The following is a 51,031-nucleotide window of genomic DNA, read 5'->3' on the forward strand; positions in this document are numbered from 1 at the left end:
GGACTTTTTAGAGTTCAATGAAAATGAAGCCACAACATACCCAAACTTATGGGACGCAATGAAAGCATTTCTAAGAGGAAAACTCATAGCTCTGAGTGCCTCCAAAAGGAAACTAGAGAGAGCACACATTAGCAGCTTGACAACATACCTAAAAGCACTAGAACAAAAGGAAGCAAATTCGCCCAAGAGGAGTAGACGGCAGGAAATAATCAAACTCAGGGGCGAAATCAACCAAGTGGAAACAAGAAAAACTATTCAAAGAATCAACCAATCAAGGAGCTGGTTCTTTGAGAAAATCAACAAGATAGATAAACCCTTAGCCAGACTCACTAGAGGGCACAGGGAAAGCATCCTAATTAACAAAATCAGAAATGAAAAAGGAGACATAACAACAGATCCTGAAGACATCCAAAACACCATCAGATCCTTCTACCAAAGGCTATACTCAACAAAACTAGAGAACCTGGATGAAATGGAGAAGTTCCTAGACAGATACCAGGTACCAAAGTTGAATCAAGATCAGGTTAATGATCTAAACAGCCCTATATCCCCCAAAGAAATAGAAGCAGTCATTAATAGTCTCCCAACTAAAAAAAGCCCAGGACCAGATGGGTTTAGTGCAGAGTTCTATCAGACCTTCAAAGAAGATCTAATCCCAGTTCTTCACAAACTATTCCACAAAATAGAAACAGAAGGTACTCTACCCAACTCATTCTATGAAGCCACAATTACTCTGATACCTAAACCACAAAAAGACCCAACAAAGATAGAAAACTTCAAACCAATATCCCTTATGAATATTGATGCAAAAATCCTCAATAAAGTTCTTGCTAACCGAATCCAAGAACACATCAAAACAATCATCCATCCTGACCAAGTAGGTTTCATCCCAGGGATGCAGGGATGGTTCAATATACGGAAATCCATCAACGTAATCCAGTATATAAACAAACTCAAAGACAAAAACCACATGGTCATCTCCTTAGATGCGGAAAAAGCATTTGACAAGATCCAACACCCATTCATGATAAAAGTCTTGGAAAGATCAGGAATTCAAGGCCCATACCTAAACATGATAAAAGCAATCTACAGCAAACCAGTAGCCAACATCAAAGTAAATGGTGAGAAGCTTGAAGCAATCCCTCTAAAATCAGGGACTAGACAAGGCTGTCCACTTTCTCCATACCTATTCAACATTGTACTTGAAGTCCTAGCCAGAGCAATTCGACAACAAAAGGAGGTCAACGGGATACAAATTGGAAAAGATGAAGTCAAAATATCACTCTTTACAGATGATATGATAGTATATATAAGTGACCCTAAAAATTCCACCAGAGAACTCCTAAGCCTGATAAACAGCTTCGGTGAAGTAGCTGGATATAAAATTAACACAAACAAATCAATGGCCTTTCTCTACACAAAGAATAAACAGGCTGAGAAAGAAATTAGGGAAACAACACCCTTCTCAATAGTCACAAATAATATAAAATATCTTGGCGTGACTCTAACCAAGGAAGTGAAAGATCTGTATAATAAAAACTTCAAGTCTCTGAAGAAAGAAATTATAGAAGATCTCAGAAGATGGAACGATATCCCATGCTCATGGATTGGCAGGATCAACATTGTAAAAATGGCTATCTTGCCAAAAGCAATCTACAGATTCAATGCAATCCCCATCAAAATTCCAAATCAATTCTTCAACGAATTAGAAAGTGCAATCTGCAAATTCATCTGGAATAACAAAAAACCTAGGATAGCAAAAACTCTTCTCAAGGATAAAAGAACCTCTGGTGGAATCACCATGCCGGACCTAAAGCTCTACTACAGAGCAATTGTGATAAAAACTGCATGGTACTGGTATAGTGACAGACAAATAGACCAATGGAATAGAATTGAAGACCCAGAAATGAACCCACACACCTTCGGTCACTTGATCTTCGACAAGGGAGCTAAAAACATCCAGTGGAAGAAAGACAGCATTTTCAACAAATGGTGCTGGCACAACTGGTTGTTAACATGTAGAAGAATGCGAATCGATCCATTCCTATCTCCTTGTACTAAGGTCAAGTCTAAGTGGATCAAGGAACTTCACATAAAACCAGAGACACTGAAACTTATAGAGGAGAAAGTGGGGAAAAGCCTTGAAGATATGGGCACAGGGGAAAAATTCCTGAATAGAACAGTAATGGCTTGTGCTGTAAGATCGAGAATTGACAAGTGGGACCTCATGAAACTACAAAGCTTCTGCAAGGCTAAAGACACCATCAATAAGACAAAAAAACCACCAACAGATTGGGAAAGGATCTTCACCTATCCTAAATCAGATAAGGGACTAATATCCAATATATATAAAGAACTCAAGAAGGTGGACTCCAGAAAGTCAAATAACCCCATTAAAAAATGGGGCTCAGAACTGAACAAAGAATTCTCACCTGAGGAATACCGAATGGCAGAGAAACACCTGAAAAAATGTTCAACATCCTTAATCATCAGGGAAATGCAAATCAAAACAACCCTGAGATTCCACCTCACACCAGTCAGAATGGCTAAGATCAAAAATTCAGGTGACAGCAGATGCTGGCGAGGATGTGGAGAAAGAGGAACACTTATCCATTGTTGGTGGGATTGCAAGCTTGTACAACCACTCTGGAAATCAGTCTGGCGGTTCCTCAGAAAATTGGACATAGTACTACCGGAGGATCCAGCAATACCTCTCCTGGGCATATATCCAGAAGATGTCCCAACCGGTAAAAAGGACACATGCTCCACTATGTTCATAGCAGCCCTATTTATAATAGCCAGAAGCTGGAAAGAACCCAGATGTCCCTCAACAGAGGAATGGATACAGAAATTATGGTACATTTACACAATGGAGTACTACTCAGCTATTAAAAAGAATGAATTTATGAAATTCCTAGCCAAATGGATGGACCTGGAGGGCATCATCTTGAGTGAAGTAACACAATCACAAAAGAACTCACACAATATGTATTCACTGATAAGTGGATATTAGCCCAAAACTTAGGATACCCAAGATATAAGATACAATTTGATAAACGCATGAAACTCAAGAAGAATGAAGACCAAAGTGTGGACACTGTGCACCTTCTTAGAATTGGGAACAAAACACCCAGGGAAGGAGTTACAGAGTCAAAGTTCGTAGCTGTGATGAAAGGATGGACCATTTAGAGACTGCTGTATCCAGGGATCCATCCCATAATCAGCTTCTAAATGCTGACACCATTGCATACACTAGCAAGATTTTGCTGAAAGGACCCAAATATAGCTGTCTCTTGTGAGACGATGCCGGGGCCTAGCAAACACAGGAGTGGATGTTCACAGTCAGCTATTGGATGTATCACAGGGCTCCCAATGGAGAAGCTAGAGAAAGTACCCAAGGAGCTAAAGGGATCTGCAACCCTATTGTTGGAACAACATGATGTACTAACCAGAACCCCGGAGCTCTTGTCTCTAGCTGCATATGTATGGAAAGATGGCCTAGTCGGCCATCAATGGAAAGAAAGGCCCATTGGACTTGCAAACTTTATATGCCCCAATATAGGGGAATGCCAGGGCCAAAAGAATGGGAATGGGTGGGTAGGGAAGTGGGGGGCGCTATGGGGGACTTTTGGGATAGCATTGGAAATGTAATTGAGGAAAATATGTAATAAAAATATTAAAAATTAAAAAAAAGAAATTAATAAAAACCACAATTTAAATGGAGAAGAGTAAAAAGTCCAGAATCTTATGTTAATAAGGTATCAAAAAACCCACATTTTTCTAACGTGTTAAATTTGCCCCAAATCAGCACCTCATTCTGATAATCTTAACTAGTACTGACTTGAAGTCCTGCTGACCACGTGACGTCAATTTCCTATTGTTTCTCCTAAGGAGAGCACAGATAGGTACACTAAAGCACCATGTCATTGGATGTCTGGAATTCAGTGTTTTGGAACCAAGTTTCTGAGTCTTGGGTTCATGGCAAGGGCTCCTTCACATACTGCCTCTGAGGAAACCAAAGTAAAGATCACAAAATAAGAGCATGGCTGATTGAGTCTATGACCCTGATTGGCACATTCTGCAACAGATCACACTTGATAAACAAAACACAGGGTTTGCTTAATTGCTGCTCCCTCACAGCATGGGATGCTGGAGGTAAATTCAACACATCCATAATCCCCAGTACCTGACTCCTCAGCCCTTTCAGTACCAAAGCAACATCACATCAGGACCTCAGCCACCTGCTGCCTACTGAAATCATTAGAGTGTAACTGACATCATCTACTTCACAGATTTCCATTCTTTTCATGAAATTAGACTCAAGTTCTCAACCCTTATACAATAAAACGTAATAAAACTTCCTATAAAAAGCCTCCCTAAAATAGTAGAATATTTTTAGCTGTATAGTGTAAGCATTGCATACCTTAACCATGTAAACTACTATGTACAAATGGAAGTTGCCCATTGTATGTGGTAATGCCTTCTCCTGTATATGAAACCATGCAATCTGCTGATGAACTCCATAGATTAGAACACTCAGTACCTCACATGATGCTACAGAGAGTGAAAGTTACAACACCGGATGGGAGAAAGTGTTTGTAAACCATATGTCTAATATAGTGAGTGTCTGACAGGGTCTCTAACAGGCCCAGACCATTGCAAACATGGTGCCTGCAAGTCCTCCACTCTCCTTCTCCCCGGCTAAATCATTAGAATACATTTATTTATTAGTATAACGTTTATCTGTTTGTACACGGAATTATTTACTTATTTTATGTATATAAGTATACTGCAGCTGTCTTCAGACACAGAAGAGGGCATCTGATCCCATTACTGATGGTTGTAAGACACCATGTGCTGCTGGGAATTGAACTCAGGACCTCTGGAAGGGCAGTCAGTGCTCTTAATAAGTGAGTCATCTCTCCAGCACTAGATTACATTCTTATCATTAGGCACCAAGGTCTGTTCCCTTATTTGGACACTTTCCTATTCCTAATGCATTCCTGAGTCTCATCCCTAGGGTCTGGCTGTCAATCACTAAGGTCTAGCAATCAAATGTCATTATTGGGTACACTGATTAAAATGCCCAGTCAGGACATACAAACCTATCTTAGCACAGACTTCCCCATTTTCTGCTCACAAACTGCTCCCAATGAGACACCTGCTATTTTTGCCTAATTCAGAGGCAGCCCTCAGACCCCTGCCTGCCCCCTTTCCAGTCAATGAATGGCCTTTGTGCTGAGATTTTTGTGTCTGGTTGTGTCTGCTCCGAGGTCCCTTTCCATGTCAATATCCAGAATGTGTAAACAAATTATCAACAGTGAAGAAATTATTTTAGGGTCGTTTTTTGGGGGGAGGTGTGAGGGGTACAGGATGGCTCAAGCCATTTTATCCAGAGGGTTGAGTGTGGAGAGAGGGATTGGAGGGACTCATGCAATCAGACATCCTTGTAGGGAGAGATGTCAAAGATTATGGAGCTGCCATCTCCCCATTGTGATCACATTTGGCCCAGACCACCAACGTGATTTTAAAAATATGGATGAAGGACTCAGTTACACATTTCTATAAGATATTAAAACGACCAATAAGTACATGAAAAGTCAGTATCATTCAGAGAAGTGAATGTCCAAACTGCAGTGTGCTTTTCCTCAGACCCCGATTTTGCTATTACATAGAAATAAAAATAAAAACCAAGAGCTCCTTTCAACATTCGTGCAGCACCTAAAAGGTTGAGATTATGCAAACAGAATAAGGTATGGTCACCAAGGACAGAAGTTCTCAATTATAACGTGAATAAGTTCTGTAGGTCTAATGTATAGTATAGGGGTGGTGACAGTTGGAAAAAGTGATCTGCATTATACTCAAAATTTGTTAATACATCAGGAATATATTCCTGTCACAAAGAGCTAGCTCTATGGTTCAATGGATGTGGTCAGTAGCTCTGATGAGATAATCATTTCACTATGTATACATACATCACAGCAAAGCCGGGCGTGGTGGCGCAAGCCTTTAATCCCAGCACTCGGCAGGCAGAGGCAGGCGGATTTCTGAGTTCGAGGCCAGCCTGGTCTACAAAGTGAGTTCCAGGACAGCCAGGGCTACACAGAGAAACCCTGTCTCGAAAAACAAAAAACAATACAAAACAAAACATACATCACAGCAACTCTCGACATCATTTATACGGATACATTTCTACTCATTTTTTATACAGCAATGAAACTGAGAAATAAAACAGTGATTGAATATTAATTACCATCAGGCTACACATTGTGACTGGCCTGCCTTGCAATTCCTAACCAGGGCACAGAACAACAGGCAAAGTGCCTGTACTGAAATGTGTGCTCATCCTTTCAAATACTCTCTGTGTTCACATCACCCAGATGAAGTTAACTTCCTATCCATGCCTTTGTACAGGTGAAAACTTGAAAAATGGAGGCCAAAAGGACCTCTAAAATTCGTGACTACACTGTCAGTGAGGGAAAGAAATTGAGATTGTATTCAGTCCACTGTTCTGAACTGTGGGAAAATGTCCTGAACTTACTGAGTATTGAAAAATGGGTTGACAAAGGAATGCACATTAAAAGTAACTGTCAGTATATGGCTGAATTTAAAGCTAGAGAGAAACAAGATTGCCCCCTTCAAGAAAATAACAACAAAAAAACAAAACAAAACAGCAACATCAAAAGACAAATCTAAAACAACTTTGCAATTGGGGGACAGAAGTGGAGTTGAGAGTTCCTGGGATATTTAGAATCTCAACAGAGAGTCAAGTAATCCATTTTTGATCTTGTATTTTCATAGACATAAACAGAGAGATAGACACTCACATACAGACACAGGGAGAGACTGGAGACAGAGAGAGAGACTTTGAGAGACAGAGAGTGAGAGGGTATGAGCAAGAGTGACTGAGAGTAAAGAGCAAGAGAGTGAGAGAGAATGAGAGAAAGTGAGTGCAAGAGGGACAGAGACAGAAAAGACCCAAGTCTGCAGATGTACATGGCAGAGGATAAAGGGGCTGAAAAAAGGAGAGAAGACAAGAATCAGAACAGATTCAAAGAGCACTACCAAAACGAACAGTGATTGGAACCCAGAGACAGGGAATACTAAGGTAGGCACAAAATTTGGGAAAAGATTTGACCTGAGCAATGGTAAGATTTTTTGAGAGAGACCTCGTTGACTGTCCTGGAACTCTGTATATAAACCATGGAAAGAGAGAACTGGCATAGATGTGCCTGCCTCTGCCTATTGTGTACTGGGATTAAAGTTGTGAGCCACAAAGCCCTGCAGGAAGCTATTTTAAAAAATACTTCTGCTGAGTTGATGGCTAGGCAACTCTAAAGGGTAACATCTCTATGTGCAGGTTTCACTCTGGGAACCCAGGGCAAATATATAAGAGGGCTACCTTGTAAAAAAGATTTTCTCATACACTTGTATGTATACATGTGAGTGTTTGTGCTAGAAACTGAAACTAAGGTGTTTCATTTTTATCACTTCTTCACCTTATTTTGAGACAGGGTCTCATCCTGAATCTGCAGCTCTCTATTTTTGCTGCAGTGCCTAGCAAATGGGTCCTGGGGTCAACCTGTCCATATCAGTCAGCGCTGGAGACTCAGGGACACACTACCATGAGAAAAGAACTGGAGGGACGGTAATGGGGATATATTCACTTCAAACATATTATATCCATGTACACATACCAAATAAAATGTCAAAACAGGGACCCATGCACCCAGAAACTCCACCCAACCAGTGAAATGAATTTCTTCTGTTCTGGTGCCCTGAGCAGACCTTGGGCTCGAACTCCACAGCCAGTCCCACAACACCCAGAGGAAGCTGCACTCCCAGGTGCCCAAACATGCCCAGGATCATAGGATCATAGGTAATGAGGACACAACATCTGCACCAACACCGGAAGTAACTGTGACCAGTGGGACCCAGGCACCCAGGAACTCTCCCTGACCAGTGGCACGGGTTCCTGTTGGCCTGGGGCAGTGTCCTGACCAGTCCTTGGGAGCTAACTCCGAAGCCAGTCCCACAACATCCTGCAGCCACACCTGACATCCTGACGTCAATCCCTCAAAGTCACATGGCAGAAAGATAGAACCAACTCCTGCAAGTTGTCTTCTGAACTCCACACACGTACATGTGCCACATGCACAAGTTTAAAAGAAATATCTTTTAAATAAATGGTACATTCTTGCGTACTAAATGTGACAAATTATTGAAACGCTTTGATAGATGGTACAATCACAGACACACACACACACACACACACACTTAAATCACCACTCAAAAAATAGATTTAATTATGGAATTTTCAAAAACTTATTTTTCATTTTTATAGGAAATCACAGTGAAAAGACAGACCTTTTAGAGACCTCGGACTTTTAATGTACTGAAAAACTTAAAGACTGGTATTTTAAAAAAATCATACTCTGTTTGATTGATATATATATATCATATATATATCAATATATATCATATATATATCAATATATATATATATATATATATATATATATATATATTGGGGATAAATAAAAGTTATTGTTTAATAGTTATGTGTGTCAAGTTGACAAGGGTCAACTGTACTTCTAGTCTTTTATCAACCTGACACCAAATTAGAGATGGAGGAAGAACTACCTCCATCAGATTGGCCTGTGTGCAACTTTGTAGGGCATTTTCTTGGTTAAGAGTTGGTGAAGGAGGGCCCGGGCTACTATGAGCAACTGGGCCAAGTTGTATGAGACAAGGAGCTAAGCAAGCCACAAAAGGCCACTAAACAGCTTTCTTCCATCTTTTCCTGACTCTGCTCCTGTTCAAGTTCCTGCCTTCCTCCAATGATGGGCTGGGACTGGGACTGTAAGCCAAACACACCTTTTGCTCCCTGGACCTGTTTTATAACAGTCACTTAGGTTAGATTTCAAATCTATTGAAAACAACATATCGAGAACATTGTCATACAATAGGAATTCCCTAGAATACCATACACATTGTCAGTACAACAATGAATACAAATTTTCTCTTCATTTTGGGGTGTGTTTTTCACATCAGGGTACAGTCCCTGACAAAACCATGGCACCAAGGATGGATGGAGGACAGGGCAAAACCGTGCCAATATGGACCGAGTTGCATCTTCCCCAGTGCTGTGATCGTGTTATCACACAAGTGAGGATTGCACTGCTGAGAGCATAAGAATCCCACTTATTCGAGAATATATAATAAGAGTCAGATGGGAAAAAGTAAAAACGAAAAACCAAAGTTCAAAGAAACAGATAAGGTTAATTTCAAATAACAACATTTTATTTAATACAAAGTTCTAAAACCATGCAATTTTAAAATTGGAAACAATGTAAGGGAAATTGGTCATTACAGTGGCATTTTATTGGATCTTTAAAGTTTTGTGCACTATCCCATGATGCAAGTATTACAAAAAACATGAAAAAAACTAAATGTTGTATACAAGGGAAATATGACAAAAATTATAGCATATTTTAATATGTTTTCCTTACTAATTTATAAATACAATCTCTTTCCACCAAAGAAAAATTAATAAAACATGTTAACTGCCTTGACAGTTTTCTTATTGTGTTAAGCATATAAATTATAGTTTGACTTATCTGTCAGTATTACTACTAAAAACAAAATTCTATTACTTTTTGTCTATGGTCAGACTGCAACTGAGTATGACTTCACTTTAAAAGTAAAAAAAAAAAAAAAGATACAAGTGATTGTTTTTACTAAGTCATTTCAGCAGAAAAACATTATGTTTAAGTTGATACTTCTGTTCTTTTTGTTACTCAGTACTTTAAATGTGGTCATTTTGGCATTTCAATATGTGAAAGGGACAAGTGCTATTTGTTATCTTTACCATGCCTTTGCAATGCAGTGTGTTGTCTCAAGAAACTAACAATACAAGTAAGATCTTTTTGTTTCCATGTTGGTGGGAGGGGGAAGATACATATGCTTCCGTATATGCATGTGGGAGCAGGGCATTGCTATCTGGTATTTTCTTAAACCACTCTTAAACATATTTTCTGAGGCAGGAGCTTTCATTGAACCCTGAATCCACTAATTTGTTAGACTGTCTGGTTGTGTAACTAAGGCTCTTCATTCCTCCACCCTTTAAGTACTGGAGTTACAAATGTAGACTTTGGTGCTCAGCGTTTTACAAGTATGCTAGGCATCAGAGCACTGGTGTGCTTGTGTGGGAAGCAGCTGGATAAAAAAGGCATTTCCTTAGCCCTGTGTAAATTGCTAATTACTGATGTGGCATACATCATTTCTAAGTAAGTCTAGGATATGCAAACTGAATTCTTAATTATATCATATTTTAGAGAATGAAGTATGTTGGACTCAGTATCCACAGGTGAGTAGTATGTATTGTATCAAATGAGGGATATATATATATATATATATATATATATATATATATATATATATCTCACACACACACACATATATATATATGTGCAATGATTTATATTGTAAAATGTACAGTGTCAAGAGATCTAGAGGAAATAGGGGAAATATTGTGGCCAGGATCCTAAACACTACCACAAAATTTATGGGACAAAGGCTGGATATTCAGCTGAAGACTTCATGGTGAGTGTGGAAACTTTACAATGGGCTTACATCAAGGAAGTAGGTCATTGTATTTATGTTCTTGAGGGGGTTTATCTAAATCTCAGAACCTGTGCTATCTTCTTTCCTGGTCCACTGGTAAATCCTGATAGTTTTCCATAAGCAACCCCAAACAGCCTAAACTAACTTATGGGATGATAACAGTCTTCAAACGCCACTGCCATTTTCACAAACACAGACAGGAAAGGCTGTCATTGTCTTGATTTGTGTGATGTACCCACAAGCAAACCAAACAGGATGGCCAGGGATATAGCATTGCAGGACCTGATCGTCCTGAAAATATAAATGCCACTGGTGTCAGTAATCTGGCAATAGTGACAAGAAATACTCAGAAGAAACTCTTGAAGTCTCTCAGTTTTTGCTAAGTTATTCTCTATAGGATTCAGCTACAAACCTATCCTTCCTAAGTGCAATTCTGTACAATGTAAGAGCCTTATAGATTGAGTCTATGGGTCCAGGAAATAACATTTAGTACTTAAACGGTACATATCATTTTAAAAATGCATTGGACTGTGACATTTACTAACAGTAAGTAATCCACTTCATGTCCTCTCTCCGTGCAAGTTCTAGCATTGCTTTCACTTGTAGTTGTACAATGGCAAGTTTCTGTCTGTCTAAACTGCCCTGAAAATGCCATCTTTCAAAGCAATGTACAGGAACAGGATAAATCACATATTTTAGCTCCATCATGGGTGTTAAATGATGCATGATATTCTCAAGCATAGGCATGGTGATGGGGTTAGAAGCAAATCCCAGCACACGGAGATGGGTGCATCTAATCAGGGCAGGGATAAGAGCAGAGATTGCAGAATCATTTATAAGGCAATGATTTATCTCCAGATGCTGAAGAGTACCAGAGAGATTTGACAGAACAGTGTGAAAGGGCCCAAAGTCATCCCAATGCATCAGGTTGTTACTAAGATTTAATAGTTTTAGGTGAGTGACATGAGGACTCTGGGACATAAATTTGATGTCTCTGTATGAAAGACCACAGAATGGCAGCCACAAGATATCCAAGCCAGGCGGTAAGACTCTGTAGGGAGAAACAAAAATACATCCTGGAGAATGATGATTGAATTAGGAAAACTATACTGTTATATCTAGAATAAAACTCAATGTGTCACCATGTTTAGTTCACTTAATAGTTTGGGGGACGCTGAGAAAGACAGTTTTCTTGTTTTTTCCTTTCTTCTTTCTTGTTTTTTTTTTTTTTGAGACAGGATATTATTATGTAGCTATAGCTATCCTTGATCTATATAGACCATGATAGCCTTGAACTCAGAATATGCCTGCCTTTGTCTCCCAAGTGCTTAGATTAAAAGCATGTGCCAGCAGGCCCAGTTGAAAGTTTAGTTTTCAGCACTGAAATTCAATTTCTTTTCAACTTAAAAACATGTACAATATATTATACCAGATGATTCTAAGAAATGTTAAAAAAATTAATCCACGGAGTATTTACAATAATATCCATTGTAGATTTTTTGTTCTCCTTTTTAGTGGGGAGGAATGAGAAAGAGCAGGAAACTGAAAATTCCCTTTGGGCCAGTACCTATCTAACAACTTCTACTTTCATGGTCTTTACCTTGGAGATTATAGATCAGAAAGTAATCTGACATTATGAACTATGGACATCTGTAGATTATGTACAACAGTGGAGTGGCAAAAAAATGTCTTTCTACATCTCAATTCCTCTCCCTTCTCCTCTCCCTCCTGTCTAGAGGGCTTGTGATTTTTTTCACCTTTATAGTTCTGCACTTAACAATAGTATCTGTACATTGCTGGTTGCTTAATTTTTGTAATCCTGTCTTTCTCCAGTTTCACATTCTCAGAAGTGATGGAAGTGGAAAGCATAAAAGGTTTTGAGTTGTTTAGGAATATCCAAGAATGCTTTCTATCCTGTCTCAATAGACTGTACAGGAAGCCCAGGGACCTACCCCAAACTCTTTTTTCTGATTTATTTATTATTATATCTAGGTACACTGTAGCTGTCTTCAGATGCACCAGAAGAGAGAGTCAGATCTCTTTACAGATGGTTGTGAGGCACAATGTGCTTGCTGGGATTTGAACTCAGGACCTTAGGAAGAGCAGTCGGTGCTCTTAACCACTGATCCATCTCTCCAGCCCTACCCCAAACTCTTACCTGAGCACTCTGTTCAGATGATTTTTGAGGTGGAATGAAGAGAAGCTGAGTTCCTTAAGGTGTTCCATACGCTGCAAGTGACTGAGAAAATTTTTAAAGACTTTCCCTCTCAGAGATCTAAAAGTCACATTAGACAGAGTCAGTCTTTCTAGGTGGCCCATCTGGCACAGGATGCTGGTGATATCACTCAGTGAGCCTCTATCAACTGACAACTGATCAACACATTGGAGATCAAGAAATTTCAGGGTGTATTTGCATTTACGCAGTTTTTCAATTTGCAAATCTCGACAGCACACATGCAAAAACCCCAAACTCTCTTCAATTTTACGCATAAGCAAAATCCAAAAATCCTTTTCAATTAAGGAGCTATCAAGGAAAAGATCCAATATTAGTTCTACAGGCCTGGGTAAGAGAGTCTTACACCCTGAATTTATGAAACAAAGCTGTCTTTCAATTTTTGTGATAGAGGAGTCAGAATAAGTACAAGAATGAAAACATGAAGGTGATTTGGTGCTGACTTGAGGGCACGTGATCCTACATTTTGTGTCTTGCCTTAAATCTAGGATCCTCAATTTAGGTCTCCTGTAAGGATAAGAGGAGATAGAATATATGAGAAATAGCAAATGATAATGAAACCAAGTAGCATCAATGATGGTATATAAAAATGACACAAGGATGACAAATCCTTGTATCCACAGCTGGTACTTATACTAATTACAAACATTCCTTTCCCATGACAATCCAACCTCCTTTCTCCCATTTTTTTATATACCTCAAACTGTCTCCAGTCTTAAATTTCCTGTCTTTCCTCTATGTAATAACACCTGTTACATAAACCCATCAAGAGTACCCTCAATAGAATAGATTATATAACAAACATTGTAGACACCAGTTTTCAACTTAAGTGTTGAGACAACAGACTCACACATAAATCTTCAACATTCACTAGAAACGACTTCTGGGAGGGTAGTAGGCTATGGTATATCCTCCTGTGTCTTACCATGTCTTTACTAAAAAGTCTTACCAAAAAGCAGAAGTCTGTGCAGGACATACTGGAAGATTCTCAATAATGGCTTTTAGGAGTGCATGTTGAGGCCCCCGTATTCTCAATGACCCAATATGGAGACAGTAAAAGGGCCAAACTTTCACCATAGCACTCAATGTATTCTTATGCCCACCCTTGAAGGCAGCAATGAACAATGGAACAAAAAGCTCTCTTGGAATGTCCTCCAGAGCTTGGATTGCTGCAGACTCGTTGCTGAGCAGACTCTGTATAGCAAGATCCAACAGTCTGTTTGGGGTCTTTCTACCCATCTTTGTGAACCTGCACCAGGATGAGAGACATTAGAAGTTCTGTGAAAATACAAACAGTGTTAGCAATATAGAAAATATTTAAAGACTAAATGGTGAATCAGGTGGCCACTACTAGATAGTTCTACTGTAGACACAGACTAGAAATTGACTCATGAGTATAAAAGGTAATAGTAGCACAAAGTATGTGCTACTCTTTACCCCCTTGGAGAACATCTACTCCCTCACATGTGTATTGGACATGTGTATACGATAAAATAAAATTAAAAGTGGGTCATAAATAAGCAGAAATCAGTTTTGGTCACCGAGTACAGAGCTCCCAGTATTCGTCTTCATAGAATACAGGCCATGATGAAATAAAAGATAAATCTGCACAAAAGTGGTACAATAGGAAATATTAAAACACCAAATTGTGCTTAAAGAGAAAAAAATGACACACTAGCCCATCTGTATCACTATATTTGTGGCAGATGAAGATACACCAAAAATGCACAAGATACACATGAAAGAAGATGGATAAAAACTTAAAGTTAAAAGAAAAAAAGAACTAAAAGTTTAACTTAAACATATTCAGAAAAAATACTCTAGTGAAAATTAAGCCTAAAGATGAAAAAAAATACAGAAAAATCAAAGAATGGGATATTGTTTAGGGCAAAGACTTAAAAGGAACTGTTCAATATTTTGTGCCATATGTTGAAAAGTAAGAAATAGTCAATCCGATAATACAATACTGACTTCTAGGGCTTGAGAATGGTGCCAGCGGTTAGGGTGGAAAAAGAGAGATATGATTCATGTAAGCTAGAGCTAATATGAACATATCACAATGAATCTTTTTAAGTTGTATTATGAATACTTATTACAAATAATAAATAACAAATTAATATCAAATAAGTGATATAGATGGCTTAAAACTGCTATCTCTGAAACACACAGACTGAGGGGAAGAATAAGTCAATGTGGATATGAAAAACATTCAAGTTTGTTAATGATGAGAAAAGACACCAAAGGAGGGATTTTATAACAGAAAAGAGTCCAAATGCTCCTGCCTTTTTCTTCTACTCCTGGAACAACAGCAACAACAACAACAACAACAACAACAACAACAGCAGCAGCAAGAACAAACCCTCTAGAAGGCCTAGATAACACTGAAGAACAGAAAATGTCGTGATTACATAAGATAGACTATAAAAATGTAGTATTATGTGAATAAGAAAATGAAGGAAAATTCCAGGCAGAAACATTAAACCACCAGAAAATAAGATTATTGTTACTTATCACCTACCTTGTATGGCACTTTGCCACAGTACATATTATGTCACTGTTCTTAGATAAAATAACTTGATGACTAAGATAAATTTATCATATTTAAGAACAAAAATGTTATATTTCTTGAGACTTCAGGGATTCCAATTTCAGGAAGAGAGCATTTAAATAGCTATCAAAATATGTTCCATGTCTTTAAAAAGATGGGCTTTTGTTAGCGCTCAATGTGCAAGAGAGTTTAATTACAACCTACTAGTCACAAACTTTCTTATGTGCGAAAAGAAAAGTCAAACAGCCTTGAAACAAAGGAACTGGGCAGTCTCAGGAAGCAAAGTGACTGATTTCACACATTATAAACATTAGTAAAACATATTCAAGAATTTTCTGTTGGTGCTATGTTACAAGGTCACTGCGTTCCCAGGATTATCTGAAAATATTCCAATATTTTGGTTTAAAATTTATTTGTGGATATGTCTGATATAATTTAATAAGGATTCTGGATTCCATTGTAAATATTGTGGAGCAATGGTATTCAAATTTGACTTTTCCCTGAGAAACTCAACATTAAAAAACAAAACAAACAAACAAAAAAAACCAGTCCGCTCTGCATAAGTTGACATATAAATTTAATGCAATTTCAAAAATACCTACAAAATTTTATGGTGTTAGACAGCCTGATGGCAAAGTGCATAAGAATAGCTAAGAAGATGAGTCCTCTGGGCCACACTAAGCCACCCTGAGCAACCTGCCAGTCTAGGGGGACCACCAATCTCCCTTCTCTCCCTGCCTCTCTTCCACCTCTACCAGACTCCTGAATCATACAGGTATGCTTCCCTTCCCCCACCCATCTTCCCTGCTGCCTGATCTCTCTAGGTAAAGCCAAACTGCCCTGAGCAGCCTGCCATCTTGGAGTGGGGGACCTCTATTCTCTAGCTGCCCTCCCCCTACCTCATCAGACTTAAGACTCCTAAACCATACAGTTTGGCTTCCCTTTCCCCACTCGTCTATCCTGCTCTGCCTGAGACCCATCATCCTTCCTGTCTGCATCTCCATCTTTCAGATGGAACCCCTGGCAGATCAATATGCTTGTTCATGGACACCAAAGTCAGCCCGTCTCACTGGAGGTCTGCCCTAGCCAGGGACACGGGATTGCAGGAGGATTGCTTGAACAAGGGACACAAGAGGTCTGCCCTAACCAGAGAAAGAATTTGACTAACACAGATACAGATACTTACAGCCAATCATGGACTGAGATTGAAAAGTTAGGGAAGGAGTGAAGTGACAACCGCATAAGGAGATCAACAGAATCAATTAACCTGGCCCCAGGGAGCTCCCAGAGACTAAGCCACCAACCAAAGAGCATACAAGGGCTGGTTGGTGGCCCCTGGCATGTATACAAGAGAACATGAGTTGTCTGGCCTCAGTGGAAGAGGATGTGCCTAACTCTGTAGATCCTTGATGTCCCAGGGAAGGGTGATGCAAGGGGTGGGGACATGTAAGGTGGTTGTCAGGTGGGTGGCATGGGTAGGGGAACTCCCTCTCCGAGGTAAAAGGTAGGGGAGATGGGGTAAAAAAAACTCTGGGGGGGAGAGATGTGGAAGGTGGGAAACGTTTGAGATGTAAATAAATAAATACATTTTTTTATATGAAAAAGAATAGCTAAGAAGAAAGAAGACACCAGAGTAGGGATTTCTGATACCATAATAAGAAAGCATAAACTCTGTGGACAACTGTAATTACAGCATCTTGTCACTGTTACAGGAATAGACAAATAGTTTAATAAAGTAGGATAGAAATCCTAGAAATAGAAGTCAACACACCAATGGACAGTGATGCTTAATAAAAGCAGTGGGCTGAAGAGATGGCTCAGCAGTAGTTAGTGTACTGGCTATCTATTGAAGGGCACAAATTCAATTCCTTGCAACCATCCATAACTCCAATTCCAGGGGATCTGATGCCCTCTTTTGGCTACTGTGAGAATTTCACAAATGTGCTACACAGACATACAGGCAGGCAATACCCCATACACATAAAAAATAATATAAAGAAAGAAATAAAGGTGATATGGACAAACCACTAGAGGAAAGACAGACATGCAATGTGCACAATGATACTTGTAAATCCAAGACACATGCCATGTGTAAAAGTAGATGAAAATTTAAAGACTTAACCAAAATGTTGAATTACACAGCTTCTTGAAGAAAAAATGACAGGTATACTTTAAGCTTACTATAGTGAAGTTTTTTTTGTTTGTTTGTTTTGTTTGTTTGTTTTTGGTTTTTTTTTGCAGTCTTCTTTTTTATTAGATATTTTCTTTTTTTGAGAAAATTTTTTTTAATATTTTTTATTACATATTTTCCTCAATTACATTTCCAATGCTATCCCAAAAGTCTCCCCATACCCTCCCCCCCCCACTTCCCTACCCACCCATTCCCATTTTATGGCCCTGGCGTTCCCCTGTACTGGGGCATATAAAGTTTGCAAGTCCAATGGGCCTCTCTTTCCAGTGATGGCCAACTAGGCCATCTTTTGATACATATGCATCTAGAGTCAAGAGCTCTGGGGTACTGGTTAGTTCATAATGTTGTACCTACAGGGTTGCAGATATCTTTAGCTCCTTGGGTACTTTCTCAAGCTCCTCCATTGGGGGCCCTCTGATCCATCCAATAGCTGACTGTGAGCATCCACTTCTGTGTTTGCTAGGCCCCGGCCTAGTCTCACAAGAGACAGCTATATCCTGGTCCGTTCAGCAAACGCTTGCTAGTGTATGCAAGGGTGTCATTGTTTCGAGGCTAATTATGGGATGGATCCCTGGATATGGCAGTCTCTAGATGGTCCATCAAGTGAAGGGATTTTTAAATGGCACTCAAATTTCAGAGGTAATGAAAAGAAGCAATATGCAATCTGACCAAACAAAAAACAATGTATTAAAAAATATCAAATGCAAGAATTTCAAAAGGTAGTTTACAGATTAAAATGATGTCGTAGTGTAACATAACAGACCAGTGGAAATTATGTTTCTTATACAGAAAATTCAAAAACTAAGGAAACAAAGGACAAAAAGATATAGAAATGAAGAAAAGATACAGATTAACAGTTCAAACAAGGAGGAGAGAGGGAGCCTCCATGGGGGAAGATGGATGATGAACACATGGCCAGGAGAAAGAGCAAGTACCTGGGGTTCCACTGAGGAGGTAGCTATGCCAGCAATTAGAAGAATAGATTAGGAATTACAGCCCAGTAATTGTCAAATCCAAATTAAATAACATAGTCTGAGTCTCAGTTATTTATAAGCTATTAGGGAATAAGCTTAAATTCGTTGCACTACATGTTTCAAGGCCAAGAAAGGAATGAGTTGTGCTTTCAAAAGATAGTATTGGATCCTTCTGGTTTCTGTCTGTGATCCTGGGCTACAGCACTCCATACCCAATTGGATACCTCCTGGAGAGCGCGGGTATCTCCAGAGAGACAATACACCTGTGAGCACAGGTAAGGCCAACACTTCTGTTCAAATTCCTGGCCCAGGAGGGATCCACCCATAGCCATCAGAACACAGGAACCAAGTAACAGCAGGTTTTCTTTTGCACCCCGAAGCTGACCCTGTGCCACAGCTCTCCATACCCACATTCCTCCCAGAGAGAACTTGTCTCCCAGGAGTACTGACACACAGGGTTGCAAGAGGTATAAGCCACAGTCAGAGACAGCAAGACCAGGTAACACCAGAGATAAACAGATGGTGAGTGGCAAGGGCAAGAACATACGCAACAGAAACCAAGGCTTCTTGGCATCATCAGAACCTAGGTCTCCCACCACAGTGAGCCCTGGATACCCCAACACACGAGAAAAGTAAGAATCTGATTCAAAATCTCATCTCATGATGATGATAGAGGACTGTTAGAAGGACATAAATAACTCCCTTAAAGAAATACAGGAGACACAGGTAAACAGCTAGTTTACATTAAACAGGAAACAAAAAAATATCCCTTAAAGTATTACAGGAAAACACACCAAAGAGGTGAAGGAATGGAACAAAACCATTCAGGATCTAAAATTGGAAAAAGAAACAAAGGAAGACCACTCTGGAAATCGAAAACCTAGGAAGGAGATCAGGAGTTATAGATGCAAGCATAACCAACAGAATACAAAAACTAGAAGAGAGAATCTCAGGTGCAGAAGATGCCATAGAAAACATTGACACAACAGTTGAAGAAAATGCAAAATGAAAAAGCTGCTAACTCAAAACATCCAGGAAATATGGGACACAATGAGAAGTCCAAACCTACAGATCACAAGTATAGAAGAGGAAGAAGATTCCCAACGTTAAGGGTCAGTAATATCTTCAACAAAATTACAGAATACTTTCCTAACATAAAGAAAGAGATGCCCATGAACTTACAAGAGGCCTACAGAACTCCAAATAGTTTGGACCAGAAAAGAAATTCCTCCTGTCACCTAATAATCAAAACACCAAATGCACTAAACAAAGACAGAATATTAAAAGCAGTAAGGGATAGAAGGTCAACTAACATATAAAGGCAGACTTTTCAGAATTACACCAGACTTCTCACCAGAGACTATGAAAGCCAGAATATCCTGGGCAGATGTCATACAGACCCCAAGAGAACAAAAATGCCAGCTCAGGCTACTCTACCTAGCAAAACTCTCAACTACCATAGACAGAGAAAACAAGATATTCCTTGACAAAACCAAATATACACAATATCTCTCTACAAATCCAGTCCTACAAAGGATAATAGGTGTAAAACACCAATACAAGGAAGAAAACTTCTCCCTAGAAAAAGCAAGAAGTTAATCTTCTTTCAACAAACCCAAAAGAAGATAGCCACACAAACATCAAAATAGCATCCAAAATAACAGCAAGCAACAATCACTATTCCTTAATGCCTCTTAGCATCAATGGACCCAATTTTCCAATAAAAAGACATAGAATAACAGACTGGATATGTAATCAGGACCCAGCATTATACTACATACAGGAAACACACCTCAAAGTCAAAGAAGAACACTTCCTTAGAATAAAGGGCTGGAAAACAATTGTCCTAGCAAATGGTCCCAAGAAACAAGCTGGAGTAGTCATTTTAATAGCAAATAAAAGCAACTTTTAACCAAAAGTTATCAAAAAAGGATAAGGAAGGATACTTCATTCTTATGAAAGCACAGATCTACCAAGAAAACTCTCAATTCTGAACATCTATGCTCCAAGTGAAGGGCACTCACATTCATAAAAGAGACTTTGCTAAAACTCAAAGCACACATTGCACTTCACACAATAATAATTGGAGACTTTGACACCCCACTCTCAGCAATGGACAGGTCATGGGAACACAAACTAAACAGAGACACACTGAAACTAACAGAAGTTACAAAACAAATGGATTTAACAGATATCTATAGAACATTTCATCCTAAAACAAATGGATATGCCTTCTTTTAAGCACCTCATGGTACCTTCTCTAAATTGACCATATACTCGGTCACAAAACAGGCCTCAACACACACAAAAATATTGAAATAATCCCATGTACCCTATCAGATGAACACAGACTAAGGCTGGTCTTCAATAACAACATAAATAATAGAAAGCCTACATACCTGTGGAAACTGAACAACACTCTACTCAATGATAACTTGATCAAGGAAGAAATAATGAAAGAAATTAAAAACCTTTTAGAGTTTAATGATAATGAAGTCACAACATACCCAAACATATGGGACATAATATATCTATTCCTAAGAGGAAAACACATAGCTCTGAGTGCCTCCAAAAAGAAACTGGAGCAAGCATACACCAGCAGATTGACAGTACACCTAAAAGCTCTAGAAGAAAAGGAACCCAACTCAACCAAGAGGAGTAGAGGGCAGGAAATAATCAAACTCAGGGCTGAAATCAAACCAGTACAAACAAAAAGAACTATACAAAGAATCAACCAAACCAGGAGCTGGTTCTTTGAGAAAAGCAACAAGATAGATAAACCTTTAGCAAGTATAACTAGAGGGAACAGGGGCAGTATCCTAATTAACAAAATTAGAAATGAAAAGGGAGATAGAACAACAGAATCTGAGGAAATTCAAAAAATCATCAAATCCTACTACAAAAGGCTATACTCAACAAAACTGGAAAACCTGGATGAAATGGACAAATTTCCAGACAGATACCAGGGACCAAAGTTAAATCAGGATCAGACTACCGATCTAAACAGCCCCACATCCCCTAAAGAAATATAAACAGTCAATAATAGACTCCCAATCACAAAAAAAAAAAAGGCCAGGACAATATGGGTTTAGTGCAGAGTTCTATGAGACCTTCAAAAAAGACCTAATTCAAATACTCCTCAAAGTATTCCACCAAATAGAAACAGAAAATACTCTACCCATTAAGTTCTATGAACCCACGATTACTCTAATACCTAAACCACACAAAGACCCAACAAAGAATGAGAACTTCAGACCAATTTTCCTTATGAATATCAATGAAAAAATACTCAATAAAATCCTCGCTAATCAAATCCAAGAACACATGAAAATGATCATCCATCATGATCAATTAGGCTTCATCCCAGGGATGCATGAATGGTTTAATATATGGAAATTCATCAACGTATTCCACTATATAAACAAACTTAAAGACAAAAACCACAGGATCATCTCCTTAGCTGCTGAGACAGCATTTGATAAAATCAAACACTCATTCATGATAAAAGTCTTGGAAAGACCAGGAATTTAGGGTCCATACCTAAACATAATAAAAGAAATATGCAGCAAACCCATAGCCAACATCAAACTAAATGGAGAGAAACTTGAATCAATCCCACGAAAATCAGTGACTAGACAAGGCTTCCCACTCTCTCCCTTCCTATTCAACATAGTACTTGAAATCCTAGCCAGAACAGTTAGAAAACAAAAGGAGATCAAAAGAATATAAACTGGAAAGGAAGAAGTTAAAATATCACTATTTGCAGATGATATGATAGTATATATATAAGTGACCCCAAAAATTCTACCAGAGAACCCTTAAACCTGATAAACAGCTTCAGTACAGTTGCTGGATATAAAATTAATTCAAACAAATCAGTGGTCTTTCTCTAAACAAAGGATAAAGAGGCTGAGAAAGAAATTAGGGAAACAACACCGTTCACACTAGTCACAAATAATATAATATATCTTGGTGTGACTCTAAGGAAGGGAAAGATCTGTATGATAAGAACTTCAGGTCTCTGAAGAAAGAAATCTAAGAAAATCTCAGAAGATGGAAAGATCTCCCATGATCATGGATTGGCAGGGTTAACATAGTTAAAATGGGTATCTTGCCAAAAGCAATCTACAGATTCAATGCAATCCCCATTAAAATTCCAACTCAATTCTTCACAGAGTTAGAAAGGGCAATTTGCAAATTCATCTGGAATAACAAAAATCCTAAGATAGCAAAAAACTATTCTCAACAATAAAAGAACTTCTGGTGGAATCACTATGCCTTACATCAAGCTGTACTACAGAGCATTGTGATAAAAATTGCATGGAAGTGGTACAGCGACAGAGGGTAGATCAATGGAATAGAATTGAAGACACAGACATGAAACCCACACTCCTATGGTGCTCTAAGACAAGGGAACTAAAACCATCCAGTGGAAAAAATACAGCATTTTTAACAAATGGTACTGGCACAACTGGTGGTTATCATGTAGAAGAATGCGAACTGATCAATTCCTATCTCCTTGTACTAAGGTCAAATCTAAGTGGAGCAAGGAACTCCACATAAAACCAGAGACACTGAAACTTATAGAAGAGAAAGTCGGGAAAAGCATTGAAGATATGGGCACAGGGGAAAAATTGACAGTACACACACACACACACACAACCACACACACACACACACACACACACACACACACACACACACACACATATATATATATATCATAGACCTCAGATATTGGGACAGAGAAATATGCCAGCAGATGAATGCTTATGCAGCCAAGAGTGAACAGGGCAAAAGACCTAAGGGACAACAGCCTAGAGTATATTGGCAGGACAATTTTACAGATTTTAAGCTAGGAAAATATGGTTACAAATACCTTCTAGTGTTTGTAGATACTTTCTCTGGATGGCTTCAGGCTTTCCCCATCAAGAGGGAAACAGCTACTATGGCAGCTAAGAAGATATTAGAGGAAATTTTCCAGAGGTTCAGAGTGCCCAAGGTAATTGAATAGGACAACAGTCCTGCTTTTGTTTCTAAGGTAAGACAGGGATTGACAGAGATATTGAGGACTATTTGGATGCTCTGTTGTGCATAACATCCCCAGAACTCAAAGCAGGTAGAGAGAATAAATTGAACCTTAACAGAGACCTTGACTAATTTGACCTTAGAGACTGGCTCAGACTTGGTGGTACTTCCTTCCCTTGTCCCTGTTCCAAGCACTGAACACCCTCTTGCATTTTAATCTGACCCCTTTTGAGATCCTGTTTCATACCCCAGCTCCTTTGGTGTCCACTGGGCCCTCCCTGGAGGTATCCCAACTCACTGATAGGAACCTCTTCTTGAAGCTCCAATACAGCATGAGATTCGGCCCAAAATGACTGCCTTAAATCCTCCAGGGATGCCAGTCCCCTCACGATTGCCAGACTGGTGACTGGATTTATATAAGGAGGCATTGGGTACAGTCACTGGGACCCCAGTTGAAGGGACCCTTCCTGGCACTGCTAACCACTCCCACAGCCCTCAATGTGGACAGTATTTCTGCCTGGGTGAATGCTTCCTATGTGAAACCTGCAAACACCCTGCACCTTAGAGAGAGACCCCTGCTGGATGGTACAGAAGATGGACAATATGCTCAAGCTCAAGATAACTTGATCTTGATCACGACAGCCTTGTGGTTCCTGTGGATTCTGTTTGCTTACCCTATCCTATGTGACCTTCCGCCAAACCTGTTAGAGCACTCATTGTCTCCATTCTCTTGGGATTGAGGGCAGCCAGGGAAGCTACCAGGACCTCCACTTTGGTCTTACAGTCTGAGGGCAGCCATTGATTTAGATATAGAGAGAATAGAAACTTTCATCGGTCACATTAAAGAATCATTGTCTTCATTATCAGAAGTAGTACTACAGAATAGGAGGGGATTAGGCTCTACTTTTCCTCCAGCAAGGAGGGCTAGGTGCTTGCTGACTCAGCTGAGGAGTGTTGCTTTTATATAGACCATTCTGGGGTTGTTAAAGATTCTATGGCAAAGGACAAAGAGGGACTATTCAAGAGAATGAGAGAAAGGGAAGGAGCCCAAGGATGGTTTGAGTCTTGGTTTAACAGCTCCCCCTGGTTTATTACATGGATTTCTGCTTTGTTAGGACCCCCTGATCATTTTGTTTCTGATTCTGACCTTTGCCCTTTACACTCTAAATCTCTTAGCTTCTTTCATTAAAGATCGTATAGGTAAGTACAGTTGATGGTCCTGAAACAAAAATATCAAGAGCAGTAGAGAGGACAGGGATATGAGCTGCATGGCTATCCACAATAGCTTCAGGATTAAAGCAAGCACAAGAAAAAGTGGAAAATGAAGAGGTCAGCTCACAGCAGATGGAAAAATTTATCACACCCCTCCCCTCCTAGAAGAGACAGGACAGAGAGCACACAGATACCCCTTTCCTCCTGGAAGAGGCAGGTCAGAGAGCATGTAGGCAAGAATGAAGAGGTAATTAACCCCTACTATGTCATTCCCTAAAGACCAATCAGTTTAAAGGGTACACTGTTCCACCAATCGTACTGTGCCTAGTTGCTGATGCTCTATTTTGCCCTGGAAACGATATAAAAACTTGCCAAAAATGCTGCTTGGGGTCACCACCTGTCTTTCTCTGCAGGATGACGACCCCAGCATGCTGAAACAAAAAAAAAATTCCTCTTGCTTTTGTATCAATCCCTGGTTCCATGTTGTTCACTCCGGGCATCCCTGGTAAGCTAAGGCTTATCAGAGTCTTACAGAAGCAGATGGACTAAGAAGTTCAAGGTGTTCACAACCATACAGTGGGTTAAAAATTCACTTTGCTGCAGGCTATCATACCTTTAAAATTACAAATCTATATAAACAAATAAAAGAGAAGTCAGGGTAAGGAAAATTAGACTATTGAAATGGACAAGCATTAAAACACCAGGAAGGGGTAGGACAAGTAAAAGTCATTGAGACACAGAAAGGTGATTCATCCAAGAGTAGCAAGCTCTCAAAACTCCAAAACTAGTTCCATGGTGGGGGTAGTTGGTTTGAGGAAAATTCACTTCCAAATATAATGTGCTTCTGATAAAAACAAAACAGAACAAGATGGACACTCTGGCCCCAAAGTTAAGCCCATGATTCTCATAAGCATTAACTCAATCTCAGAAATGTAGGGACAGTGAAGCTGCAGTTGGCACTAGTCAAAATAAAGAAAAAAAACTTATGTTTCCTGTTTTTAGTGTTTCAGAGGTGCAATCTTGAGAGAGGCTAATTGTTTGGGGCAAAACACTCTGGTAAATAAGAAACCAAGAACAATTGCAAAATGAGGACTCGAGAGAGGCTGCCAGACTGGCTTTGTGGGAGACACCTGTAGAAGGCAATGATGAGGTTTGGAGAATGACAGACAAGGACACGCTGAAAACATTGCCAGCAGCAGACCCTCATGAGCCACAGCTCAGATGCCATATCACCAGTGTGTCAATGAGTAAACCCCACCACCAGGTAACACCTTAGGACTCATATAATCCCATGCTTGAGACTACGCAGCAGCTCTACGTGTATAGTGCCACTTACCTTCAGTAAGGGTCAAGATTGCAGAAACTTGAGATTCTCGAGTTCCCGACCCACGAAGGCCTTAGGCTGCAGCAGCCTCCTTCCTCTCACAGATGCTCTACTGTTGGGTGATATATGAGTTCAGTGAGACCCAAATTCCAACACGAATCTTGGTGATCTCTTTCCTTCCCCTAGTCTGTACTCTTTATTTTATAGTTCATTATTACTTCTACTTTTAAAATAGAACACTTTTATTAATTACTTGAAAATTTCATACATGCATGCAATCTATTCTGTTCATATTTGACACCAGTCCTGCCCACAAATCCTAGATATACCCCACCTCTAAACTCCTCGCAACTCTATGTGCTCCTTTTCTTAGCCATTGGGTACAATTAAAACTTCTACTTTTAACCAAATTGAGTTTAAACTTCACAGTTTACTGTCCAATAATAATAATTTCTGTCAGTATCTGCTTCATATTTGTTGGGGCACATTCGCTGGCTTTAATTCTTTCTCTGTGTTTCTTTATATAGTTTAGTTAGCTACTACAGTGGCCTCTTTTCTTCTTTTTTGGATTTGAGAATGAGCCCTCCACTGTGAGAAAGGTAAACTTGAAGATATCACATCCAAAATAGTATAGAAGTCATAACACAAAAATATAACAATTATGGAAAACTGGGCAAATGAATACAAATACTCATACACCATTTAAAAAAATACTGAAGTGTTTAAAATGCTGAACAAATAGTTTGACGGAATACTTGAGGGGGCTAGAGGGATGGCTCAGCAGTTAAAATCACTGGCTGCTCCTCTAGAAGAAATTGGTTCAACTCCCAGCACCTATATAGCAGTACTGTAGAACTGTCTGAAACTCTACTCCCAGGGTATCTGACACCCCCATACAGGTGCACATGCACGCAAAACACCAAATGCACATAAATAAAATTACATCAATTATTAAAACAGGAAAGTATACTTGAAAAAAGTTCAGGAACGTTCACACATATGAACGAAATGAAGAAATCAACTCAGAACATGTGTGTATAGGGGAGAAACATAGATGAGAAAGTCATGATGGGTTTAAAAGAAAACAAGCAGAAATTCTGAAATTCCAATCGATAAAAACCACAGAGCCTGTCACTACTAAGTTAAGCTTTGAAGAAAAGTTGAAAGAAATTTCACAATTATAAATGAATAAAGAAAAAAACCTCTTTAGCACAAGGCTCTGGAATATGACCAGAAGACAAAATGTAACCTGAAGGTATAGAAAATATAGTCGCTTAAATTATACCAGAAAATTTCCTGATGCTACAGAAAGAAATGAACTTTAATCACAAGAGGCACTTAAACTCTAAAACAGGCATGACAAGAAAATAATTTTTGTACTATGTATTAGGAATAAAATGTAAGGCTATATAACCATGGATATTATACTAAGTTTAAAGAACAAAGACACAACATTAAAAGCTGAAAAAAAGCCATCTACTTCACTTAAAAATGAAGACCAAACCTAATAACAGCAGTCTTCTTGGCAGAAACGGAAAAGCCTTGAAAATAGCAAATGATGTAATTTAAGCATTAAAGTACATAAAAGTCAAGAGCCATTATAACTAGGAGTTATATCCTAAAACCAATGAACAAATAAAGATTTTCCTGATAGCATAACCTATATATGCTACTAAGCCAGCATATAAGAAATGCATTTAAAGAAATACATACAAGAGAGGAATAAATACAGTGTTAATTGTGAGGAAGCAAGAGACTCCTCAAATTTCATGATCATATAAGATAAAGACTGTAGAAAAAGCTCTACAATTCTGTAAACCATCATGTGTCCAGTACAATGGGGGTGGGGGGATAGCAAGGACAATTGAATAAACCATGAAATAAACAAAAGATTTCCCTGAATGAAAAAGGCTCTCAATAATTATCTTAAATACAACAGTTCTAAATAATGAATTTAAGATATAAACTCGCTGACTGCATTTCAGATATGCATAGATGGTTGCTGCCTGGAGGAAATCAACCTTTTTGGTCAAAAAAGTAAAAACTGAAAATGAAAGGGCTGAATTTAAAATACTAGGTTATTGGAAGCAGGAAACAACCAGGACTATGTTCCCATCTGATAAAGTAGATGTCAAGTCAAAACAAATTTTTCAGAAGACACAGACTGCCAATAAATATTAATAAAGAAAAGAACCCACCAATATGCTATTATCAATATAAATATGTAAGCACTGAATATTGATGTATATAATATAAAACAAACAATCCTGTAGCTACTCAGTGTGTGATGACAATATCCAAATCTTGTAAAATGATAAATAAGACAAACATAAATTTGACAGTATACTGTAGACACAATTCACTATTGATCAAATAGAGTTAGATATTATGCTGGTTTAGTTTTTGTCAAATTAACAAAAGCTAGGGTAATATGAGAAGAAGGAACTCAGGAGTTGCCACCATCACACTGCCTATAGGCAAGGCTTTGGAACATGTTTTTGATGAGTGATTGATGTGTGAGGGCCTGCCCAGCTCTCTGATGGAGAAGCCACTCTTGGGCAGGTAGTCCTGGATTGTATAAAAAGGCATTTGAGTAAGCCAGGAGAAACAAGCCAGTAAGCATCCTTTCTTCATGGTTCTTGCCTCCAGGTTCCCGCCTTGACTTCCCTGGATGATGGACTTAAAAGCTAGAAGGTGAAATAAACGCTTTCCTCCTCACATTCCTTTTGGTTGTGGTGTTCATCACAAGACAGCAAACCAGAAAAAAAATCTCTATAGAATACTCAATAGCTACATAATACACAGCTTCTCAACAGCTCATGGGATATTCCATGATATAGATGATAATTTAGGTCAATAAGCAGGTAAAATATATTTAAACTTAAAATAATATATTTTTGATCTCGTTTGATCAGAAAGCAGTAAAACTATAAATCCCCATAAAGAAAAATTGCAGAAATGAAACAATTTAAATAAAATTAAACATTACACCCTAGAGATCAATAGCTCTGTGAAGAAATCAGGGAGGATTTTGAAAATTCCTGCTATCAGTTTAGGGGAGTATAAGGAATTCCACAAGCAATATATGCTATTGCCATTACCCACAGCTGACTACCGGGACTTAAAGTTATGACCCTATTTTGGTAGACACCACACATTTCAGGCACAGGAATTAGAGGAACTGAGCTTGAAACAGCCTTCAGCTCACTTCCCTAAGGATGAGTTCTCATTCAATGTTGTACACAATGTGAGGGAGAAAAGCAATCAATAGTCAGAATTAGCCTTAGGCTTATTGTGTTAGTTACACTTCTATTGCTGAGAAGAGGCACCATGGCCAAGGAAAAATATAAGACCATTTAATACGGGGTTTGCTTAGAGTTCCGAGGTTTAGTCCATAACCATTAAGGGGAGGAGTATGGTGACAGGCAGGCAGGTATGGTTGTTGGAGGAGTAGCTGAAAGCTTACTTCCTGATCTGCAGGCAGGAGGAAGATAGAAAGTGAGAACATGACTGGCACTGGCTTTTGAAACCTCAAAACTCACTCCCCAGTGACACAAGTCTCCTTTAACAAGGCCGCACCTCCTAATCCTTCCTAAACACTCTACCAACAGGGAACCAAATACTCATATACTTGAGTCTATGGGGGCTATTCTCATTCTAACCCCTACATTCCATTCCCTGGCTCCCATAGGCCTGGAGCCATATCATAATGCAAAATACATTCAGTCAAACTTCAAAAGCCTCCACAATCTAAAGACGGCTTAAAGGTAGAGGAGAGGGCCTAAAGATTTTATTTTTCCTGAGACTCAATGTGATCTCTGAACAGTAACCATTGTAAATTCAAAACCCAAAACTCAAATCACATACTTTTAACATATAATGTCACAAAATATACATTACTATTCCAAAAGAGAGGAGGAATGGGACATGGTGAGGAAATACTGGCTCAAAGAAAGAATGAAACTTAGCAGTAAAAATTCGCTATCTCTGTGTCTGATGTTAAAGGGCTTATTAGATGGATGGATCTTTTATATCCCATAATTCCACATGTTGTTGACTACATCATCAGCTTTCCTTAAGGATGCAGCAAGCTTCCAAACCTTCTTTCTGCTCATATTTTCCTTCATAAAACCGCAGCCACATGGCTTAAGCTAACAACTACTGCTTGCTTGGGCTAAAATCTGCCCTCTCCATGACTTACATTTGCATAAGCTGTGACTTACTAACAGTTTCTGATAGTATGCCCTGGCTACAGAAGACAAAAAAAGCCCTGCTGACTTGTCTTGCTGCCATAGCTTAATTGTTATCTGTCAACCAAACTCATATCTCAAATGAAAAGGGTAAAAATTGTAGGAACCAATATTCATAAGTTGTAGACTAAAATAAAATGGTGTTTTTAATAAGAATGGCCTCCTATAGAATCATAAATTTTAATACTTGGTCTACAATTAGTAGAACTATTTGGGAAAGATTAAGAGGTTTGCCCTTCTTGGCGTGTCATTGGCTTTGAGGATTCAAAACCCCATGCCAGACCCAGTCTCAGTTTCTGTCTCTTCTTTCCCCCTCTCTCTGCCTGCAAATTTCAGATGTGAGCTATCAGATAATCCTCCAGCTCCATGCCTGTCTTTCTGCCTACTGCTGCCACACTCCTTACTATGATGATCATAAACTAACCCTTTGAATCTATAAGCAAGGCCCCAATTAAGTGATTTTCTTTTATACTGTCTTGATCATAGGGTCTCGTCATAACAATAGAAAAGTAACTAAGAGGTGGGTACCAGAGAATGCTATACTGCTGTGACAGGCCTGACCATGCTATTTATGGATAGAACTTGTACCTTGGTGTTTTCAATTAGGAAAGTGGTTAAACTCTTTATGTGAGGATCAATGGGAATCTTAGTAGAAACTTGAAAGAGAAAAATAGTCTCAGCTGGAGAGGTTTGAGAGGGTAACAATAGCAACAGGCCTAGAGACCACACTTAAGATGTTTTGGCAAAGAATGTGGCTGCTTTTTGCTCTTGTCCAAATAACCTGCCGGAGGCTAAATTGAGGAGTGTTAGACTAGTAGTGTTGACAGAGGAGATTTCAAGACAACCCAGTATTTTCTGTCATGTTATTAGTGATCTCTCTTATGCAGATGAACACAGCTCTTTTCATGGCGATAGCATGCTGTTTTGTTGCTATCCTTCTATGATATAATTTGAAAGCAGCTAATATTTACTCACTGGTTCTTGACTGTAGAAGGTCTGTCCCTCTTAATTGTCTTCTTCAATTTCTTCACTGGAATAAAAATTAGATTGTCCAAATTAGATCCTAGAACAATAGAAACAAAAATAGCATGTTAGTGCCAAAAAAGGAGATGTCCAAGTTGCTAGAAGAGAATAAATATCCCAGAAATAATACTATACATCCACAATCACCTGATTTGTGGGAAAAAGTGCCCAAATATACAATGACAGAATAGAAAACCTTTTTAAACAAAAAGAGCTAATGAAACTATCTATGTAAATGTGGAGAGATAAACTCATATCCCTGTCTCTAATTACAAAAATCAATTTAGAATGAATGAAAAGTCCTAATGTAAGATGCAACATCTTGAAACTTTTTAAAGAATAAGTACAAGGCAAACAGTTTTAAGGCACAGGCATAGTAAAGCTTCCCTAAGATACATTCTGGAAACAGCTCAGGAAACAATAGCAGCTACTGACAAATTAAATTGGATGAAATGAAAAATATTTGCAGAGCAATAGAAACAACAATGTGACAAGAAACAGGACGGGAATATTATTTTCTAGCTATAAACATTTTATAGAGAATTCATATACACTTTAAAGAACCTAAAACATTCAGTATCAAATATAGAAGCTGCCACACTGGTAAATAACAAATTAACTAAACTTGGTTCGAGAGAAGAAATATAAATAGTTAATAAATGTACTCATAAATGCTTAACTTCCTTAGCCCTAATAAAACTGATAATCAAAAGTACATTTGTGATGCTAAATAACAAAAAATGCTAGTGATGATGTGGGAGAAAGGAACTCTTATATAATGCTGGTGAAAATATGGAAATCCTTATTGAGGCTCCTGAAGAAAAGGAAATCTAGAAGTATTTTACTCTCCAGGCATAGCATCCTAAGAAATCTAAAAGAACACACCATAGAAATACCTGCACATTCACTTTTCTGATGTTGCTTTTTACAATAATCCAGGAGTGAATTCATCCTAGAACTCTATCAACTGTGAACAGATTCTAGAAGTAAGGTGTATGCATGCACTGGAGTTAAGACCAAGTGGGAAAGAGAAACAAAATGGTGGCATTTGTAGGAAAATACATAGGAGTAAGAACCAGCCTGGTGTGGTGGCTCACGCCTTTAATCCCAGCACTCGGGAGGCAGAGGCAGGCAGATTTCTGAGTTTGAGGCCAGCCTGGTCTACAAAGTGAGTTCCAGGACAGCCAGGGCTATACAGAGAAACCCTGTCTCAAAAAAAAAAAAAAAAAAGAACAACAACAACGAGAAAGAATCATCAGGTTACTCAAAAATCCTCCAGATTTAGGAGATAAATATTACATACTTTCTCTAAGGAAAAACTTAGATTTAATATATATTCATACTTACACAAAAATATGCAATAAGAGCAACATAGAGTCTGTTTGAAGTAAGGAGAATAATGAAGGAGTGGGCACTGATAGAGAACAGGAGCAAAGGAGCAGAAAGTACATACTGGAAATGTAATACTATAACAACACAATGTATAATTTTTTAAAAGGATGAACCCACAGCAACTTGAAAAAAATTCTTACCAATCCTCTTCAAATGTTTCAGGCTTATATGGCAGAATGGGACTATGGAGAAATGACAACTAAATTCAGCCAAGTCTTGTGAATGGCGTTCTGAAATACAAAGGGAATCGATTAGAATAACATATATGCAGCACTAATTGGAGTCAGTGGAGTATCAAAAGAAAAAAAAAAAGACATGCAGACAAAGTTTGGAAGAGGACATGCTAGAGAGGGAATGTGGGAAGAATTGGAGAGAAGAAATGTGGGGTGAATATGATCATATTTCATTGCATCCATATATAAAATTCTCCATAGGGAAAATTTATAATAAAATAAAAAACACTGAAAAATTAAAATGAAATCTATAATAAGTTGTACTTCAATGCTAATCTCCTAGATTTGGTATTTGTAAAATGTCCATAGTAGAGATATCTGAGAGAACATATTTTAGAACCCTAAAATTATTTTTTAAAGCTTTAAAGATAAAAGTCAGTCATGGAAGAAAATACCTGCAACACTTACTCTCAGAATGCAGAGATAAAAGATCACAAAGTTGATGACCAGTCACAGCAGGGCACTGAAAAAAATTCAAAATGCCTTGGAAATGAAATCACACTTATCTCCAACAGGTAAATGAACAGATATTTGTACTAGACACAAAAGTATTTTAAAATATAAATTAAATAAACTAAAAGGGAAATGAATAAATTATCTCCACTGGTCACTTTTCTACTATTTTAAAAAGCATGTCATATAAAACTAGTAAGACTAAGAGGCAAAGGAAGAAAAAAATTGTTTTTTGTTTTTGTTTCTTCCTTTGTCTTTGTGATAAGGCTTCACCATGTACCCATACTGACTCAATGGAAAAAAAATAGTGGATTTGTGAGTTTTTAATTTGTTTCTTGGTTAGTTTTTCCTCTTGGAGGAAAGAGTTTATTTTAATTTACAAGTTAATCAGGGCAGGAACACAAGGTCTTACCATAAACCCAGGCTGATGAAAAGCATTAAAAAAATTAAAAAAAAAAAAGGTGTTCTGTATTTAAAAAAAAAATTGGTGTTCTGTAGGTTTTGGTTTTATTTATTTATTTGGGTGCGGTTTTTCTTTTTCTCCCCCTCCACCACCACCAGGCCCCCTAAGGCTTCACTGTGGAAATAGACTCAAGTAAAAGATGAAAAAAATAGTTTTTTTGTTTTTTTTGTTTGTTTTTGAGACAAGTCCTAACTCTCTACCCAGGCTGTGACAAAACACGAAATCCACTTGCTTCAGCCACCAGTACACCATCACACCTGGACTAAAATAAATCTTTGAAGAAGAGGTGAAACGATGTGTGGAATATTTTAAATAGAGAATGTGAAGAGATTGGTCACAAAATGAAGTGACGCACACCTCAGGAACCAATACCTCTACACAGTAACACAAAATTGACCTTCGAGCATCCAAGGCGGAACCCGTAAAAACCCGTAAGATTGATAAGTCCCAAAAACCCCGTGTCTATGTCCTTCATCCCAAATAAGTTCAATTTAAAAAGAAATGTCTGTCATTTACCTCAGTGAGAGGGTCGGGAGAATCTTCTGACTTTTCCGGCACCTTTGTGGCACAGCAGCAGCTTATTTCTAGTCAAGAGATCCTCAAAAGCAGAGAGTGAGAAAGCACGCGCAAGCGCAAGGGCGCGGGTCCTCAAAAGCCCCTCTGAGGACCCCAAGGGTTCCTTTTCAAACTTAGCGCTCTGACTGGGGGATTCCTATTGGCTTAGCTTGGGTCAGCTGACCTCTCTCCACCTCAGCTCCGTGCCCTTCTCCAGGCTACGAGGCCCTGTCCTGACTGGCAAATCACGTTTAGGTACCTACGCATCTGCCTACATCTTTTTTCAAGAAAAGTTACGTGGAATATATGAGTATGACTTAAGCACTGCCTGACTTTCTCCCAAGCGAGATTTCAAACTCTGAGAACTAAGGTCACATCTAGGGGACAAAAGAGCAGAAGTTTTTAGCTGGTGGTGGCTCACGCCATTAATCCCAGTACTGGGGAGGCAGAGGCAGGAGGATTTCTGAGTTCGAGGCCAGTCTGGTCTACAGCGTGAGCTCCAGGACAGCCAGGGCTACACAGAGAAACCCTGTCTCAAAAACAAAAATTAAAAAATAAAAAAAATAGAGAGACAGAGAGAATGAGAATACGTTTTTGACTTAAAAACCAGGCCATTGAAGGAGAGATGGTTCAGAACACTAGTTCCTGGGAACTCAGTGCCTTCTTCGTTCCTGGGAACTCAGTGCCTTCTTCTGACCTCCATGAACACCAGGCAAAACACTCATATATGTAAAATAAATATGTCTAAAAAGTTTTAAAACACAGACAAAAAAGTTATCCTTATTTCTAAAATTTTGGCAAATGGTTTTTATTTACAGCATTTTTTCATGGCTGGAAACACAGTCATTTTATTTATCTTAAATTTGTTAATATAGTCAAACAAAACGGGGTGTTTTATTATACAGTGTTGATAGATTCAATTTGCTAATGTTTTATTGAGGAGTTTTACAACTACATACAAAAACACTTCCTTTTTCTTTTTTTTTTTTCTGACAGTGTTGTCTGGGTTGGCACAGACAGTCTTGGTGTCAAAATAAAATAGAAAGTGGATCATATTTATATCCTTGAAAATGTTATGCAAAGTAGATTTATTTCATCTTTAAATTTTGTTGGAATTCACCCACGTTTATTACTATGAACCCAGAAATTATCACTATTGCTTTGAACAGCTTTTAAACTATTATTATCTTTAATTGCTTGAAATCTAATAAAAATTTCCATTCTTTCATGGTTATTGATTGTATCTTTCAAAGAATTGTCAGGTGTGTCTAGTTTTCACATGAAACCACTATTAATAACAAAACCACTGTTAAAATAACCAACATCTTATAAAGTACATTTGAGAACATATTTGACATTATTGATAGGAAATATATAAATATATCATACAACAAAATAAGGAGGCAATGAGTAGTTTAAAAGGGCCAAACTTGAAAGGATATTTCTTCAAAGACAATGAAAAAGCATATCATGTGCTCAATATTTGTAACTATCAGGGAAATGCAAATGAAAATGACAAAGAACCCAAAGTCTTCACATTCATTGATGACTATTACCCTTTCCTAAGAGTGGGACTTTAAAATTACATATTCACCCTGGATCAACTTGTGTCATTTAATAAAGAAATATATTTAGGAAATACATATACTCATATAACAAAATCTAATTTAAAAATGACTGTTGAATTTTGAAGGCCGCAAAGAGAGGCATATGGAACAATTTGGAAGAAGGAAACGAAATGAGAAAATGATATAATTATAATTTCACAAATACAATAAATAATAAATAAACTTTACCTTCTTATATATCTAGTAATTTCATATGTACATCCTCAAAGGTATTGGAAGAAGAAACTTGAACAAGTATTTGCAAGGCAATAGGCATGTCAATATTATTCATAATAATACAAACATGGAACTAAGTCAATTTTCACTGTACATATGAGTGGATAAGCAAACAATGACATGTTCTATTAGGAGAATGCTGTTTGTCCTAAAATGGAGTGACAGCATAGTAAATACAAAATGAATAAAACTTGAAATTTTGTGCTAGAGAAATAATATGACACAAAAATACAAATGCACTGTTCCATTCATAGGATATAGTTAAAATAGTAAATTAATTGATATAGAATCATAGTCACTAGAATTTTAGCAGACAGGAGAATGTGAAATTGATGGTCAATGGCAAAGCAACACTTGGCAATGAAAAAAAAAAAAAGCTGTGAAGGTTGATTTTTACTCACTTTTCATAATAATATAAATTCTTTTAGTGCCACTGAACTGTAAATTAAAAATGGATGACATTATAAATTTTATGTAATGATATCTTTACTATGCTAGAAAAAGGTGTAGTACTCTCCAACTCAGGTCTCAGTACAAAATTTTCGCTGAAGAAATGATATATCACTTGAGGAAAGGAGGGAACTAGAATGATGGGAGGAAAAAAAGGACAGAAGCACCCCAATTGTAGGTAAGGCTTTGCATTCATTTTTATTTTAATTCAGCTGTGGGGCCCACACTTACCCCTACACAGCATTTCTTGGATACAGCCAAGGCTCTTCTGTCCTCCTTTGGAAGGCTACCTAGACTGATAGGGTACAGTCATTTTGATTTTTGAATGGAGCTTTAAGGGATCTATGGTTCCCTTTGTCATAACATTCCTTCTTCCTCATTCTAGCAAGAAAGTGAGCAGAAAAATAATTAAGCACTCCTTGTACTATGTGTCCTTCTAGCCCTGTCACTAAACAATTATGTTTATAATGACAGATAAGACCTCAAGGGACACTTAATTAGCCATCATTTACCACTTGGGTGAGAACATTCTCTGCTGAATTCCTGGGGAGCCACCACACATCTCCTAACCTATGTTAATAGTGTCATGCTGCCCTGTTTCAGAACAGGGTCCTGATCAACATCTCATCTCCAACATAAAAAGCTATCCAGTACAGAAATAGACGACAGAATTTGAAAGAGAGTACAATGAGAGTACATGGAAGAGATGGCAAGATAAAAAAAAAACTATATTTCAATTTCAGAATATCAAAATATATTTTCAAATCCCATCATAAACTATACTGTGTACATTGCTTTATTCTACCTTTAAAGTTTGTCTGCTGTGGTATCATAGATTCTGACAGAATATACACAAAGGACTATCAGGTGTTTCTGAGACTGTTGACTGTGGAAAAAACTATCTTGAAAATAGATTTATGAGAAAATATGTGGAGGAATTTTAGGTTTATGGTGAAAAGATTCCCACCTCCAGATCCTCTTGACTTAGCCTACAGAGAGGAAGATGATAGGTATCTCAACCATCCCCACCCGAAAAGTTTTCTCTGTCAAGAGTTCCTGCTGGGAGTCACATGGACATGTTTTTCCTACAAGCAGGATCAGTTGCTGCACCTTCATGCCTCTCCCATTTGTAAACTCTCTTTTATTGGATGCTTACTAGTATGATGATGTTGGGTGGCATTTCCCCTAATTTCCTACTAGGCTTCATTTTAAGTAATCTCTCTCTCTCTCTCTCTCTCTCTCTCTCTCTCTCTCTCTCTCTCTCTCTCTCTCTCTCTCTCTCTCTCTCTCTCTCTGTGTGTGTGTAAAGAGGTAGAAAGAATAGAAGAACCAGAGGAGATGAGGACACATGAAATCAAAGCCTTCAAAAATCGATAATATCAATGCACATATGAACTTACGGAGACTGGGACAATATACAAAGATACTGCACAGTCTGGACCAGGTCCAGTGTGTATATATTATGACTTTCAGTTTAGTGTTTTTTAAAGGATTCCTGAGTGTGTGACCAAGTGGTTCACTGGTTCTTATGCCTTTTCTCAAATGATTTTCTTTCTATTTACTTGCTTTATCCAATTCCAATATGTTAGGATTTCTTTTATCTTATTTTATTATCCTTTAGAAGACTGTTTGGCTTGTAAAGGGAGACAGAAAGGGATCTGGATGGGAGGGAAGGTAGGGAAGGATATGTAAGGAGGTGAAGGAGGGAAAAACAGAATATACTATTTGAAATAAGAAATTTATTTTCAAGGAAAGAGAAAACAATTCAAAAGAATTTGTGTGTGTGTGTGTGTGTGTGTGTGTAAAATAAAATTAGAACACGTCATTCTCTAGCCTCCATACAGCCACTACAGTGGTGAACTCACTGAAACTATAGCTGACTGCACACAGTCCAGCAGTCAGCCATCAGTCAGTCCAGAGCAGAGGATGAGTTCATGGAGCCTCCACTCTATTTCTGTTTTATTTTTTTTGGGGGGGGGGTTTCGAGACAGGGTTTTTCTCTATAGTCCTGGCTGTCCTGGAACTCATTTTGTAGACCAGGCTGGCCTCGAACTCAGAAATCTGCCTGCCTCTGCCTCCCGAGTGCTGGGATTAAAGGCGTGCGCCACCACGCCCAGCTTCTGCTCTATTTCTGAAGTGCAGGTGATTTGGGCAAAAGAGAATTATTGTCTTCAGTTGTTTACCCACTGCTGAACCCACAAGACTCCTCTGCAAACCTTTAAAGCCATGACCCTCAGATGATTCAGACTGATTTCAAGAGTTCACAGAATGAAATAGTCATGGATATGAAAATGAGATCAGGGCAAGGAAGGGAGGAGAGAAGAGCTGGGGAGAAAGTGGTTACTATGATTGCTTACATGTGTGGTACTGCTAAAAGCTTAATTCATGAAAGATTTTAAGGGTAAATAGCCATAAATGAAGACAGTCCATGTCAATCTCAGGTCTTAAGTACACACACACACACACACACAGAGGTCTCAAGTACACACACACACAAATACATACACACACACAGGGTCCAAGTACACACACACACACACACACAAATACACACACAGGTCTCAAGTACACACACACACACACACACACACACACACACACACACACACTCACATATACATGTATGAATATGTCCACATAATAAAAAACCACTAAGGTAAGTTACTTCGTTGAAGCATCCATGTCTTTAGTTATGCTTTACTCATTCCCAAGTTCTTATTTTTAATAAACTCCAACTCTGGCTTAAAAAACAATTAAAAAATAATCTCATGGAGAGGGCTGGAGAAATGTCACAGTGAATTAAGTACTTGTAGCATAAGTATGAAGATCTGAGTTGGCATCCCCTGCTTTCATGTAAAAACCTAGCTTGGCAGTGAATGCCTGAAATAGCAGAACTTGAAGGCAGAGACAAAATGATCAGGGGGTCCTATGGTCCAACGAGTCTAGCTAAGTGGTCTGTTCTAGACTCAGCAAGCAACTCTGTCTCATGCAATAGAGAGGAGAATGACTGAGAAATAGACCTTGAGGTGATCTCTTCCATGACGCAAGTGTGTGTATGTGTGTATCATCCATCCATCCATCCATCCATCCATCCATCCATCCATCCATCCATGCATCCATCCATCCATCCATCCATCCATCCATCCATCCATCCATGCATTCAATAAACAAGCAAACCCTGCAGAATCAAGCCTTGTGGGGAAAATGTACTAGAATCAACATCACTCTGTGTTTCTTTGACATAGAAGACCTTTGATGTAGATTAGCACTTAATTCTTGAGGAGGGATATTCTTAGGAATTCCTTTCTACTTGCCCCTGGAAGCACTGCATGTGTGGCTGCTCTGTCACATATGTCAGAGACCGCAGAAGAGAGGTTCAGTTTTCTCACTTATGAATATCTGAATGATTAGTAGCCTAACAATGCCTGAAAAAAGTGAGCTTGAGCTGACCACCAGTCTGGCACCATGCAGGCCCTGTCGGTTTTCCAGTATTGGGAGCAAACCTGAGACTAGAAGAGCCTCCCCTGAATCTGAGGGTCCTGAGTAGGAGTGAGAGTGAGACAGATGACCCTTGCCTTGGGACACTCTGGTGGGCCAGTAGAGGAGCAAGCAGATCACCTCCAGTTCTGCACAACCCAGGCCTGCGGATGGGTAGACCAGGTCCCAAATGACCCCTGTCTGATGCCACAATTCGGGAGCAAGATATAGCACTCCTGGCCACTCCCTAGACAACACCAGACACTAGGACCTCGGGTGCTTCTCAGAGGATCAAGTAAGTGGTGGAGAAATGGAAGAGAAATAGAAGGATGTGGGCATAATGAAGAGAGGCAGAACTGGAGACATGAAAATGGTGAGGAATGGTTTGATATGAGTGCCCGTAATTCCACCTGGGACCATGGTGGGGTCCTGGGCCAGTGCTTCCACTGAGAACCACACCTCAGTCTGTACCCTGAAGCAGTAGGGGTCTGTTACCACCAAAGTCCAGATGGATGTCCCTGATCTGTGCTGTCACAGGGGGAAATACTGATGTCTGAGGCATTTGCAGAACAGGCCCAAGCCCTTGCCTGGGCATTCTAGAAGAGCTGACCCTGGTTGTAGAAGAGCAGAGAGCTAACCCCTAGCCAGCTACAGTACTCGAATGGCTGTGCACATTGCTGAAGTTGTAGGTGAGACAGGCCCCAAGGATAGACAGGAGTGAAAGGAGGCCCTACCACTTGTCTCCCATGCAGTGGCATGGATGAAGGAGAGATACACTCCTTCCTCCTTACCCTGTCCCTCAGCAGCTGCATCATTTAGTAGAGCCGGCCCTGCACCTCAACTGTGCAGCACAGTAGAGCTGGCCCTTGATGTGAGGATTGTGGGTGAGCTAGCCCCCAGGGTATGAGTGTGGGAGAGTCAGCCCTCCTCCTGTTCCTAGTTCCTTGGCACCTATGGCCCCGAGGTCATGAGTGGTAGAACTGGCCTTAGCCCTCACTGGCTGCAACACTCCAGCTGGCTGCAACAGCCAGCTCAGATACCTCTCAAGCCCAGATCCAGGGCTTTGAGGTGGCCTACCTCAACAACTACTACATCACTGAACTTCTGAAGTGCACAAAGTAGCTAGTCCTACAGATCCAAAACTTTGTTGACATAAAACTCAAACAGGAAAATTTGACAACATTTAAAATGGTGCGGTATAAACCCAGTCTCATGTAAGTGTGGTCAAGTAAAGAGCTGACACAGCTTATCAACTGTGTGAAAGAAAACCCCAGATAAGAAGCCATAAATACACAGTCTCCTGTGGCCTTAAGCACAAGACTCCTGCAAGGAGCCTCCATGTTCACAGGCTGGAGGGCAGGTTGGAATGTCAGTTCTGCAGAGATTGGAACTTCCTAGGTTCAGAGGCCATGTATCATGGGCAGGTTTTCAACCTCAGAAACAGCCATTCCTTGCCACACGCTGCATCTGAACTTGCCTCTTAGAATAAAAGGTTCGTAGAAGCTATTTACTTTGAACTAACATCTTGGAAAAATAAACAAACCCCCCTAGAAGCTATCAACATAGCAGACCACTAGCTATCAAATGAACATCAGCTGAGGATGTCAACAGATAATGATTTAGACATATATGAACCTTCTCCCACCTCTATGTATTTGCTTCTCCGGTTACCAACCAATGTAGTCTAAATTTGCCTTGATTTATGACTTTATTTCTTTATGCTGTAAGCATGCACACACAGACACACACACACATACACATTCACACACACACACACATACACACTCAAGCTGTAATCATAGACAGACAGAGACATACACACACACACACACACACACAACATACACACACACACACAATACACACATGACACAGTTTCTTTTCCAGAACAGGGAATTTGAGATAAGGTAGATATGTGTTTCCATGCCATGGTCATGCATAATGCTCCAGCACTAAATACTGCTTAATCCCTTTAAGGTGAGACCTGTGTTTGCTTTAAAGTAATGATAACAACAGCAACAATAACCAGGAAACTCTTTCACTTCCAGTAGTATAGAAAGTTTTATTCAATACAGAAAATGACCTTAAGTTCTCCCCAGAGGCCACCATGTTCCCCTCTCTCAATGTTTTGAACAAGGTCCCTTCCTTCCATCCAGTATTGCTGTTGTCTTCTGGTGCACATCAGGGCTGTACCACAAGGTGGCACTAAGACACAAGAAGCTTAGTGTTCATAAAGATCTAAAGAATAATCTAGGTGTTGGGGATGTATGTACTGGGTAGCAGAATTCTCTTCTTGCATGGACTCAGTAACAGCAAAAATGTTCTGGCATAGGAGTGTCCATCAGTAGCATAGACTTTGTGGAGCACGCTTTTACAAACTCAGGGTTTATGTTGTCCACACCCCAGACATGAACGTATAATGATTCCTTAAAAACCCAAGTTAACCGGGCATGATACTGCACAATTTTAATTGAAACACTCACCATACATAAGTAGGCAGATTTTTGAAGAACCTGAGGGCAGCCTTTCGTCTATAGCAAATTCCAGGCCACTGAAGACTCTGTCTAAAAATTCAGTTCATAAACCTTAGTGCAAAATTTAATTATTCTCAAAACCCCAATAGGTGTAAGGCAAGACCATTCGGTCAGGTCTCCACTGCAGTAAGAATTATCTAATCCTAATTGCTTCTAAGGAGAAAAGACACACCTTTGCTCCTAGTGTGCAAACCTCTAGTCCTGAACTGTTTGACTCTGTGGCTTTTGGTTTTGCACCATTTGGTTTGAGTGCACAATAGAGCAAAACTCTCTCTCATGGTTAGGGAGCATAGGCTAAAAGAGGCAGGACAGGGTCCCTACGCCCTTCCCTTCAAAAGCACACGTCTGATGTCATAGGGCTCTGGCAAAGCCTTGCCTATGACAAGTAAAGATACCTTGTTTACCTTCTTCCAGAAGTGTTACCTTGACAACAGAGATTCAACAAATAGATCATTGGAGAATATCCAAGGTTCAATCCCATATATATGCTAGAGTTGTTTATGCTGAGTGTCCACATTACAAAAGGCTAGGTGTTCCGGGAGACCCTTGGGAAAAGGCAGCCTGTGTCAGGGAACACAGGAGGAGAGTGAGCCGATAGAGATGCTCCCTCGGGACCTGGCAGCTGTGTGCAGAATATACTAGAGAGGAAGAGACTCGGAATGATTGCAGAAATTTGGAGCAACCTGTGAAAGGGTGGGATGTTGGAGAACAAGCACTCTACTGCCTGGGAGAAATCTCTGTCATGTGCAGAGCTCACTCTGCGCCTGAACCAGGGAACGGAATGCAGGTTTGGGGATCATCAGCAAACAGATCTGTGGTAATGTGCCCGGAGATTTACTGCTCAGAACCGCTGTTACAGTGAACAAACCATTTTTTAGATATTTAACTGGAAACAACTTACAGGACTCAGCTGTGATGCCACCTAGTGGCCAGAGTCAGAATTTTACCTCTGAGAGGCTGCACAGCTGACTGTAGCCTGGACAGAGACCAAGAGAAGGAACAAGTAGGGATGGTATCAGTCTGAGCTTTAGGAATGTTTTCAATCACTAGAAGGGTTTGCTTTTGACCATCCTTTTCTAGGACATTTAGCCTGAACGGGCAAGCCGAGCACTTTCTGTAATGAGAGAACGTGTACTTGGTAATGTATGATGCTAGAGGAGACATTATCACAGACTCAAACAGGAGGGCATGTGTGCAGTCATGCTAACAAAACATTTTTAATGCATTTTGTTCTTCCATAGCACTGAATAAAACGAATGCTTTTTCAATGGTCTGTTTATCCCAAATATTTGTGTTAATATACTCACAATTTTGTGACTTTTTAAATTGTGAAATTATTATTTGCTTGACTACAGAAGTTTAAAAACCTGATAAAATGATCTCTTAGAGTGAAGTCATTTTCTCAGAGTCCCAGTTCCCTCCTCCTGAGTCAAATGAGATTCTTTCCCTGGAATGACACACAGTCTTCTGATACAGTGTTGTAGTCTACACAGAGTTATGTCTTCCACATATCCAACCTGTCTTCCATTAGTAGAACCATAGCAAACATCAAAGTTATTCTTTTCCATTTAATATTCTCACAATTCATCTGTAACTCACCAGTGTTTGTGTTTTGACATAGTAAAAATGTTGTATGAACTACATGATAAAATTACTTCCTCTCCTCCCTGTTAGTGACTGAATCTCACAGATAACAGACAATAACCCAGGAGTTAGAATACTCTTGCATGTATGTTTCCCTTGTTTGATACAATCCAATGTTATTATACTGTTTGGATGTAGTTTTAATTTCCAATAATATTACTACTGTGACATAGAACTTATAAGTTGATTTCTTTAGAAAAATTTCATACTACCTGAAGGGAGATTTACTAGTAGTTCCTACAGCTGTGATTCCTTTTAGAGCCCAGAGTGAAGGGAAACGGGAAAAAGCTTTCCAGGAGGTGGGGGTGTGGGTGAGCTCCAGTTTCTCCAAAGTCTTGAGACATGTCAAGAAATTAATAAAAACCACAATTTAAATGGAGAAGAGTAAAAAGTCCAGAATCTTATGTTAATAAGGTATCAAAAAACCCACATTTTTCTAACGTGTTAAATTTGCCCCAAATCAGCACCTCATTCTGATAATCTTAACTAGTACTGACTTGAAGTCCTGCTGACCACGTGACGTCCATTTCTTATTGTTTCTCCTAAGGAGAGCACAGATAGGTTCACTAAAGCACCATGTCATTGGATGTCTGGAATTCAGTGTTTTGGAACCAAGTTTCTGAGTCTTGGGTTCATGGCAAGGGCTCCTTCACATACTGCCTCTGAGGAAACCAAAGTAAAGATCACAAAATAAGAGCATGGCTGATTGAGTCTATGACCCTGATTGGCACATTCTGCAACAGATCACACTTGATAAACAAAACACAGGGTTTGCTTAATTGCTGCTCCCTCACAGCATGGGATGCTGGAGGTAAATTCAACACATCCATAATCCCCAGTACCTGACTCCTCAGCCCTTTCAGTACCAAAGCAACATCACATCAGGACCTCAGCCACCTGCTGCCTACTGAAATCATTAGAGTGTAACTGACATCATCTACTTCACAGATTTCCATTCTTTTCATGAAATTAGGCTCAAGTTCTCAACCCTTATACAATAAAACGTAATAAAACTTCCTATAAAAAAACTCCCTAAAATAGTAGAATATTTTTAGCTGTATAGTGTAAGCATTGCATACCTTAACCATGTAAACTACTATGTCCAAATGGAAGTTGCCCATTGTATGTGGTAATGCCTTCTCCTGTATATGAAACCATGCAATCTGCTGCTGAACTCCATAGATTAGAACACTCAGTACTTCACATGATGCTACAGAGAGTGAAAGTTACAACACCCGATGGGAGAAAGTGTTTGTAAACCATATGTCTAATATAGTGAGTGTCTGACAGGGTCTCTAACAGGCCCAGACCATTGCAAACATGGTGCCTGCAAGTCCTCCACTCTCCTTCTCCCCGGCTAAATCATTAGATTACATTTATTTATTAGTATAACGTTTATCTGTTTGTACACGGAATTATTTACTTACTTTATGTATATAAGTATACTGCAGCTGTCTTCAGACAGAGAAGAGGGCATCCGATCCCATTACTGATGGTTGTAAGACACCATGTGCTGCTGGGAATTGAACTCAGGACCTCTGGAAGGGCAGTCAGTGCTCTTAACAAGTGAGTCATCTCTCCAGCACTAGATTACATTCTTATCATTAGGCACCAAGGTCTGTTCCCTTATTTGGACACCTTCCTATTCCTAATGCATTCCTGAGTCTCATCCCTAGGGTCTGGCTGTCAATCACTAAGGTCTAGCAATCAAATGTCATTATTGGGTACACTGATTAAAATGCCCAGTCAGGACATACAAACCTATCTTAGCACAGACTTCCCCATTTTCTGCTCACAAACTGCTCCCAATGAGACACCTGCTGTTTTTGCCTAATTCAGAGGCAGCCCTCCTCCCCCTGCCTGCCCCCTTTCCAGTCAATGAATGGCCTTTGTGCTGAGAATTTTGTGTCTGGTTGTGTCTGCTCCGAGGTCCCTTTTCATGTCAATATCCAGAATGTGTAAACAAAGTATCAACAGTGAAGAAATTATTTTATGGTTGTTTTTATGGGGGAGGTGTGAGGGGTACAGGATGGCTCAAGCCATTTTATCCAGAGGGTTGAGTGTGGAGAGAGGGATTGGAGGGACTCATGCAATCAGACATCCTTGTAGGGAGAGATGTCAAAGATTATGGAGCTGCCATCTCCCCATTGTGATCACATTTGGCCCAGACCACCAACGTGATTTTAAAAATATGGATGAAGGACTCAGTTACACATTTCTATAAGATATTAAAACGACCAATAAGTACATGAAAAGACAGTATCATTCAGAGAAGTGAATGTCCAAACTGCACTGTGCTTGGCCTCAGACCCCGATTTTGCTATTACATAGAAATAAAAATAAAAACCAAGAGCTCCTTTCAACATTCGTGCAGCACCTAAAAGGTTGAGAGTATGCAAACAGAATAAGGTATAGTCACCAAGGACAGAAGTTCTCAATTATAACGTGAATAAGTTCTGCAGGTCTAATGTATAGTATAGGGGTGGTGACAGTTGGAAAAAGTGATCTGCATTATACTCAAAATTTGTTAAGACATCAGGAATATATACCTGTCACAAAGAGCTAGCTCTATGGTTCAATGGATGTGGTCAGTAGCTCTGATGAGATAATCATTTCACTAGGTATACATACATCACAGCAACTCTCTACATCACTTATACGGATACATTTCTACTCATTTTTATACAGCAATGAAACTGAGAAATAAAACAGTGATTGAATATTAATTACCATCAGGCTACACATTGTGACTGGCCTGCCTTGCAATTCCTAACCAGGGCACAGAACAACAGGCAAAGTGCCTGTACTGAAATGTGTGCTCATCCTTGTCAAATACTCTCTGTGTTCACATCACCCAGGTGAAGTTAACTTCCTATCCATGCCTTTTTACAGGTGAAAACTTGAAAAATGGAGGCCAAAAGGACCTCTAAAATTCGTGACTACACTGTCAGTGAGGGAAAGAAATTGAGATTGTATTCAGTCCACTGTTCTGAACTGTGGGAAAATGTCCTGAACTTACTGAGTATTGAAAAATGGGTTGACAAAGGAATGCACATTAAAAGTAACTGTCAGTATATGGCTGAATTTAAAGCTAGAGAGAAACAAGATTGCCCCCTTGGAGGAAAATAACAACAACAAAAAACAAAACAAAACAGCAACATCAAAAGACAAATCTAAAACACCTTTGCAATTGGGGGACAGAAGTGGAGTTGAGAGTTCCTGGGACATTTAGGATCTCAACAGAGAGTCAAGTAATCCATTTTTGATCTTGTATCTTTATAGACAGAAAGAAAAACAGAGAGACAGACACACACATTGAGACACAGCGAGAGACTGGGAGACAGAGAGAGAGAGACTTTGAGAGACAGAGAATGAGAGGGCATGAGCAAGAGTGACTGAGAGATAAAGAGCAAGAGAGTGAGAGAGAATGAGAGAAAGTGAGTACAAGAGGGACAGAGACAGAAAAGACCCAAGTCTGCAGATGTAGATGGCAGAGGATAAAGGGGCTGAAAAAAGGAGAGAAGACAAGAATCAGAACAGATTCAAAGAGCACTACCAAAACGAACAGTGATTGGAACCCAGAGACAGGGAATACTAAGGTAGGCACAAAATTTGGGAAAAGCTACACATCTAGCATTTGACCTGAGCAATGGTAAGATTTTTTGAGAGAGACCTCGTTGACTGTCCTGGAACTCTGTATATAAACCATGGAAAGAGAGAACTGGCATAGATGTGCCTGCCTCTGCCTATTGTGTACTGGGATTAAAGTTGAGCCACAAAGCCCTGCAGGAAGCTATTTTAAAAAATACTTCTGCTGAGTTGATGGCTAGGCAACTCTAAAGGGTAACATCTCTATGTGCAGGTTTCACTCTGGGAACCCAGGGCAAATATATAAGAGGGCTACCTTGTAAAAAAGATTTTCTCATACACTTGTATGTATACATGTGAGTGTTTGTGCTAGAAACTGAAACTAAGGTGTTTCATTTTTATCACTTCTTCACCTTATTTTGAGACAGGGTCTCATCCTGAATCTGCAGCTCTCTATTTTTGCTGCAGTGCCTAGCAAATGGGTCCTGGGGTCAACCTGTCCATATCAGTCAGCGCTGGAGACTCAGGGACACACTACCATGAGAAAAGAACTGGAGGGAAGGTAATGGGGATATATTCACTTCAAACATATTATATCCATGTACACATACCAAATAAAATGTCAAAACAGGGACCCATGCACCCAGAAACTCCACCCAACCAGTGGAATGAATTTCTTCTGTTCTGGTGCCCTGAGCAGACCTTGGGCTCGAACTCCACAGCCAGTCCCACAACACCCAGAGGAAGCTGCACTCCCAGGTGCCCAAACATGCCCAGGATCATAGGATCATAGGTAAGGAGGACACAACATCTGCACCAACACCGGAAGTAACTGTGACCAGTGGGACCCAGGCACCCAGGAACTCTCCCTGACCAGTGGCACGGGTTCCTGCTGGCCTGGGGCAGTGTCCTGACCAGTCCTTGGGAGCTAACTCCGAAGCCAGTCCCACAACATCCTGCAGCCACACCTGACATCCTGACGTCAATCCCTCAAAGTCACATGGCAGAAAGATAGAACCAACTCCTGCAAGTTGTCTTCTGAACTCCACATATGTACGTGTGCCACATGCACAAGTTTAAAAGAAATATCTTTTAAATAAATGGTACATTCTTGCGTACAAAATGTGACAAATTATTGAAACGCGTTGATAGATGGTACAATCACAGACACACACACACACACACACTTAAATCACCACTCAAAAAATAGATTTAATTATGGAATTTTCAAAAACTTATTATTCATTTTTATAGGAAATCACAGTGAAAAGACTGACCTTTTAGAGACCTCGGACTTTTAATGTACTGAAAAAGTTAAAGACTGGTATTTTAAAAAAATCATACTCTGTTTGATTGATATATATATATCATATATATATCAATATATATCAATATATATCAATATATATCAATATATATATATATATATATATATATATATATTGGGGATAAATAAAAGTTATAGTTTAATAGTTATGTGTGTCAAGTTGACAAGGGTCAACTGTACTTCTAGTCTTTTATCAACCTGACACCAAATTAGAGATGGAGGAAGAACTACCTCCATCAGATTGGCCTGTGTGCAACTTTGTAGGGCATTTTCTTGGTTAAGAGTTGGTGAAGGAGGGCCCAGGCTACTATGAGCAACTGGGCCAAGTTGTATGAGACAAGGAGCTAAGCAAGCCACAAAAGCCCACTAAACAGTTTTCTTCCATCTTTTCCTGCCTCTGCTCCTGTTCAAGTTCCTGCCTTCCTCCAATGATGGGCTGAGACTGGGACTGTAAGCCAAACACACCTTTTCCTCCCTGGACCTGTTTTATAACAGTCACTAAGGTTAGATTTCAAATCTATTGAAAACAACATATCGAGAACATTGTCATATAATAGGAATTCCCTAGAATACCATACACATTGTCAGTACAACAATGAATACAAATTCTCTCTTCATTTTGGGGTGTGTTTTTCACATCAGGGTACAGTCCCTGACAAAACCATGGCACCAAGGATGGATGGAGGACAGGGCAAAACCGTGCCAATATGGACCGAGTTTCATCTTCCCCAGTGCTGTGATCGTGTTATCACACAAGTGAGGATTGCACTGCTGAGAGCATAAGAATCCCACTTATTCGAGAATATATAATAAGAGTCAGATGGGAAAAAGTAAAAACGAAAAACCAAAGTTCAAAGAAACAGATAAGGTTAATTTCAAATAACAACATTTTATTTAATACAAAGTTCTAAAACCATGCAATTTTAAAATTGGAAACAATGTAAGGGAAATTGGTCATTACAGTGGCATTTCATTGGATCTTTAAAGTTTTGTGCACTATCCCATGATGCAAGCATTACAAAAAACATGAACAAAATTAAATGTTGTATACAAGGGAAATATGACAAAATTTTATAGCATATTTTAATATGTTTTCCTTACTAATTTATAAATACAATCTCTTTCCACCAAAGAAAAATTAATAAAACATGTTAACTGCCTTGACAGTTTTCTTATTGTGTTAAGCATATAAATTATAGTTTGACTTATCTGTCAGTATTACTACTAAAAACAAAATTCTATTACTTTTTGTCTATGGTCAGACTGCAACTGAGTATGACTTCACTTTAATAGTAAAAAAAAAAAGATACAAGTGATTGCTTTTACTAAGTTATTTCAGCAGAAAAACATTATGTTTAAGTTGTTACTTCCGTTCTTTTTGTTACTCAGTACTTTAAATGTGGTCATTTTGGCATTTCAATATGTGAAAGGGACAAGTGCTATTTGCTATCTTTACCATGCCTTTGTAATGCAGTGTGTTGTCTCAAGAAACTAACAATACAAGTAAGATCTTTTTGTTTCCATGTTGGTGGGAGGGGGAAGATACATATGCTTCGGTATATGCATGTGGGAGCAGGGCATTGCTATCTGGTATTTTCTTAAACCACTCTTAAACATATGTTCTGAGGCAGGAGCTTTCATTGAACCCTGAATCCACTAATT

General features: G+C 39.1%; 1 protein-coding gene and 1 pseudogene across 1 annotated transcript; one reads left to right on the forward strand and one right to left on the reverse strand.

Moving 5' to 3' along the window:
* Positions 1 to 10,519: 10,519 nt before the first annotated feature.
* On the reverse strand, positions 10,520 to 34,513 carry LOC147004551 (melanoma antigen preferentially expressed in tumors-like). The gene is made up of 8 exons (XM_085837586.1): positions 34,467 to 34,513; positions 33,443 to 33,497; positions 32,942 to 33,031; positions 31,362 to 31,449; positions 26,149 to 26,248; positions 13,809 to 14,108; positions 12,785 to 13,366; positions 10,520 to 11,677 (listed from the first exon to the last, which is right to left on the reverse strand). The coding sequence occupies exons 6-8, from the start codon at positions 14,096 to 14,098 to the stop codon at positions 11,167 to 11,169; spliced, it is 1,383 nt and encodes a 460-aa protein (XP_085693712.1). The 5' UTR covers positions 14,099 to 14,108; positions 26,149 to 26,248; positions 31,362 to 31,449; positions 32,942 to 33,031; positions 33,443 to 33,497; positions 34,467 to 34,513; the 3' UTR covers positions 10,520 to 11,166.
* Positions 34,514 to 40,108: 5,595 nt separating this feature from the next.
* LOC147004552 (small nucleolar RNA SNORA17) lies at positions 40,109 to 40,222 on the forward strand (annotated as a pseudogene).
* Positions 40,223 to 51,031: the final 10,809 nt, after the last annotated feature.

This window comes from Mus caroli, unplaced genomic scaffold, assembly GCF_978045245.1.
Source record: "Mus caroli unplaced genomic scaffold, Mus_caroli_1 scaffold_5, whole genome shotgun sequence".
Classification (NCBI taxonomy): Eukaryota; Metazoa; Chordata; class Mammalia; order Rodentia; family Muridae; genus Mus; species Mus caroli.

Bases quoted from the DNA above. Each gene is read 5' to 3' on its own strand.
- LOC147004551 (XM_085837586.1), bottom strand. From the start codon at position 14,098: ATGGGTAGAAAGACCCCAAACAGACTGTTGGATCTTGCTATACAGAGT. The intron at 13,367-13,808 runs GTAAGACTTTTT...TTATCCTTACAG, and splicing joins GCACAGACTTCTGCTTTTTG to GAGACCTAAATTGAGGATCC. The intron at 11,678-12,784 runs GTAAGAGTTTGG...TTCTCCCTACAG, and splicing joins CATCTGAACAGAGTGCTCAG to AGTCTTACCGCCTGGCTTGG.